Raw genomic sequence first — 72,089 nt, 5'->3', positions numbered from 1 at the left:
ACAAAGAGGCTGTCAATGAGTGTGATTGCTGAATCTCAACACCCCTCCTCAATCACAACTAGAAAGGCACAAAGTGTCTCGAGGCTGTAATGAGAACCACCTACAAAGTGTGGGCACACCACAAACATGGTAGACACCAGAGGCTGTCGTAGAAAAGGCTAAGTGTGGGCACCAAAACATGATGGACATTCAGAGGCTGTAATAGGGGCCTCACAAAGTGTACAGGGACTGTAATGCCAAGTTACATAAGGAGTTTACAAAGCTTATGGTAGGAAGCATTAGGGCAAGGAAATTGGTGCACAGATCGGACGCAGATAGCTCACGTGGTGAATCCCGGAAGGTCCCCAAGAACAAAGTACTCTACTTTTTAGCACAAAAACCCATGTAAAAGCAAGCACGACATGAGACAAGAGACAAATTGGGTTCAATCTCCCCCATGCCTTGTGTGAGCGCTTCACAAAGCATGTATTTAATGTATATTTCCAATCTTCATGCTCAAAAATAGCCCAATTACAAAAATATGACAAGCTTTTAGCTTTTGAGTTTGCTTTCTACCAAAAATAAGAAAATAAAGCTAATGGACGGTGCCCATAGAGTCTGGCACGCCCAATCTCAATGTCCAAATAGAAATAACATATCCAGGCGCATAAGCGCATACAAAATAATAATAAATAATCGATGTCTCTATAGACATAATAAAATATAGGCGTGGCACCTATCAAAATATAGTCCAAAGGTCGAAAACCCACTAGACTCCAATGCTTTCCTCCGCCACTGCTGCTATCTCTACACATCAACTGAAGCATTCACAATCGTTAGTAAAATAACACAATTAAACCGACAAAAGTGAATACCTAGCAGTCTTCAGCTACATAAATAAATCAACTGGTTAGAAATAAATCCTAACCTTAATTTATTACGAGTGCGCACTCTAAACTCATAAACGTTTATTAATTTAATATGCATTTTGCGGAATCACCCGCTATGGAATCACCCATGTACACACTAAATTAATGAAACGCCCGAAAAGGACAGGCGTCCCCATCAACTTCTCGCACAAAGAATCCTCTTTGCGTATGAGCCCCGGTCATCTAAGTTTACGGAATCCATCGTAAAACCTCACGGAATCCACCGTGGAATATGCCTCCTGGCATCATACCCCCGGGGTGGGATAGCAATTGACCTCAATTGCTATTAGCTCAATGTGGAGCTAACAGAGTGGGGAAAGCATTTAAGTCTCTAGCGTGCATCCATTGTGCTTCCTCTACAGGATGGTTCTTAAATTTTACTAGATATCTAGAATACCTTCGGCCAGTTCTAGTGGTCATGTAGTCAGTGTCTATGATGGCTTCTGGTTCAAGTATTTCAGTCTCTTCTTCTAGTAAAGGTGGGTTTTCATAGACAGGGTGGATAGGTAATTGTCCTCTAAATGGTCTCAATAAACTAATATGAAATGTATTATGAATTTTCCAATGGGATGGCAGTTCTAGCTTGAATGCATTGTCATTAATCTTGTGAATGATTCTAAATGGTCCGTAGAATCTAGGGGCTAATTTGACAACTGGATGTCTATCTACACTTTGCAGTCTACGCTTTTCTATTCTTAGCCAAACATAATCATCAACTTTGAAATTCATGGCTTGTCTTTTCTTGTTGGCTTGTTTGGTATATGATTGTTGGGCTTTAGCAATCATATCCTTTACTTCATCAAAAATAGTGTTATGCATAACAGCAATATCATCGGCACTTTGTATTTTATTAGACAAAGAGGCAACAGGTGTAGATAATCTATATCCATAAATAACTTCAAAAGGTGCTTTCTTTGTAGATGTGTGCGGTGTATTGTTATATGCAAACTGTAATAAATGTAAATGAGTATCCCATGTCTGAGGTTTAGAGATAGTGTATGCACATAAAAGATCTAGAATGGTACTATTTGTGGCTTTTGTTTGTCCATTTGTTTCTGGATGAAATGCAGATGAGAAATCAATCTTTGTGCCTAAATTTGCAAACAGTGTAATCCAAAAATTATTACAAAATCTAGAATCTCTATCTGAAATAATCACTTTCGGCAATCCGTGGTTAGTAAAAACAGTTTTCAAAAATAACTGTGCTGCTTGTGATGCTGTTAAAGTTTTCTTACATGCAATAAAATATGCTTGCTTACTAAATCTATCTACAATTGTCCAAATCATGTCATGGTTAGATTTAGTATTTGGTAAGCCAGTAATGAAATCCATAGATATATCTTCCCAAGGTTTAGATGGAATAGATAAAGGCATTAATAATCCATACTGTTTACCATGATGTCTCTTTATTCTTTGACAAATCAAACATTCAGAAACAAAATTAGATACATCTGCATCCATATGCGGCCAATAAAAATCTTCAGTTAACATGCGTAATGTAGAAATGATACCTCTATGACCTTGATATGGGGGACAATGAATTTCATTTAAAACAAAAGATCGGAATGGAATAGTAACACACAGTCTCTTTTCAAAAAACATGAATCCATCATTATATGACAATGAATCAACAGGAATGAAATTATTTTGAACTAATTTTTGCCAATCAGAATGAAAAGTAATATCCTGGTGATATGTGTCTTTCATAGCAATCAAAGAATCAAAAGATATGATAGATATATTATGAATTGCAGGTCTTCTACTTAATGCATCAGCAACTACATTTTCTTTTCCAGGTTGGTATTGAATGATAGGATGGAAACTTTGAATGAATGAAGCCCATTTGATATGGCGGTCAGAAATTTGAGGTTGGCTAAGTAGATGTCTAATGCTTTGCTGGTCGGTCTTTATCATGAATTCTGAACCCATTAAATAATGCTTCCATTGTTTTAATGCTCGGACAACTGCTAAGAGTTCCTTGTCATAAGTGGAATATTTGAGCTCAGAGGGTTTCAGCTTAGAACTAGAATATGCTATTGGATGGTTATCTTGCATTAGCACGGCTCCTATTCCTGATCCGCTAGCATCAGTCACAACTAGAAAGAATGGTCTGTTAAAGTCAGGTAATTGTAGAACAGGGGCATTGGTCAATGCACGTTTGAGTAAGTCAAAGGATTTGTGCTAATTTTCAGTCCATTGATAAACAATGCCTTTCTTAAGAAGTTTGGTCAGTGGTAAAGCAAGTAATGAGAAATTACGTACAAACTTCCTATAGAAACTAGCAAGACCAAGGAATGAGCGTAATTCATGTACATTTTTAGGAATAGGCCAATGCAATATTGCGTCAATTTTCTTAGGATCAACTTTTATTCCTTCTTTTGATACAATATGACCTAGATATTCTATTTCTGTCTTAAAGAATTCACTCTTGTCAGGATTTGCAAACAATTGATTTTCTTTCAGTAATTGAAAAACTAATGATAAATGCTCATAATGCTCTTTTTCACTTTGACTGAACACTAAAATATCATCAAAGAAAACAATCACACAATATTGATATTTTAGAAAAATACGATTCATCATTCTACTGAAAGTAGCAGGTGCATTAGTTAATCCGAATGGCATGACTAAGAATTCGTAATGGCCAAACTGTGTCCTGAATGCAGTCTTAAATATGTCAGATCTATCTAACCTCACCTGATGATATCCAGATTTAAGATCAATTTTACTAAATATAGAAGATCCTTGCAGTTTGTCCATAAGGTCATCAACTCTAGGTATAGGATACCTATTCTTTACAGTGATCTTGTTTAATGCTCGGTAGTCAATACACATCCGATAAGTATTATTCTTTTTCTTGACTAAGAGCACAGGTGCACCGAATGGAGAACTGCTAGGTCGAATTAAGCCTCTATTTAGTAATTCTTCAACTTGACTCTGGATTTCTTTTTGCTCTATTTGATTGTGCCTATATGGGGCTTTGCAAGGTGGTTGTGTGCCAGGTATTAGGTCAATCTTATGGTCTTCTGGACGTGATGGACGTAAACCTGGTGGTAAGTCTTCTGCAAAACAATCCTTAAAATATGCAAGAAATTCCTTATGCCTAGGGTGCATATGATTTTCCTTTGCGTGCAAGTCATTCACCCAAATGAGATATGATTTAGTATTCTTACGTAGTGCACGTTTTGCTTGGGTATGCGAAAGCAGTGGAAACATATGAGATGCATGCATACCAAATAATGTAATAGATTTTCCTTGAAAATTAATATTCATTGTGTGTGTGGAATAATCTATATTGGGATTATGTTGGTGTCTCCATGGCATTCCTAGAATAATGTCGCTAGACTGTAATGGGACAACTAAGAAATTTCTTCTTTCAATATATGGACCAATTTGAATTTCTAAATCTTGAACTTCTTGTGTGCCATTGTACCTAGTACCTAAAAATGCAGCTTTTATGTGATAGTGCGTAGGTACAGTATGCAATTTCAATTCCTTTACCAATTTTGCTGAAATAAAGTCATGGGTACTACCATCATCATGCAATATAATTCTTTCTTTTCCATGCACCATACATTTCATAGTCAACAATGAATGTGAAGTAGGCATACCTGGTAAAGTGTCGGAAGTAGTAGTAGGATCATCATCTTCTTCAGTGAAATCCGGCATATCCTCATGCTCGTCTTCGTCCATAGCTCCAAGGTAGTTGATATGTGCTGATGGCTTCTTTGAATGACAATTTGCTGCGAGATGCCCTGGCTGGTGACACTTGTAGCATACGATGGGCTTGGCTTTGGTCACATTATTTGCAATGGCTGGGAGTCTGGGTATATTTGGATTTTCTTGTGAAATAGGCTTAGGATTTGGATTGACAGTGGATGGTAATGCAGGTGGTTTAGGCCAATTCTTGCGGAAAGATGGTGATGAGAAACGACCTGGATTAAACCTTCTGAAATTGGAATTGAATTGTTTAGATCCATAATTACCGTTTACTTGGAATGGCTGTGGTCGTCGATCTCTTCCGCGTAACTTATCTTCAGTGTCGTGAGCTAAGGAGATGGCGTCTTCAAAGGTAGCAGGCTTGAACATATTTACCTCAGCGTAGTAATATCCAAGAAGTCCAGACATATACTTCCGCTTATGTGTCGTCTCTGGTACGTCTTCAAGCATGCGTAGCTGTAAGAGTGCATTCCAAAAACGCTCTGTATACTGTGGAATAGGCTCACGATCGCGCTGTTGGAGTAAATCCCATTGCTTGATAGCCTTCTCATGAAATTGCGGTGGAAGGAAATTTTGCATGAACTTCTTCTTGAAATCTTCCCATGTAGCAGGACATGCTATGCTCTTGCGGACTACAGTCCACCAAAGTGATGCTCTATCTATCAGATGATTAGTAACACACTTGATTTTATCTTTCTCAAAATAAGTTTCCTCATGGAAATAGTCATCAAATTGGCTAATGAATGATAAAACAGTCTTTCCTTCTCTTATGCCATTGAAAGTGCGAAACTTGAAACTTCGTTTACTTATCTTGGATTCCTTGCGAATGGTTTGTGCTTCAAGAGTGGCGTCGATGGTACGGCGAATCAGATCTTCAGCTTGGGGTTCTTCTTTGTCAGTGGACGCTCCTTGTAGCTTTGTCAATTGCGCTTGCAAGGCTTGCCTAGCTCTTCGCTCTTCTTCCAATTGCAGCATGATAAGATCCAGCTTTTGTTCCATGGTAGGCTCGGGTAGATCGTCTTCAGCCATAGGATCATCCATATGTGGGGTAGTCATCCTGTAAAACTCAACAAACCTTTCTCACTCAAAATCAGTTAGCGGGATGAGCGTAGCTCAAATTTGGGGTTACAAGGCTATGTATTTTTGGGTATTTTCTTCTTCAATTTTTAGAAATTCTGCAATATTTCTATCTCCGTTTGCTGAAAGTACTTCAACAAACTTGTAGATAGGTAAAACAACTTGCTGCGAACAACTTTCCAGTTCAGAGTTTTTGCATACGAACAAGTCTTCTATGAGTTTTAAGCACTAGTCAGTTCTGATTTAGTCTGACTTGCAGAGTTGCAGACTTAGCAGACTTGCAGGATTGTTGACTTGCTGGACTTAGGCCGACTTGCAGAACTTGATTCCAAGTGACTTACTGAACTTGACTTCTGGAGCGCAGGACCTGGAGTTACTGACTTTGTTTGGCCAGTGTGACTTGCAGAGGATTGTGTGACTTGAAGGAAGCTTAGTGGTTTAAACTTTAACTTAAAGATTTAGAGGGAGTAATGGGGAAGAATCAGGCCGCCGTTTTTTCGTGAAGGGGGGGGGGGCCGTTTTTCCCATGCGGAATTTTCGGGCTTCTCCTCTTGCAAGTCGACTTGACGATTTGAAGCTTTATAAGCTTCTTAAGCTTAAGATTAAGCTTTAAGGTCATACTAAACTTGATTATGAAAAGATCTTATCTCTGTTTGCAACGACTTGATGAAGAGAATGGATGAGTGGTCCTCCGCCGACAGAGCCTGGTCCTTCACGATCTGACAGTGGAAATAGGGGTTCTTGATCGCCAGAAGTCTGTCTGTATCGACGGTTCGCGACGAGATTGACTGTAGAGGCCGTTTGTTCCTGGAGCTCCGCCTTCGCCCGAGATTGGTAGCGATTGGAAGCCCTTGATCTCTGCTCCGCTCTGATACCACTGGTGCGCAGATAGGACGCAGATAGCTCACGTGGTGAATCCCGGAAGGTCCCCAAGAACAAAGTACTCTACTTTTTAGCACAAAAACCCATGTAAAAGCAAGCACGACATGAGACAAGAGACAAATTGGGTTCAATCTCCCCCATGCCTTGTGTGAGCGCTTCACAAAGCATGTATTTAATGTATATTTCCAATCTTCATGCTCAAAAATAGCCCAATTACAAAAATATGACAAGCTTTTAGCTTTTGAGTTTGCTTTCTACCAAAAATAAGAAAATAAAGCTAATGGACGGTGCCCATAGAGTCTGGCACGCCCAATCTCAATGTCCAAATAGAAATAACATATCCAGGCGCATAAGCGCATACAAAATAATAATAAATAATCGATGTCTCTATAGACATAACAAAATATAGGCGTGGCGCCTATCAAAATATAGTCCAAAGGTCGAAAACCCACTAGACTCCAATGCTTTCCTCCGCCACTGCTGCTATCTCTACACATCAACTGAAGCATTCACAATCGTTAGTAAAATAACACAATTAAACCGACAAAAGTGAATACCTAGCAGTCTTCAGCTACATAAATAAATCAACTCGTTAGAAATAAATCCTAACCTTAATTTATTACGAGTGCGCACTCTAAACTCATAAACGTTTATTAATTTAATATGCATTTTGCGGAATCACCCGCTATGGAATCACCCATGTACACACTAAATTAATGAAACGCCCGAAAAGGACAGGCGTCCCCATCAACTTCTCGCACAAAGAATCCTCTTTGCGTATGAGCCCCGGTCATCTAAGTTTACGGAATCCACCGTGGAATATGCCTCCTGGCATCAGAAATACAAGGCTTTTAAAACAGTCTATCAGAGTAATGAGAGTAGAAGGACTGATAAGACTTGTCCTTCCGATCCTGGTGATCTTCATCGTCATCTTCATCTTCATCTTTTGGTCCATGGTCTTTTGGTCCATGGTCTTCTTCTTCTTTCACAACAAGATAGGCCTTTTGGGACCTCTTCCTAGCATGACAGAACTTCTCAATGTGTCCGGTCCTTTTGCAGAAGTCACAGAATAGTTGTTTCTTTTTGCCTTTGTATCTGTTGTTTACATATAACATTTGTTCATCCTTTGAAGTGCTAGGCTCTTCTTTGCTTTTAAGTTTCTTTTCTTCCTCTAGCAGAGAGGCTTTAATGTCAACAAGTTGAGGATCAAGCATATTGGTTAGAGTGGTTGATACATTATCATAAGCAGGAGGCAAACTTTTTAACAAGACACCAATACAAACATCTTCATCCATTTTTAGCTTTATTCCTGCAAGTTGAGTAAGCAGGCTTTCCATGTAGTTCAGATGGGATGCCAGGGATGTATGAGGCTTCATATCAAGTTGGAAAAATTCAATTAATAGACCATACTTAGACGACTTTGACTGTGCACCAAATAAGGTATCCAATTTATCCCAAGTGTCATGGGACGTGTCACAGGCATCCACATGATGGATGTAGATGTCATCCAATTCCAGTTTGATGATGGCTTGTGCCTTGTCATCATTCTTCTGCCAAGTAACTGTAAGGTCCGCATCTTGAGGTTTCTTCTCTTTGTCATTTGTGATGGCCTAAAGACCCTTCTTCATCAGAATGAGTTTAATCCGGGTTTGCCAAGTGTGAAACCCGACTCCTTTGAATCGAGCATTTGGAGAATCTTTTCCCATGTTGAGGTTGCAAGATCAGCAGCAAATCAACCCAGAATTCTGAAATTTTATCAGTAGAAGAGCAGATTACAATGTGTCAAGAGACACAGGTAATGACAGTGTGAAAAACACACTATGTCAGTGTTGATGTTGAGCTTGATTCTTCTTGTTCGGTTGTTCTTCAATCTTCTCCGGTCCTTCCCCTCCTTGATTTGGTGCTGGGACAGTGGATTAGAGTGAGCTTTAGCTTGGTAAAGTGCCAGGAGTGAGAAAATGAGAGAAAAGAAGAGCTTGAGAGATTTTGGCTATGGTGGAATTAGGGTTTCTGAGACAGGGGCCTGGTTTTTTTAGATTGCAGGACTTGTAGTTGATCATTTTCAAAAAATTTTATATTTCTAGGAAGCTTATGTCAAGGGCTATCAAAGCCCCATGGAAATCATCCAGATCGCGGACAGCACGGCGCACACAGAGGGCTTGAATAGGGATGGCGCAGATCAGGACAGCAATGGCGAATTTCCGCAATGCTGGAGCTGCAGGTCACTAATGTTGGTGTTTAAAGTGACAGGAGGTAGCGCCCTGAGCCAAGGAACATTTCTCCAAAAGAAAGCGTGTTGAAATTTTGCCTGTGGAGGGAGATCAAGAATCTCCAAGTGAGCTGGGTCTTGTTGGCTATGGAGGACACCCAAAGCAGAAGTTGAGAAGATTGACAATGCTGAACTCCAGGGTGTACAATGCTTAGGTGTGAGGTGCCAGGGAGGAGGACCTTGTGTTGGGGAAGATTCCCCCAGAAGGAATTGTGAAGAGATATGGTCTCTATGAGGAGATATAAGTGTTTAAAGCAGGGGATGTGCTGTGTAGCTATGGCTGCCAAGCAGGGCAGTGAGAAGAAAGAGTAGGAGATGAGGTCCTAGACTTGGCCTGAGCTGGACTGAGCTCAAACTGAGCTAGATGAGAGTGAACTGGAGTTGGAGGAGCAGTGCACGTGTGTGGGTGTGATAAATCAAGTCAAAAGACAACAAGCAATTATATTACTCCTTGGGATGTACTATTATGACAATTCAAGAGAAGTTTAGGGTTTGGGGTATAGTTGATGGGGAAGGTGTTTAGAGAGAGGAGGAGAGAGACAAAGGGGGAGGAGAGGGATTGTAAACACCATCACTTTACAAGTGCCCAAGCGGAGCCCTAGTCTATTCTATATATTATTTAGAGGTTTGCCTTAGGGATCCCAAACCAACCACAAGGGTCCCAAGCCTATGTAGCACATGAAGGAGGAGTTTGGTATTTAGGAAATAAAGAGGGTTTTTTCTTGAAGGGTGAGTGGGAGTTATATTTATTTTCTATCATCTCTCTCTCTCTCTCTCTCTCTCTCTCTCTCTCTCTCTCTCTCTCTAATTATTAATAATTCATAACATAATACATAATTATATATGTATAATACTTTAATTGACATATAATTATACATAATTATTTAATAATTGATTGATGTATTATCAATTAACAATTAATAATAATCAATTACATCATTGCATCATTATACATATTAACTACTATACACGTAATCAAGTGCATTAAAGATAATGATCATAATAAGTACATTACAATATGATTAATATAAATAATACAATAATAAAAATAAAAATAAGTTAAAGTAATAAGACATTAACTAAGTTTATAGATTAAAGTTTTATTAACATATATACATAATGCATAATATGTATATACATTAACTTATTTATTAATTACTATATACATTTATAATATAGATCTTTTACTAAAAATTAATCAACATATTAATAGTTAATGATTAATAAATAGTCAATTCTAATAATAGATTAATACTTCTAATTAATATGTATGTTATTGAGTTAACATACTAATATATTATATATATTATAATTATTATACAAATTTAATGTAATAATTATGTGTATATATATTAATTATTATGTATATAGTAATTAAAATAAATTTGAATAATAATTTAATGATAATTATATTAGTTATATAATTGGTATAATAATATCTAATAATTAATTATTAATACATAATCAATTATGTTAATATATTACTAACTATGATTAATACTTATATGATAAATTAAAGTACAATGATATCATATGGATCATATTTATTATTATTATTATTATCATTATCATTATCATCATTATTATTATTATTATTATTAGGTCAAGTATGTAGGTAATAATATTCAATTATAAGAACAATACGGTGCACACGCGCACACGCACACGCACATGCACATGTGCACACACACACACACACACACACACACAAAAGACATAATCAGCCTATGAGACATATCCATGTACAAAGGAATATCCTCATGATATTATGAAAGTGAGAAAATCCTATCTTAATGTGCAATAAGTGTAGACATCATCATTTGGGCAAGCCCTCAATGAATACAACTATGTCAATCTAGGGACATGAGGCTATATGCATGTGAGATACAATGATGCCATGTAGATCTAACACCATCTAATGAATATACAGGGAGTAAAATGTGATAGCTAGGTGAGGGCTCCTAGAACAAGCTCTTGAGGGCAAGCGTTGGCTCGATGGGCCAAGTATGTCTCATGATGCTATCGAATTTGGATGGCCTCTCCCTAGTGGGAGTATGGCCTCCTCTTGCTAAATGTACTAGATCGTCATCTGGACCTAAACTCATGTGGTTTTTGTAGCGAAAGCCTCTTAGTCTTCCTATTTTTTGATCTTTATGTCCCCTAACCAGTGCAGCTCCCTCATAGAACTTTGTCCAGATTGTCCAATATGTATCGCCCCAGATATATATGATTTGATGTGCTCATCACCGACTATATAGTCTATTGCCATCGAAGCAGTGTATGATACTTCTCTTGTATCTTGGCATAAGCACTAGCATAAGAAGTGCTCTTCTGTCTCCACCTCCTCATGGCATAGTTGACAAATCCTTTCCTCCCTAGGTACCTATGAGGCCTTGCTTGTCTCTATCTTGAGTTGGTGTGACGATACTCTAACCTATATTATGGCAACTCGCATGGCATGTGGCATGTAGCAATCTATGTACAATGGTCTAGTAATGAACCCATCCTTAGTGAGGCACATGAAAATGTATTTGTAATGCTACATCTTCATGGGGAGAGGGGCCTAGGGTGCCACCCATGTGCTTTGTGTGTGTCTCTAACACAAGTCTTGCCCGACGATCATGCTCCATGCTATCCCTAAGAGCTGGACAAAAGGTAAATCAGGGTCACACTGGAAGGGAGGAGACTTGTCATGTTGATGTCATACCTAGCCAATAGCTACTCCACCTAGAAGTACCATGAGCTCTCACATCCCTCATGGGCCATCTATCTAGATGCCTCTAATGCCCTCCATGGTAACCTGTTAGAGTATCTCATGGGGCATTGAGGGTTTGTTGCGTATCATGTATGACAGCAAAATTATCTAAGGCCAATCTATCTATGACAAGGGAGAATTGACCAAAGAGCGAGACTCCCCAAGAGGGGAGGCTGTTGTACCCTCACAACCTCACAAGGCTGTTCAGCGGTTATGTCCCATAAGGACATGCCAGAGGAAGAGAATGCTGAGGCCCAACCGAGCACACCGACATCTGACCTAGTTCAGGGTCCCAAGTCCTTAAAGGATACGCCACAATTTCCCGAGAAAAAGAGGAGAAAACAACGAAAACAATGGCAGTTGCTAGTGGTTGTGGATACCAAGCACATTGAGACCAAGAGTGCTGAAGAGATGAGGAATAAAGCATTGAGTCCATCCACCAATGAATCCATTGCCATCTCTCTTAATAGCAATGAAACCTCAAACACATTCGTGTGTTCTGAAAAATCAAGGCAACCATTACCATTAGCAGTTGCTTGCAACGCTCAATCCACCGACAATAGAGCTCACATTGACCAATCAAGAGTGGATGCAACACTGTCACAACAAGGTGAAAACACTATACTAGTCACATCTGAGGAGAACCATGACACAATAGCAGGAAAGCCTCAGGAGAAACATGAAAACCTCGAGGATGTAGGCAATCCTAGCTTTGACCAATCTTGCTCATCTAGGAACGACCTCCCTAGCTATGCTAAAGCCTAAAGAAACTCCTAGAACCTTGCATGAGATAGCAACCAAGCAAGCCTTCATAGAACATAGAAGTGTCACAGAGTGCTTGATTGAGTTGGATGCTAAACTTAAATTACTCGCATGCATCTACGTCCTTGCAGACATGGGCACATTCGCTAGGGAGCAGCTTGAAGAATACTTGCCAGGTCCTCTGTCCTGGGAAGAGCAAGAATATCTTAATGACCACTATGACATGCTCCTACATAAGCGCATGCAACTCATCTCTGACGAGGAGGCCGACGAACTATGCTTAATTGTGACATTCAACAAAGCAGTTTGCCAACCAAATCCCTTAGAGATAGAGCAACTAAAGCAACAATTAGAGGGTCGAAGTCAATTTGAAATACGTTGGTTTGAAAACCGTGTTATTTAGAGGAGCGATTGGCCAAATGGCCATCTCAAAGAGACCCAACCTATGTGGCGCCAGTTTCCCTTCGAGTACTGACTGCCATTCGGGGTATGGACTTAGCCGAAACTAGTCACGAAAACTCACTGGTTGATAAGATTCTCATTGAGGAGGAGCTATATGTTGTGAGTAGACTCAAACAAGGTACCATGCTACTCAATGCCAGCAGTCGAGGTAGGACGAACATCATCATGGGGGCCGTCCCTCTACATCAAACACTACATGCCTCACCTTACTCCTCCTCGTCATAGGTGCTTGACAATCCACTGTGATAAGATTTAATACTAACTACACATTAAAGTACTTTTAGACTTTGGAGTCTTTGCATGTTTCATCGATAAGAAGTTTGCACAATGATAAGTAAAGTTCCAGAAGACTAGTCCTTCCTTTTATAAGTTTAGAGAAAACTTTCCAAGGATCCCTTTGCCTAGAATATCAAGAAAAAATTCAACAAGGGTGTACAATTGTTGAAGGCTTCTAGGAAGTTGAAGGCCTACTATATGAGTGGTTCTATCTTGCCTCAGGGCCTAACCCTGGGTTCATATTTTGTAGGTTCCCCCACAGTAGCCATCATGGAGCACACAATGCAACTGGTCTGCAAGGAAGCTCTTCATCGTTGGAGGAAGCATATGGCACAAGCTCCTCCACTAGAATGCTACATGCCTACCCTAAAGAGGTACACACCGAGACGAGGCCCAAAGCGACACTGTCTGAGATACAGGCCACGAACTCCCCAGGCCAGGAAGAGGAAGGCTCAAGGGAACGCCAAGGATAGCGACCTCTGCCATGCAGGCCCTCCCCAGACGCTCGAGCACCAAGTGCTCAAAATAAGAGAAGGAAGCCAAAAACAAGAAGGAATTTGTTGAATTATTTAAAAGCATTCTTGATACAACAAACGCCCTGGGACTACACCATTTGGGTCCGAGCTGATATCTCCCTTGCCCGGCCTGATAGGAGCCCCCCCACCAGCAACGCCCCCGTCGCCTCACTACCCGGACTCACCCCGCTTGATACAAACAGAATAGCACCTATGTTCTATAAAATGCTTACCAAGTGCCACCTAGCCATGACTTTTTGTCTTTAGATGGTCAAAAGTGTCAAGATTGTGGGAGAGAAGGAAGGAGTCTCGCTTGAAGCTTTCTTGCTTGCACAATGGGGGAAGACACACAAGGGTGGAGGCTGAAAACAGTTTTCCTCTTCTTAGTTGTGTAAGCCAAAAGAACTCAAGTACAAAGAAATAGAAGAACCCTATATATGGGTCTCAAACCAAACTCAACTAACTAAGGTGGCATACTAACTGAGCCACGAACTAGAGTAGATAAGGATAGCTATCATGTAGCTATTATTCATGGGCGGTGTACCAACCGCGTCTGCAACTGACAAGTCGGGGACATAAATATACAACGGTCACCCTGGCGCATCACGAGTGGAGCTCGATATCTCAACACTCCCCCTCGAGCTCAATCCCAATTCCTGCACACCAAGCAGGTCTCTGAACTTGCGCAGCTTCTCTGCGCCCAATGCCTTCGTGAATATGTCAGCTACCTGATCTTCTGTGCTGACATAAACTAGATCAATAAGACCTAGTAAAACCCTCTCTCGCACATAGTGATAATGCACCTCAATGTGCTTTGTTCTAGCATGATAGACTGGGTTATTTGCCAAGTGTATACTACTCATGTTGTCACAATAAATGACAACTGGCCCATCTGTAGACTGATGCATATCATAAAGTAGCTTATGCAACCAAGCTACCTCACATGCAGCCATTGCTGCACCCCTGTACTCAGCCTCTGTGCTCGACAAGGCAACTGTAGGCTGTTTCTTGCTGCTCCAAGTGACTGCAGCACTCCCAAAAGAGAACACATATCCACTGGTAGATCTTCTATCAGAAATACTACCAGCCCAATCAGCATCAGTGTATCCATGCAGTTGTATCTGAACCCCAGTCTGATAAAATAGTCCATACTGCAATGTGGACTTCACATACCTGAGTATGCGTCTAGCCGCATCCAAATGCGGTTTCCTTGGAGCCTGCATAAACTGACTTACCAATCCAACAGCATAGCTCAAATCTGGCCTGGTAATAGTCATATAAATCAAACTTCCTACTATGCGTCTGTACATAGTAGGGTCTTCTAGAAGCTCACCTGCATCTGTGCTCAGCTTCACATTTTGCTCCAAAGGAACTGAAATAGGCTTACAGCCTGTCATCCCATATTTGGACAGCATGTCCAATCCATACTGCCTCTGCAAGAGCTGTATCCCACTTGGTGATCTAATCACCTCAATGCCCAAGAAATAACGCAGCTCTCCCAAATCCTTCATCTCAAACTTCTGCTTCAATAGCATTTTCACATGAAGGATATCTTCATCACTGTCACCTGTCATAATCAAATCATCAACATAAATGACAAGCAGCATAATACCTTTCTCTGTTTTTCTCACATAAAGTGAGAAATTTGCCTTGGAAATCTGAAAGCCAATAGTGACAAGATACTGTCCTATCTTGTCAGACCATGCTCTAGGTGCTTGCTTCAAGCCATACAAGGCTTTCTTCAACCTGCAAACAAACTCAGGATGAACAGCATGCACATAACCTGGTGGCTGCTCCATATAGACCTCTTCTTGCAAATCACCATGCAAGAAGGCATTCTTTACATCCATCTGATGTAAAGACCATCCCTTTGATGCAGCCATAGCAATGACTGCTCTTACGGTTGCCATCCTTGCAACCGGACTAAATGTTTCTTCATAGTCAATGCCATATGTTTGTGCATACCCCTTGACTACTAATCTTGCCTTGTATCTGTTCACAGAACCATCAGCATTGTGCTTCACCTTATAAACCCACTTACAACCAATTGCATTCTTACCTTTAGGCAAAGGTACTAACTCCCATGTAGCATTTGCTTCCAAGGCATCCATTTCTTCATCCATGGCTTTCTCCCATTTTTCTTTTCCCATGGCTTGCTCAAAAGATGTGGGTTCTGGTTCCTGTATCACTTTGACCATATATGCATAGTGAATGGCTGTAAATCCATCATATTTCAGCCTATCCATAGGATACCTAGCTCTTGTAGACCTGCGCAAAGTAGGTTCACTCCCAGGTGCTCTCAAAACATCCCTGGTCTTCCTTACTCCAGGTGTAACAATAGAAGGAATACCCAACTCATCATCAATGCTCTGTTCTGAGCCACTGGATTCACCATCCACATAAGAGTGACCTGCATTCACATCAAACATGGGCTGATCAACCTTCTCTTTTCCTTTTCGTGATACCTGCATACCACTATCTGCATTGCTTTGAGAAGATTCTCCTGATCTCAATCTGCCTGTCCATGGCGAAGAATGTGAACCACTGCTAGAGGACGCTCCAGGTCCACTAATATTTTGTGACTGCTGCTGTGAATTCTGTGTAGCATTACCATTTTGTGCATCTTCATCATCAATCACATTTACTGGTTTATACCAGCTACTCATCTCATCAAAAACAACATCTCTGCTCACTGTAAACTTACGAGTAGAAGGGTTATAGCATCTATACCCTTTTTGCTGCAGAGAGTAACCAATAAAGATGCACTTCTCAGCTTTTGGATCCAACTTGGATCTCAGCTCATCTGGCACATGTACATAGGCAATGCAACCAAAAATTTTCAAATGAGAAATATCTGGTTTCCTACCAGTATACCTCTCTTCTGGAGTCATTCCATGTATTGCTGCAGTGGGAGTCCTGTTCATTATGTAGACTGCTGTAGCAACTGCTTCAGCCCAATAAAAATCTGGCAAGTCTTTTTCATTGAGCATGGCACGAGATACCTCTCCAATATGCCTGTTTTTCCTTTCTGCAATTCCATTTTGTTGTGGGGTATAACTGCATGAATATTGCTGCTTTATGCCATGCTCCTGCAAGAACTTTGCAAACTCATTTGAGAGGTACTCTCCCCCTCCATCTGACCTTAGGCATTTTATCTGCAAGCCTGTTTCTTTTTCAACCATAGCTTTAAGAGTTTTGAAATGCCCAAAAACTTCACTTTTCTTTTTCATAAAATACACCCAAACTTTTCTGCTATAGTCATCAATAAAACTGGCAAAATAATGACAGCCTCCAAGAGATGCAGCTTTAGTTGTCCACACATCAGAGTGAATTAATTCCAATGGCTTCTCACTCTCTTGAACATGTCTAGGAAATGGTTTCCTTGCCTGTTTTCCAAACTGACAGGCTTCACATACCTTATGCATTTCTGCAACCTTGAATTTGGGCAATCCTGCAACAATATTTTGGGCCTGCATTGATTTAAGTCGCTGTACATTAACATGACCAATGCGTTTATGCCAGATATCAATATCTGCAACTACACCGGTCCCATGTGCAAACATTGCTGCACTCAATTCAGACATGTCTGCATCCAATGTAAACATTCTGCCCTTCTTCTTTCCTTTTGCTATCAAGCGACCTTTATTTTTCATATCCTCAACAAAGCATCCATGAGGATTAAATCTGACCTGCAAGCCCTGTTCAACCATTTGACCAACTGAAACCAGATTCTTGGTGATATTCGGGACATGAAATACATCGGACAGGTATTTCTTTTTCCCACCCTGCATAGACAAGGGAATTTTTCCAATCTGCACAATAGGATGTGCAGTATCATCACCAGTCTCCACAAATCCTGGTTTTTCCATTTTCCTTGCATCCTCCATCCATTCTGCATGACCTGTCATGTGGTTTGATGCACCTGAGTCAACATACCATACATCATTGCTTTCTTCTGCACTTGTCATAGAATTGTTCATGTGCTGCACCATGAACAAATGCTCATTTCTGTCATCACCCTGTCTACTAGAAGATGCATAATTCCCTTGTTGCAGTTTTCCATTCATGATGTCATTCTGCTTTTTATAGCAGTCTTTAGCCATATGACCCATTTTACCACAGTAGTAGCATTCAACATTACTGTTTGCATTTTGGCCTCTTTGCCATCCACCACGACCTCTTTGGCTCCCCCTGCCTCTAGAGTTACCACGTCCTCCTCCATAGGACTGGTTTTCTTGAGTTTGCTGCATATTCTGATTTCTGCCACGGCCTCCAAATCGGCCTCCTCTACCTCTGCCTCTACCTCTTCCAGCATTTGAGTAGAAGACAGCTTCTTTTGAAGTTCCTCCTGAAGAAGATGCACCACCATTTCTCTGTTCCTCAGAAATTAGAAGAGCAATCAACTCCTCAAAATCAGGAAATCTTTCACGAACTGAAATGGATGTCCGAAACTGTGCATAATCCTTTCCTAGACCATTCAAGGTCACGGAAACTAAATCATCATCTTCCACTGGCGACCCAATGGAAGCAAGTGCATCTGCAATCTTCTTCACCTTCATGTGGTAGTCGTTGATGCTCATACTTTCTCTTTGCACATTATGCAACTCTTGCTTGAGCTGCATTTTCCTGGCTTGCGTATTTGTGCTATACATTTTTGACAAAGTATCCCATGCCTCCTTTGGCGTACTTGCATCCTGAATATGCACAATCATAGAGTCTGAAATACTGATAGACAGCCAATACATAACTTTCCTGGCTCTCTCATGCCATGTTTTAAATGCCTGCATTTGTTGTTGATTGGGAACATCAGGAAGAACTGGTTCTTCTTCATTTCCTGCAACAAATTCCCAATATCCTTTTCCCATAAGGAAATTCGTCATTCTAAACTTCCATGCCTGGAAGTTGTTCTTGTCAAGCTTTTCAGTGACAATCTGTGAAAGAGAATCAGACGCCATTACAGAATACTGCAAGAAATTCTGACACTGCAAAAAACACAGCTTCACCCTCACAAGGGCAAATCTGCAAAACTGGCGAAAGTGGTATTTGACCACACAGTCGCTTCCTAGTGACGATTTTGCATAAACAGGAACCAAGGGCGTCTCAACCTGAGACAATGCACTCCTGCAATTTCCGGCTGTGCTACCTGCAGAGATCTGCTCCCAAAACAGGAAATGAAAGCAACACTGCTCCTCTTACCAGACCACTGCGAGCTTGGCTTGCTTTCTTGAGCTCCTTACCACGAACAAGGCTCTGATACCATGTCAAGATTGTGGGAGAGAAGGAAGGAGTCTCGCTTGAAGCTTTCTTGCTTGCACAATGGGGGAAGACACACAAGGGTGGAGGCTGAAAACAGTTTTCCTCTTCTTAGTTGTGTAAGCCAAAAGAACTCAAGTACAAAGAAATAGAAGAACCCTATATATGGGTCTCAAACCAAACTCAACTAACTAAGGTGGCATACTAACTGAGCCACGAACTAGAGTAGATAAGGATAGCTATCATGTAGCTATTATTCATGGGCGGTGTACCAACCGCGTCTGCAACTGACAAGTCGGTGACATAAATATACAACGGTCACCCTGGCGTATCACGAGTGGAGCTCGATATCTCAACAAAAAGGGGGGCAGGTTTCCCAATTGTACCAACCTTCCATGTCTACTCTTAATATATTTCACGCCTTTAGCAAAAGAAAAAGATAATCAAGCACAGGTGATATGTATCTCAACAACATGGGATTCAGATAAGTAATGTCTCTTTGCATTGTGCCTATTCATTATAGTTGAAGCATATGACTTGCATGTACTCTCATGAGTTGTCAAGTGTCTACAAGACGACACAGGTCTCTATACGAAAGCGTTTAATGTCCAAGAGGCCACAAGACCACCAACCCCACAAAGAGCCATCACAGAAAAAGCAGCAGAAATACTAGGAACAAAGAGCCATGATGGAAGCCCCATTGCTGAAAGCAAAAATCACCCTTGTAGATCGCCCACATCGTATGGCCCAAAGCATAGTCATTGGCTACTCTCTCTTTCTGGGTCAAACTCTACATTTGGCCCATGGTAGTTGTTACCTCAATTGTATCAACATCTCATGTCACAAAGAGGTTTTGCAAAATCTCAAGTGTATCTTCCCAACTTCACAAATGTTCCCCCAACAACGAGGCTAATAACACAATCATCGTTGTAATATCCATTTTCACATCCTTTGACTCTCTACATTTCCTAGTCCAAATGAAGGCGGATGGTCTCAACGTATTGCAATGGTTGTATCTATTAAAAAAAAGAAGAAGACAATAATAGAAAAGAAAGAAAGAAACAATGAAAGAAAAAGGAAAAAGCACCCATAATCACATCACAACACCTAGGGGTCCTCAAATTAGGTGCGTCTAGTGACCTTGGTCGGTTGGCTCCATCCCTGGTCCCCTAGCCCTTTCCACATCCCGTGCAATTATTTAGGGCACATCAAGGGCATGACATACCTAGGGAGCTTGTCACGTCTATGGTTAGACATGTCACCTTGACCCATTTGCACGCTTCCTTTTTTGTACTCCACTTCACTACCATTGCAATCGATCATGGTAAGCAATGCACGAACGTCCATGGAAAGTACACCATACTTGTCAAGCAATACAAGTAGCTACTAGCTACCAAAAGTTAAGGTGTTGATGAGTTCAATTATGATATATTATGTTGTCACATCACAAATGATGTCTCATCCACCTTCATGTGTACTTCTCCTCAACCACATGTTGCTACGCAGCATCGGACTAGCAGTCTTCTAACTACGTAATATCTAAGCATGCATGTGCACTCACACAATATCTGCACCACAATCTATATAGAGTTTGGGTCCTCAAGTGTAGGATATTACTCTCAGCTTGCCTAGAGTTCAATCTGTCTCCCAAACTAATCAAACTCCGTCTTGTGCACAATAAGAAGACTAGCACTACCCCCAGAGAGAGACCACATATGAGAGGTTTTCAATTGTGCAGGTATTGAATACTCCAACAAAAGTACCGTCAGCTTGTCATCAACACTCAACTCTGAATTCTTATCCTTTATCATCCTACAAGCCTAGTAAGGAATCGTCGCCTGCCACCAAATCCCTAGCACATCCACACCTGTGCCAACCCATGAGTGTAACTCCCAACAAACACTAGCCCTATCAACTACTTCAACAACCCTATCACCAACCACTCAAGCCAACAAAGTGCCATCAACCACCTTCATCTGTAACACTACTAAAACTCCTCCAAGGCCAACCACATCAGTCCCTTCCACCCACATCTTCGGTGCATGCCAAAGCTCGCTATCTACGATGGCAAGTGGCATGGGACTGGCACTCGTCTAGGAGGGGGTTAATGTTAACCCTCAAACGAACAAGCTGGAAAATCCAAAAAATCTAAAGCGGAGGATAAGGCCAAGGGAAAAGTGGAATGGAACACGAAGGCGCGCCAATAAAAATATGAAAACACAAGAGGTGCAGAAAAGTCCTAAATCAAGGGAAAATGCGCACAAGAAAAGCGCAAGTCAATACTTTTGTAAAAGAGCGCAAGGCGCATCATGATTTATTTTAAGAGCGCTGGCCTCTCACTCGTGCAATTTGTAAAGGTAGATGAGTGGTAGGAAGGAAGCTAGGAAGATAGGAGGACAATGGGAAAAAGGGCTTAGGGCCATGTAAAAAAGGGGATAAGGGGATGACCACCCAAAAGGGATTTAGGGTTTTGTATATAGAGTTGAAAAGTGAATGAGAAGCTCATTCTTGTGTGTGGCCAAAAGAGGCTTTCTTCTTCTTCTTGCTTGCTTGAGCTTGTGCTTGAGAGAGGGAGTGTGAGAGTGTGAGGGAGTGAGTGTGTGAGGGTGAGGGACCGTGGTGGAGAAGCTCTCAATCTTCTCCTCTCTTTTTCTCTTCTCTTCTCTTCTCTTGCTCGCAGCAATGGAGCTTGGAGCGTGGAGCTTGAGGATGGAGCTTACTTGAAGCTTGCACTTGGATCGTGAAGCTACCGTAGTGCTCGGGAGAGGAGGTGGTGTGGAGGTAAGCTCACTACACTTGTAGAGATGGATAGTGCATTGGCTATGTGAGAGGTAGCCATTAGTGCTCGGCTTGGAATGCTTGAAACAATAAGCGATTTGTGGTTCTCGGCGGTTGATTGCCTCTACAAATACATCCGATAGAATGTCCCAATAGCATGAAAGACTATTAGGCATAAAGTGTTCCTGTTAAAAGCTCCCTATCCACTGTATATATACAACAATAAAATTACAATCAAGACTGAGCAAAAGTGTTGATTGATGGATTCAGGGGCTTCCTTTCATGTAGTTGTTTTTCATTGGATGAGTCATAGCTGGCTAATGCCTCGCCTTATTTTACTCAGTGTTGATTGATGGATTCAGGGGTTTCCTTTCATGTGACACCTCATAGAGAGTGGTTCCACTCTTATCGTAATATGACTAGATCTATCTGTTTGGGGAATGACTTGGCATTGCAAATAGTTGGTATTCATGATATCTAACTGTAGTTTGGTTCAGGCAGTATGTTTACTTTGCATAATGTTTGACATGTACCGGCTCTCACGAAGAGTCATATTTGCTGGCACAATGGATGATGAGGGTTACTTTGTTTTCTTTGGGGATTCTTATTGGAAGATCACCCCTGGGAACCTTGTTCTGGTATGTGGTGCCAAGTCTGACACTTTATATCCCTTGGTTGTATTTGGATCGTCGCCTTGGGCACATGTCCTTAAAGGGAATGAAAATGCTTACTCATTTGCAATATCTTCTGTCCCTTGACTATAAGTATTTTGATTCATGTGATCATTGTTTGTATGGTAGGCAGACACATAGTATGCATAAGAAGTTTGGTACTCTACGCATGGGTGAGCCTTTCATTCTGATGTCTATGGACCTATGCCATGTTAGTTATTAGGAGGTGTGAAGTACTTTGTCACATTCATTGATGATTACTCACATAAGATGTGGGCATGTTCCATAAAGTTGAAATTTGATGTTTTGGTTATCTTTCAGCATTTGCTTGTATTGGTTGAGAACCAGTTTAGGTATAGGCTGAAATGCCTATGGTTAGATAATGGGGGTAAGTATGTCTCTAAAGTCTTTGAGTAGTTTTGCAATGAGAGGGGTATTAATCATTAGTTGACCGCCCCATATACCCCACCCCAGAATGGTATGGCTTGAGCACATGAATAGGACAATACATGAAAGGGTCCATAATATGCTTAGCCATGCAAGCTTACCACAATAGTTTTGGGTTGAGGCAATGACTACTGCCGTATACTTGATCAATTGATCTCCTTGTAGTACTATTAACTTTCAGGTTACAAAGGAGGTGTAGTCTGGAAAACCTCCCTTGTATGCTCATTTGCGTGTCTTTGGTTGTGAGGCTTTCTACCATGTACCTAAGGACAAACATACAAAGCTGGATTCTAAGTCTGTGAAATGCATCTTTCTTGATTATGGGGATGTAGGTGAGATGGGTTATCGCCTATGGGATCCACATGTTTGGAAAGTCATCCGCAGCCATGATGTAGTTTTCCATGAGGAAAATATGTGTAAGTACCCTAAGGGGATAATCGAGATACGTAGGGTTATATTTCAGAAGGAGCCTCATGCTCCCATAGACCCAGCTAGATAGCGTGAGTGGATAGTCAAGTTATGTAGGGTTATATTTCAGGAGGAGCCTCCTACTCCTGTAGAGCTAGTTAGATAGCCTACAATAGTAGTAGCTAATGCTCTAGTGGCCCATGACCATGATGTTAGATAGAATGTATAGGCTCCTTAGCTTGCCTTGAGACGCTTTGCTCAAGCTAGATGTCCTCTTGAGCTGTTTGACTCTCTATTGATTCTGTGATGGTGATCGATGTAGGTGAACCTCTCACTTACGTGAGGCCATGTGCCATGGTGATTATCACTCTTGGGAGAGGGCCATGTAGTCAAAGTTTGACTCTTTACAATAGAAAAATCCTATGTGAGAGTTGGTTCCTTTGCTTGGTGGAAAGAGTGTATTGCCATGCAAGTGGGTGTTGACTTTGAGGAAGTCTTTTCCCCTATCATGAAAATGACTACCCTACCACTAGTACTAGCATTGGTTGCTCAGTTAGATCTAGACCTTTATCAGATGAATGTTAAGATGGCTTTCTTACATGGGGACTTACATGAGGAGATTTATATGCAGCAGCCTAAGGGCTTTGAGGACAAAGGCATGGAACACTTAGTGTGCAGATTGAGATAGAGCCTTTATGGCCTTAAGTACAAGTTTAATGCTTTATGTAGTCATAGGGCTATACATGCAGTGGTATAGACCCATGTTTATACATGAAGAAGGCTCGTGATGGCAGTCTTTTGATTTTGGCATTCTATGTGGATGACATGTTAATTGTTTGCTAAGAGAGCTCCTGATGAGCTAAATGCTCTAAAAAGCCAACTCAAGAAGAGCTTTGAGATAAAAGATATAAGACATGCCTCACATATACTTGGGATGTACATTACGTGTGACCGCTCTCAGGGGCTCCTTTACTTGTCACGGAGTATATACAGAAGGTCCTTAAGCGGTTTCATATACAAGATTTTAAGCATATTAACTGTCCTTTGCCTTCTCATGTGAAGGTGAGCTAGCAGGCTGATTGTCCACAATCTGATGAGCAGAAGGCTGAGATGGCCAAGATCCCTTATGCATTTGCAGTGGGTAGTTTAATGTATGCCGTGATAGCCACTTGTCCTGACATACCTTTTATAGTGGGAGTTGTGGCACACTATATGGCTACACCTGGCATATGGCATTGGGATATTGTCAAGGGTATCATGAGATACCTTAAGGGCACAACAGATATGTGCATATGTTATGGTGCCGAGGATACAGGAGTCATGGGGTACACTAACTTTGATTATGCAGGACATGTAGACAGTACAGGGGTATTGTTTCTTGGATGCCTAGGATGCAGAAATGCACAACACTCTCTACTACAAAGGCTGAGTATCTTGTAGCCACCACTAAGGTTTGCAAGGAGGCTCTCTACTTAGGCCATGACTAACGTGGTTCCTACACTACATTCAGATTCTATGAGTGCTATCCAATTAGCCAAGAACCCAGTCTTCCATGTGAAGATGAAGCACATTGAGGTGCAGTACCACTTTATCAGAGAGGTTGTTGTGGATAAGTTTGTTGACCTTGTTAAGATCTCAACTGACCAAAATCTTGCAGATCTGCTCACAAAAAGTCTCTCAGCATAGTGTTTTGCCTTCCTTAGGAAGTTAATGGGCATTGGAAGAGATGACCTCTATTCGTCATCCTATTGTACTCTGTGTATACATTGTACTTTGTCACTTTTTTCTTATTCCCTCTTCACTCGAGGCAGTTTCGCCTTTAAATGGGAGGTTGTTGGGGGTAAAGGTGCATGTGCCTAGCTGCATGTGTAATTACTACATTGATAGTATCCGCACCACTTGCACATTGTAGATAGTGGGTCCCCATCACTATCACTTCATTCTTATTCTTTCAGTGACATTTGAATAAAGGGAAGGTTGATAACATATTGTGACTATTGGAGTTCCCACATATTGAGTCACTCTCTCACTCTCTTGCTCCATCTACCATAGCTCACACCTCTTTTGCTTTCACTTGCTCGTGCTTCCACTTGGACTTCTTCTTTTATACATTACATGTATATGTGTGGATGTGTGTGTATATATATGTGTGTTGTGCATGTTTATAAGTGCGTATTATATAAGTGTATTCATTCTCTCTCTCTCTCTCTCTCTCTCTTCATATTTTCTTACTTATAAACACATCCACAAATACACATACACTATAAAAAATGATTGAATTTCTTTTTTTAAATTGAACATGTGAGATGAGATAATAATTTTAATGGTTAAACATGTTCATGCAATATATGCATACTCTAAAACCACACACAAATGCACATAGACTAAAAACACACACACACACACACACACACACACACACACACACACACACACACACACACACACATGCATATGTGCACACACACGCGCGCGCGCGCACACACACATGTTTGATTAAAAAAATTATCTTTTAATATTAATTAATAGTTATTATATAATAATAATAATATATAATATATAATATATATAATTGTATTTCAATTGATATATTATACATCATATATATATAATTACATATATATGTGATTAATTATGAGAAGAAGAAGAAGAAAATTCACGATATAGTTTATGGGTTGTTAAAATTATGTGGTGTTATAGACTCAATGTATGAGGATAATATGTATGCTATGATAGGCTTAATACGAATAGAAATTACCATTAAAAAATGTATTTGACCTTGAGAAACTTTGAAAAATGATCATTAAGGTCCTTTGGAGATATAATTTAGGCATGATCCTATTAACGTCGGTCTTTCACTTCATATATGTTACTGAGTGCCACATCCCCATATGTTACATTTTTGAGCATTCAATAATATGATATTAGTCTAAGTTACCAAAGCTTTCAAGGTTGGAATTATATTTCTTATATTAAGGCAAAACTACTCCAAGAGGATCTGAAATCGATACATGCTGTAATCTAAGACTGGTTGCATAAGGCAGCTTCCTTGTATTGAAGCTCCTCTTCACCAGCATCTGTAAAATTTATATATTTCATTTTAATATATTTTACCGCTTCGTCAAAAAAAAAAAAAAACTCCAAGACTTAGTATTTGCCCGAGACGTGTCAATATCTGATTGGACAAAATTCTCAGCACACTTGTCAAAAAATCTCAGCGAGAGATATTTAACGGGCACTAAAAGGCAAAGCGCTGAATGCAAGCAGAGTGAGAAGAGCCCAGGCGTCAATGGCGTGCTCTCTCATGCCTTCATCCCGTCTTCCCTCAACCGGCCCCGATTTCCAGCATGCGCCATCATCAAGAAGAAGAAGAAGAAGGATCACCAGGTAACGCCAAACAGCCTCGTGTTGTTCCTTAGTAGCACATAAACATGGTGATTATTACATGAAGCAGACCTTTTGAGCAGCTGTGCGTCCTATGCACAGGATCGTGGCCCAGAGCTCCTCTCAGAAAGGGGGAAATCTGGCTGTGGATTCTTCAACAGACTATTACAGCATCCTTGGTGTGCCTGTCGATGCTTCTAATGAAGAAATTCGCAAGGCATACCGAAGAATGCAGAAAATACATCATCCTGACGTCGCAGGCCCAGAGGTAACAAACATCTCGTGTCTCTCTCCGTTCACGGAATTCTACTATGCATTTCTGCGAATAGTTTTTCTTGCACAACGTTATCAGTATACTTGACTGATAGCCTAGTCACAGAAACCTGCAGAAGACAAAATTTCCAGCTCTGTATGATTCTTGTCAGTGCAGTTAGTGCATGGATTTTTGCTCATCAGAACTTACTGTGTGCTGGTTTAGCAGTACATTGGTTTTCTAATCCCTCCTTTATGAAATATTTACCTCGAAGCAGGGGCATGCAATGACTCTCCTTCTGAATGAAGCATATCGCACTCTTACTAGCAAGGAGTTGCGACATGCCTACACATTTTCGCATTCCAACGTAAGAGGTCAACGTGATGTTGCCACCAGTGAGTTCACAGGTTTTGCTTACAGCAGCTGGAATGGGCCAGATCGGCCTCAAGCCATTTTTGTTGATGAGAACTCTTGTATAGGTACGGTGATACAAACAAATGTCTTGATCATGCTCTCCTTGACAAATCGTTTGTGACCATGTTGGAGCTTTCCTAACAGGCTGTCGAGAATGTGTATACTATGCAAGCAAAACTTTCACCATGGATGATGCATGTGGTTGTGCACGTGTGTTTACCCAGTGGGGAGATTCTGAATCTCAGATCAAGGTAATGGCTTATTTGCTACCTTTCAAATTGGTTGAATTGGCACGAGTTTTATCATATGCATAGTTTTGGTGAAGTTCTTTCTGAAAGATATTTTTGGGTAGGTGGCTTTAGAAGCCTGTCCTGTCAATTGCATCCATTATGTGGAGAGGGGAGACCTACCAGTTTTGGAATACCTGATGCGACCGCAAGCCAAAGCTAGCAATGGTGTTTATGGTGGTGGATGGGAACGCCCAAAGAACATCTTTATGGCAGCAAGGACATTCAAGCGGAAAATTGAGGCGAGCTCCAAGTCTGGCAGTACAGGTAACCAAGAACATTTGTTTTGTCCACTTTGTACTGGTGCAAGTGACCACTGACTTTGTTGAGGTGCGAACCTGATATTGTTTGTTAAAGGTTCAAACTGTGATGGCATCTTGATTTGAAAGTGAAATTTCTACCCTCATTCTGGGATCCAAGCTCTTTATTTGCAGAAAGCACATATCATAGGTGATCTTCTAACCTATTGTTTTTTGGCATTAGCTAGCTGGCAACAGGAAACAGTTGCACAGCGAAAAGCACGAGTGGAAGCAGATTTGAAGATGCAAGCTGGTGCTTTTTGGTGGTTGTGGTCATGGGGCACGCAATTTACAGGCCCTAACACTTCTACTAAGAAAGAGACTGACACAGCTGGTAACTGGTCATGGAAGGGTTTGTTTGGGCAGTCATGTCGCCTGGAGCTCCTAGTTCTACTGGTTGATCCTGAAAAAAAGGTCAAATTCACACTTCATTTATTATGGCATTTTTTTGTCTTTCTTTCCATGTTTTTGCTCATTACAGTCCAATTATGGTCAGACCTACAATAATCATATCATCACGTTTTAGCAGTCATATACATCATCAGTGCCATGAACAGTCATTGCCCTTTTCTTGTGTTTGGGTTGCCTACTTTGTGGAGCTTGTCATTGATTATCTTATCAACTGCTACACAAGGGTGCCGTTTGTGAGAATGTGCAAAGTAATGGAAGTGTGAAAATGTGAAGAGTACGCAATGGAAGAGTAACACGGACACAAAGACAGAAGGGAAGAGAAAGACTGCAACGAAAGAAGAGAACTTCAAGAGAATGCTGAATACAAAAGTGGACTGATTAGTCCCTGCAAGCAACTCGAGGCGTCAGTGAGGGCACCGGAGCAGGCTGATGATGGAAGGAGGGAGGGGAATCCTTGAATGTTTGGAGTGTGCTGAAACCTGCAGAAGATAATGATCAGCCAATTGAAGATAGGCTGTATATATAGCCAAACTCAAAAACCTGGCTGACCAGCATCTAATGCTGGTTGACCTGCATTAGATAATCCAAAAATTGTTGGTGCAAATGAAATTGCAGATCATCTTATATTGGCCAGCGTGAATGTAGTCCAAACCACTGAAAAAGAATGCACATGCTGGAAAATAACTAGCTAGTATAGCCACACCTGAAATTGACTAAAAAAGAAATGCATACTCTAAATAGAGCTTCCTTCTTCATCAAGACACATGACAGATTGAGTGTCGGAGCTCCTAATGTCCCCATTTGATTCACATTGAGGCTCATAGGTAGGAGATGTTTGTGCAACAGACACACAGAATTGCTAATACTTCTCTTAGATCTTAGATATGGTTGAAAGTTTCACGGGAACGTGAAATTTTGAGATTCTCTAATCTTGCCGATAACATTTAATTAAGATATTAATCAAATATGCAAGGTTATTTTGCACATGTGATGCACATGGCAGTTATTTCATTGTAACAAGCCAAGGACCCCGACAATGTAGTGCGGTGACAATGGCGAAAGTTGTAATAAGTTATTCCTGATAGGTACTAGGTGGTATCCGGTGTCAGATTTGGGTCTAGACTAATTTATTGGCTTCTAATGTCAGTGTGGTGACATCAGAGACTAGGCATTAGTTAATTAATTGATGCTAGTCTAAGTCAATAACTTTGTAGGGATATTTGGAAAACAAATTGGCCTAGCCAATTTAACTATTGGTTGGTGAAATTAATTTTTTGAGCACTAGAATAAGTATTAAATTAATTTTCAGAATTAATATTCTGAAAATTAATTTAATAAGTTGGATAATGTTGGATAATGGGATTAGAAGGCTTCTTCTTGGCAAAACTTGCCCATGCAAGTGGAAAAAACGTTTTTTGGGGCTGATGTAAGTCTATTCCAACCATTGTGAAAGAGGAGGAGGTTCTTAGAGAGCAAGGAGAGGTTGCTAATGTGATTTGCAGGCACCAGGGATCAGTCCTATAGCATGTGATAGCAGTTTGGAGCCCCCCTAGAGTAGGTGACAGCAGCCCAAGGTCCTGGTGCAGATGACAGCATACAAGAGGGGGCAACAATTTTTCTGTTGGTCCTAAGCTATAGATGACAGCTTCCATGACTTTTTAAGCAGAACAATAGTAGATTTTCAGTGTTTTTTGCGAGGAAACTCTGAAATATCTCTCTATACCATTCTTTCTTATCCCCTAGCCATCTCATGTTATCTTGGCATTTTCGAGCTTTTTGAGCTATTAGAGAAGGAGATTTTAATCAATCTTTGTTGTAAATTCTAATTTATAGCAAAAATTAGGGTTTTGATAGTTGCCTCGGGATATATGCTCAAATTTGAGGGCTTAGGATTTGAATTTCAATAGTTGAAATTGAGGAATTTTATGGAGATTCAAGAGGCCATCTAGCCAATATCAAATTTGGGATTGAATTTGTCTTTCAGGGAGCAAGGTGAAGCCAATCTCCAAGCAAACCAAGGGGCAAATTGGTTTGGAGGCTTGTTGGTAAGTTTTAACAGTAAGAGGCACTTGGATTAGTGAAGGAGATTAGAGGATCTTAGTTGTAATCCTTTCATTTGTAATAAAAGGTAAACAAATACCGCAAGGGGCGCTAGTTTCGGGCCAATTCAAGGTTGAAGTAGTAAAGTATGTTGAGAAATCACTTCTTCAGTCCATACAATTCATTTAGGGTTTTGCACTAACAACCCCAAAAAGGATTGATGTCTATATTTTGGCCACTTTTTCAGTGAACGCTCACATAGTGGTGTGCCATCCTAGACAGCTCATGCCTATAAATAGACAGCCACTTCATTCATTCTTTTCACTCCTATCACTCTTCTCATTCATTTTTCACCACCTCACCACTCTTCAGTCATTCTTCACTCCTCTTCCTCCATCATCAAACACCCTTTTCTTCTCTCACCAGTCCCTTTCATTGCTCTCACATCCTTTTAGGAGGACATTGCGGTTTGTGGCGCGTAGCTGCCTTTATCCTTTTTCTTTTGGTTCAAGCGTCCTATTCGAGCTTTAGGCCTAGGCCTTGTGTTTGGAGCATCTTTCATCTGGGGTCACCATCATTTGCTTGGCGTGAGAACCCTTTTCCACCAAACTCCACCTTCAACTGCATTTTTCAATATGATCTCCTTGTCTGGCGTCATTATCTCTAGCTTGGCGTCAGCATAGCCTTTGGCAAAAGATCTCCATCATCCAGCGTTAGTGATTTTATCATTTGTCTATCATAAGGGTCACTGGGACTTGCATTTTTGCAACTTGGCTCCTCTTCCATCACTTGGCATCACTTGTCTATCACACGAGCTGCTAGGGCCTATGTTTTTATAGCCCAGGTCATCCTCCATCATCTGCATTATTTGCCTATTATAGGGGTTGTTGGGACCTACGTTTTTGCAGCCTAGCGTCTCCTTTATCACTTGCCGTCACTTGTCTGTCATAGAGGCTGCTTGTGTTAGCCTGCCCTATTTTGTATGTTAGTTTGTCATCTCTTGGTTGTGAGCTCTTGTCAGAGTCTGGCAGGAGACAAAGGAGCTTTGTTAGCCTAGGGTATTGCTATTTTAGTATGCATTTCTTTTTTGGGTGGCAGTTTGCCCATTTAGGGCATTTTCTATGCAATCAGCCCATTTCTTGGGCAGTTGGCCAGTTTTAGGGCTGCCGCTAGCAAGTTGGCCAGATCTAGAGGTTAGGGGCTATATATAGCGGCCCCCCTATTCATTCTCACTCACTTCTTCTTGTAGATTCAACACACACGGCTCCCTCTGCTCTTCGACATTGGTGCTGCCATCTTTTCCAGCCTAATCTGGTGCCCTCACTGACTCTCTGGGTTGTGTGCAGGGATTGATCAGTTCATAGCTTTGTACCCAGCATTCATTTTAGTCAGTGTAGTCTTTCTTCCTTCATTTTCAGCTCTGTGTGTGTGTGTGTGTGTTCATGTTTCTACTTCCGTTGCGCACTCTCACATGGTATCATCGCCTAACTGAGAGCACAGAGGAGAGCTTCCATTACAGAGAAGGACACCCACCAGCCAGTCAGCCCTCTCTCCACCCCTTGCAGCCCAAGCGGTATAACCCCAGGCTGAAACGCAGCCTGCTCAACCTGTGTTTTTTTGTTTTGGTGCTCCTCTAGGTGGCGGCAACAGTTTTCCAGGTGGTTACAGCCTCTGCATTTTCATCAAACACAGCCCTTTGGGGGTCCACAACAGCACTTGACGAGGAGGTGACTTCTTTTGGAGGCTAGGTGGCAGATTTTTCTCTCCCCTTGTGCATGCAATAGCATTTCAGATCAGGCGGCCCATTTTGCTTGTCTTCTATTGCAGTTTGCTTGGTGATTACAAATTTGAAGGATGTCTTATTAGTTTTCAAGCTTTGGTGACTTGGAGGAGGAGTTTCTTTCTCACTACTCCTCTAAATGGAGACCTGACTATCGGGAGTCTCGTGCTCGCAGGGGGGATGAGTCTCCTCGAACCCGTCCTTCTGTCCATGTATCTCAGAGGGTTCCATCTACTGTGAAGGCGCCGTCGGAGAAACATCCATCAGATGTTCGCATGCCTTCCTTGATTCCCTCTATATAGGTACCCATTCTCCCTTCCTTTCCCAAGGAAGATAAGTTGGATGGTTCCAACTATTCCCTATGGTCATGCAAGGTGGAGTGCATCCTCAACACTTTCGATCTATGGGTGCTTGTTTCTTCACCTATTTCTCATTCCGAGGGGGACCCTGATGGTCTCCATGGACCGTGCCGCCTTATGGGATCAGCTCAACTCTCGAGCCTGTTCCTTTCTCTTTGAGTCTACAGGATTCTGCTCTTGTTCATGTTTGCAGGTTGCAGATTGCGGTGGAAGTGTGGGCGAAGCTTGCGTCTTTGTATCAGCACAAGACGTTTGCCCATAAGATCTCTCTTGAGAAGAAGTTGCGGATGCTTAGTCTTGATATTTCTCCTTATATGAAGGAGCACATGACAAAGATGAAGGATATTAGGGGTGATCTTGACTCTCTTGGACAGAAGATCTCCTTTGAAGACATTGCTATGATTCTTTTGACTCAGCTACCATCTCCTTGGTTTGATATCTTCTACACTAGCCTTATTACCTCGAGGACCCACGAGAAACTCTTATGGGAGGAGCTTTCATCGCTTGTCTTGGAGCATGATGAGCAACTTAGAGAGGTGGGGGACTAGTGGTTCTGGCTCCACCAAGGCTTTTAGTGCAGGTACGTGGCTAGAAGAAGAAGAACAAGCAGAAGGAGAAGGCCAGGGATAAGAAGGAAGAGGACCAGAAGGATTCGAAGGAGAAGCCCAAGTGCCCACACTGTGGGAAGGGCTCACCCCAAAGAGATGTGTTGGCAGAAGTATCCTTATTTGAAGCCAAAGGAGAAGGATTTGAAGGCTACCCCCGCTACCACAGTCTCTACCTTTGTATTTGTTTGAGGTGGAGGATACAGCCCTAGCTTCTACCACTCAGGAGAAGCCTTGGCTTGTGGATAGCGGCGCATCTTCTCACATGACCTTTAGGAAGGATTGGCTTCAGGATGTACGTTGCAGAGGGGGCACTGTCACCATTGGTGACAATTGTACTGTTTCTATTCGAGGCGTAGGGACTTACCTTTGTTCTTAGACAGCGGTCTTTTTCTGCCAAAGTTCGTTATGTACGTGATTTGGGTTTTAACCTCTTGTTTGTCCATGGTCTTACATAGCTAGGTACCCGAATTATTTTCACCCAGGATGCGGTCATTGTGGAGGATGCTTCTGCAGGCGTAGCTCTTTGGACATGTATACAAGAGGGTGGGCTCTACAAGCTCACAGCCAAAGTTCTTTATGTACCGGATTTGGGTTTTAACCTCTTGTTTGTCCGTGGTCTTACACAGCTAGGTACCTGAGTTATTTTCACCCAGGATGCGGTCATTGTGGAGGATGCTTCTACAGGTGCAGCTCTTTGGATAGGTACACAGGAGGGTGGGCTCTACAAGCTCACAGCCTTAGCCGAGAGGGCTTCTTGTGAGCTTGGGCTGCTTTGGCATGCTCGTTATGGGCATCTGCGATTTGGCAGGCTTCTCGAAGGAAGATGGTGGAGGGACTTCTTGATTTCCCTCCTCTTCACACTTTATGCCCTAGCTGCTTGAGGGGCAAGCAACATAGGCAGCCTCACCCATAGGTTGCTTCGAGGAGGGCTGCTTCTCCATTGGAGTTGGTTCATACCGATCTTTGTGGACCCATGGGCATGGCCTCCCTAGGGAAGGCCAAGTGTTTGATGTTGATTGTTGACTACTTCAGTTGTTATGTGTGGCCCTATTTTTTGGAGTACAAGAGCGATGTGTACTCTCGACTGCGAGTGGAAGGTGTTTGCCGAGACACAAACTACTTCCACAGTTCGTGGCGTCCGAGTTGATCACGGTGGCGAGTTTACTTCTCACCTCTTCTCTCAAAATTTTAGGGATCACAGTATTTGGGTGGAGTATTCCCATCCGAACACACCATCAAAGAATGGTGTGGTGGAGTGTGCGAATCAGACCATGGTGGAGATGGCTTGATTGATGTTGGAGAATCAGAGTCTTCCTCATTCCCTTTGGGGTGAGGCAGTGGCTATTGCGGTTCACATCCGCAACCATTCTCCGACTTCGGTCTTACAGGACATGACTCCCTATGAGGCTTTCCTTGGGAGGAAGTCTTCCGTGTCTCACTTTGGCATCTTCAGATGTGATGCCTATGTCCATGTGGACAAGAAGAAGAGGCAGATGAAGCTCGACTTGAAGTCGTGGAGGCATATCTTCGTGGGCTATAGCATGACCACGAAGGGCTATCGGCTTTGCTACCCAACGACACAGAAGATTGAGGTGAGCAGGGATGTGATCTTCGATGAGGTTGCGGCTTTCGAGGATCCTATTGATAGTTCTTTTACAATTGATACTTTGTCATCGATTGACCCTCCCCGACCCTCTATCCCTCTTCTTCCTTCCAGGTTGCCTCTTAGCACTCCTTCGTCCTCGGCTCCTCTCCCTCCTCACCCTCCTCCTCCTTTGCCCTCTACTTTGGCTTCCCTTCCGCCTTTGACGGATGCGACTTCTTCGTCGTCGAGTTCTTCTACCCCTTCGCCTCCCTTCTGGAGTCTTCTAAGGATACTCAGTCGTCAAAGGGGGAGCCTTTTTCCGATGAGGAGGATCTACCTTCCCCTGGTGAGGGGGAGTCCCTTTCACAGACAGGTGCTTTGCAGGTTCCGGAGGCTACACGGTCTCCCTTGTAATAGGAGGAGTCTCTTAGGATTCCTTGGTGGTATAGGCAGCTTATGCAGGATTTTGGTGTTTCTCACTTTCGTGCTACTCCTGCAGGTCCACACGCTACTCCTATAGGTCCACACCAATCAGTTCGCTTACAGGCCCAGCGGGATAGTTCACTCTGTGTGAACTATGCTTTTATGTCTCATATTCTTTAGGATTCCGAGCCTTCTACTGTTAAGGAGGCTCTTGCACAGGATGTTGGGAGATAGGCTATGTAGGATGAGCTCGATATTCCATCAAGCGAAATCAGACTTGGGAGCTTGTACCGCGTCCCATGAAGCGGAAGGTGAAATGGGTCTTTAAGACCAAGTATTGTGCCGATGGTTCCTTGGACAAGCATAAAGCTAGGCTTGTTTCCAAGGGTTTTGCACGACGGGATTGGATTATTTTGAGACCTTTGCTTCTACGGCTCGAATGTCTACTATTCAAGTTATTTTGGCTCTTGTAGCCCACCACCATTGGCTTGTCTATCAGATGGGCGTCAAGTCTGCCTTCTTGAATGGAGTCCTTGAGGAGGAGATTTATGTTTTACAGCCTCCCGGTTTTCTTGTGTAGGGGCAGGAGGATCATGTCTACAAGTTGCGGAAGGCCCTTTACGGCTTGAAGCAAGCTCCTCATGCTTGGTACCAACAGCGAATTTGACTGCTTCTTTGTGGAGAGTGGTTTCCATTGCTCCAATCATGACCCCAACCTATATTTCCAGGCTACTGGTGGCCGTTGTGTTTTGCTGATTTTGTATGTTGATGATCATATCATTACAGGGAGCAACACTCAGGAGGTGGATCACACTCAGACTATTCTTCTTCGGCAGGAGTTTGACATGACGGATCTTGGGATCCTCCACTTATTTCTTGGATAGGAGATCTATCAGATGGCACATGGCATTTTTATCTCGCAACAAAGGTACATCTCCGAGCTTCTTTCGGAGTTTCGTATGGCCGAGTGTAGGTCTATTTCTTGCCCCATGGACCTTGAGTCCAAGCTTGTGTCAGAGTGCAGCGGTGCGGAAGCGTAGGACTGAGAGAGAGAGAACGCAGAGAGAGAAGGGAGAGAGAGAGACAGTGGACGATGAAGATCTGCTGTATAAAGAATGCTGAATACAAAGATATACACGGGCGCAGTGCGCTGGACTGCGTGTCTCCACCTCGACGATGCGACCTGCTGTCCACCTCGAAGTCTGCTGCAGTCTGCACTGTCTGCTGTCTGAAATCTGTGAACAGAGACAGAAATCTGCACGGCACCGGTCTGTAATCTGCGACAGAGAAGAGTAACCAGACTGCTGGAGACGTCGACTATAAATAGTCGAAAAACTGCCTGAACTGGGGCGCCAGAAATAGGGCGCAGCCTGGAATAAATCAGCTGCAGGCAGTCGGACTGCCACGTGGCAGGGCAGTCCGACTGCACAGTCCGACTGTGCAGCAGCCTGCTGGTCCGACTGTGCTGCTGGTACTGCCCTCCAAGACAGGCTATGATCTCTGACACCCCCTCTCAGAGCCTGGACAGGGCAGAAGCCTGAGGAATCTGGAATGTTGCCGAAGTAGAGCCTGAGGAAGTGCCTTCGTAAACAAATCCGCAAGATTATCCTCCGTCTTGCAATACTCCACAGTGATGGTCTCATCCAAAAGCTTTTCTCGGATGAAGTGGTACTGGATCTCAATGTGCTTCGTCCGGGCATGAAAAACAGGGTTCCTTGCCAAGGCAATGCAACTCTCATTGTCACATCGCAGCAATGTAGGACGAGTCTGGGGGCACCCAAGCTCCTCCAACAATCTCCGAAGCCACACAACCTCGCATGTGGTGGAAGACGCGGCCCGATACTCTGCCTCAGTAGACGAAAGGGCTACCGTGGGCTGCTTCTTGCTACTCCATGAAATAACACCTGCACCCAAAGTAAAGCAGTAACCTGTTGTAGACCGCCTGTGGTCCACGTCACCGGCCCAATCCGAGTCGCTCCAACCTGCAAGTACAAGATCTGACCCATCTGTCCCTGCGGGGTAATGAATCCCCAAATCAGACGTCCCCCTCAGATACCGAAGTATCCTCTGAGCAGCCTGCCAATGCACCGTCTTAGGTTCACTCATGAACCCTGCCAAGAGCCCAACAGCAAAACATAGATCAACCCTCGTGTTGAGAAGCCAAATCAAAGACCCTATCAATTGTCGATAGCGGGACGCATCCGCCAAAGGAGAAGCTGAATGGGAAGTGGCCTTCCAGTTCGGATCCATAGGAGTAGAGAGGGCCCGATAATCTTCCATCTCAAAAGACACCAAGAGCTCCTGTACATATCTCTGTTGGGAGAGAAAGATCCCCCTCTGAGACTGATAAATCTCATGGCCTAAAAAGAAATGGAGTAGCCCCAAATCCGTCATCTCGAACGTCCGATGTAAAGCTGACTTTGTCTCCTGGACCTGCTGTGCATCATCACCTGTGACAATCAAATCATCAACATATAATACAAACAGCACACAACCATCCTTGGAAGTGTGAACATACAGCTGCGGATCGGCCTTGGACCGCCGATATCCCAACTGAGGCTGGAGGAACGAATCAATCTTCTCGTTCCAAGCTCGCGGGGCCTGCTTGAGGCCATACAGGGCCTTCTTCAACCTGTAGACTTTCCCATCTGAAGAACCAAAGCCAGGAGGCTGCTCTACGTAGATCTCCTCCTTCAAATCACCATTCAGGAAGGCCGACTTCACATCCAACTGATAAACAGGCCATCTCCTATGGCCAGCCAAAGCAAGAACAGCTCTTATGGTTGCCATACGAGCTGTGGGGGCAAAGGTGTCATGACAGTCAATCCCTGGGCGCTGGGCAAAACCCTTAGCAACAAGGCGAGCCTTGTGCTTATCCAAAGTACCATCACTGAGATATTTGGTCTTGAAGACCCACTTGACTCCAATCACCTTCTTCTTCGGGGGGCGTGGCACAAGTGACCAAGTGCCATTCCTCTCAATAGCCTCCAACTCAGCTTCCATAGCTTTCTTCCATGGGGCGGACTGTAAAGCCTCCTTCACGGAGGTGGGCTCTCGATCCTGCATAACACGGGACATCAAACAATAATTGGAGCAAACAAGCTCCGAAGAATGCACCTGGTGCCTCCGTGACCGCCGCGGACCATCCTGCGGTCCCCACTCCTCAGGAACCCCCTTGATCCCTGAATCACGGAGTGTGTCACGGGCCCAGCGAGGAGGAGGCCGAACCTCCCCTCGTCGTTCTCCATCAGTAGAAGACTCTGGAATGTCCACCGGTGGTAACTTCTCAGAAGGGTCCGGTGGAACAGTAGACTCTGTGTCAGAAACAGAATCATAATCAAAAGGCACGGACTCCAGTGGAACTGGAGAAGGAGCCCAACTCTCCCCTGGATCTCCAAGAACGGGGTGCTTCTCACCCGTTGAAGAAGCCGGAACCTCCACAAACCGCACATCACGGCTAGTATATACATCCCGCTTGACGGGATCATACAGTCGGTAGCCTTGGGACTGGGAGCTGTAGCCAACAAATACCTATTTTCGGGAAGCCGCTTCAAATTTGTCACGGTGAGCCTTGGGAATGTGAACATAGGCATCACACCCAAAGACCCGAAAGTAAGAAACATCTGGCTTCGTCCCAAAATAAGCCTCAAATGGAGTCATCCCTTCCACGGCCGAAGTAGGGGATCGATTAGGGATGTGGACTGCAGTAGCCACAGCCTCGGCCCACAGAACCTGAGGGGTTTGTCGGTGCTCCATCATGGTGCGCGCCATCTCGATCACACTGCGGTTCTTCCGTTCTAGAATACCATTTTCTTGAGGAGTATTGGTATTGGCAAACTCCTGGTGAATTCCTCTATCTGCACAAAATCGAGCAAATTCATTAGACACAAATTCACCTCCCTTGTCGGATCGCAAGGTCTTCAACTTCCGGCCTGATCGGTTCTCCTCAAAGAGAAGCCAATCCTTGAAGTGCGAGAAAGCTTCTGACTTTAGTGCCAAAAAGTAGGCCCATGTCATCCTGCTGTAGTCATCCACGATCAGCATGAAGTACGAGCTCCCACGCAGGGACTCATTCCTCATAAGGCCACATAGATCCGTAGATACTAACTCCATCGGTGAAGTAGACCGCCGCGAAGCGGTGTGGGGAATGGCATCTCTATGCTGCTTCCCCCGTATGCAGGAGACACATGGCTGCTGGCTCACCACTATATCCGGCAACCCTTGAACAAGCTGTCCACGTGACGCCCTCCGAAGATAGTCATAGTTCAGGTGACCAAACCGAGCATGCCATAACTCAGACTGTGACTGTGAGGTAAGAAGAAGAGTAGAGAGGGCAGTGGAAGACTTGAGTTTGTAAATGCCGTTCTCCTCATATCCAGATGATAGAACCTTCCTCGATCCACGATCAAGGACTCGCACAGTAGAACTGTCAAACTCCACCAAAAGACCAAGGGAGCAAATCTTATGAACTGAAAGGAGATGGTACCCTAATCCTGGTACATGCAAAACCTCTGAGGTATGGGTGCTACCTCGTCCATCCGGAATGAGCTGCATCTTACCCCGACCTGTAATAGAAACTGAAGAGCTGTCTCCAATGAGAACCTGCCCATGCGAAGGTCGCAGCTGGGCAACACCATCTGATGAAGGAGTCATGTGCCGTGAGGCACCACTATCAACAATCCACTCTCGAGCTTGGGGAGCCGTCATCGCAGCATCAGAAGCATTCAGTGAAGCGTCCTCAATGACAACTAAATGTAGAAATGCAGCTGAGGAGGGTGCAGCCACCGCTCCAGAATCCTTGGTATCCTTCTTCTTGGTGTCCTTCGTGTCTTTGTCAGGGCAATCCTTCTTCCAATGGCCAGTCTTTCCACAAACATGACATGTGGAGTCTTTGTCCTTGTCCTTGTCCTTCTTGGACTTGTTATCCCCCTTCTTCTTCTTTTGGTCCTTCCCCTTCTTCTGAGAGGCTTGACCTGTCAACGCCTCGGTCTTGGAAGCATTTTGTCCCTTTAACTGTTCCTCTTGGTCCAAGACCATAGGAACCAACTCTTCCCAGCGAAGAGTAGACTCTCGCCCCGATGCAATAAGGGCAGAGTAAAATGTACCGAATCGTGGCGGCAACTGGGACAATAGTGTGATCGCCATGTCTTCGGAGGAAATCGGCTTCCCCGCATTCTGAACCTGCATCTGTAGCTGCCTTAGCTTGTTAATGTGTTCCCTTAGCGAAGAAGACTTATTGACAGACAAGGTCCGCATTTGTACCTCCAAAGAAACCCTCTTCATCAGGGTCATCCGATTGTACATTTGATCAAGCTCCAGCCATATCTCACGAGCCACCGTCAAGTGCTCGATGTGAGCGATCACGGCTGTAGTGCATGATAGAAAGAGAAAGGATCGAATCCTGGCATTCAGTTTGTCCCAATGAGACTGGGCCCTGGCCAACTCCGCACGAGCATCGGAAGAGAGTTTGGACTCATCTCTTACCGACGGCCGGTCAATATCCTCCTGTACCAACTCCGCCAAATCATAGGACTCAAGGATGGCCAACATCATAACGTGCCAAATGCGGTAGTTGTCGCCGTCGAGCTTCTGATCTGTAGGAAGAGCCGGTAAGACAGGCACCTTCCGGTCCATAATCGCCTGGAATTCCAAGTCCATCTCTGTAGACATCTTCACCTGCAATGCCTTCTCTAACGCAAAAGCAGCCCCCTCTGACTGGGTAAACTCAGTCTGCTAAGGCTCTTCCGCGTCCCGAAGCTTCTTCACCCGCCGGAGGCGATGAAAAAGCAAAACCTGCACTTTTAGGTTGAAAACTCAAACTTCCTCCGCGTCAAACAGCAGTAAACAGCAGCAAATCCACCACCTGTACTCCTTTCCTGTGCGCCCACACTCGTTTCAGCCTTGTTCCAAGGCGCAGCCCTCCTGTCTGCCCTTAAACGCAAAAAACGCAAATTTGTGTCGCGATGGAAACTCCTCTTCAGGTTGATTCTGCGCTCAGTCAGCCCTCAAACACTGCTCTGATACCATGTCAGAGTGCAGCGGTGCGGAAGCGTAGGACTGAGAGAGAGAGAACGCAGAGAGAGAAGGGAGAGAAAGAGACAGTGGACGATGAAGATCTGTTGTATAAAGAATGCTGAATACAAAGATATACATGGGCGCAGTGCGCTGGACTGCGTGTCTCCACCTCGACGATGCGACCTGCTGTCCACCTCGAAGTTTGCTGCAGTCTGCACTGTCTGCTGTCTGAAATCTGTGAACAGAGACAGAAATCTGCACGGCACCGGTCTGTAATCTGCGACAGAGAAGAGTAACCAGACTGCTGGAGACGTCGACTATAAATAGTCGAAAAACTGCCTGAACTGGGGCGCCAGAAATAGGGCGCAGCCTGGAATAAATCGGCTGCAGGCAGTCGGACTGCCACGTGGCAGTCCGACTGCACAGTCCGACTGTGCAGCAGCCTGCTGGTCCGACTGTGCTGCTGGTACTGCCCTCCAAGACAGGCTATGATCTCTGACAGCTTGTGGCAGATGGAGTTTTCCTTATTGATCCCACCCGTTAGAGGTGCCTTGTTGGCTCTTTTATCTAGCTTATCCACACTTGGCCGGATATCTCTTTCGTGGTGGCTTTGTTGTCTTCTTTTATGCAGACTCCTAACAAGGATCACAAGAGGGCTGCCTTGCGTCACTGGATGTCCTTTGGTATTTGTAGGGGACTTGTCCTAGGGGATCATGTATGGAGGAGAGGTCACTTTTTTTGGATGGAGTGATTCTGATCGGGCAAGTGATGTGGCTTCGAGACGATCCACTACAAGTTATGCATTTTCTCTTGGATTAGATGTCTCTTGGAGTAGTGAGAAGCAGCCTATTGTGGCCGAGTATCAGGCCTTATGTTCGACCGCTATGGAGGCAATTTGGCTTCGTCATATGCTAGCGGAGATTGGCTTTCCATAGACAAGACCTATGGAGCTACATGTGGACAACTAGAGTGCACTTGCTCTGGCGAAGAACCGGGTGTTTCATGCTCGCACGAAGCACATTGAGGTTCAATACCATTGTGTTCGAGAGCGGATCGTGTTTTCAGAGCTGGTGGCGGCCTACTGTCCCACGACTGACAATGTGGCTGATCTCTTCACGAAGCCTTTGTCTCAAGCTTCTTTACTTCATCACATGCGCTTCTTGGGTATTCAGACCCTCCTAGGATTTGAGGGGGTGTTAGCCTGCCCTATTTTGTATGTCAGTTTGTCATCTCCTGGTTGTGAGATCCTGTCACAGTCTTGCAGGAGATAGAGGAGCTTTGTCAGTCTAGGGTATTGCTATTTTAGTATGCATTTCTTTTTTGGGTGGCAATCTACCCATTTAGGGCATTTTCTATGCAGGTGGCTTGGGCAATGGGCCAGTTTTAGGGCTGCCGCTAGCAGGTGGGCCAGATCTGGAGGTTGGGTGCTATATATAGCAGTCCCCCCTATTCATTCTCACTCACTTCTTCTTGCAGATTCAGCACACACTGCTCCCTCTCCTCTCCTATCTTTTCCAGCCTGATCTGGTGCCCTCACTGACACTTCGGGCTGTGTCCAGGGATTGATCAGTCCACAGCTTTGTATCCAGCATTCATTTCAGTCAGTGCAGTCTTTCTTCCTTCGTTTTCTACTCTGTGTGTGTGTGTGTTCATGTTCCTACTTCCGTTGCACACTCTCACAGCTTGGGCCTGCGTTTTTGCAGCCCGGATCATCCTCCATCATCTGGTGTCATCATTATCCACTTGGTGTTAGCATTTGGGCTGCTCTCCTTGCATTTGATAGCTCCAACACTCTGGGATTTGCGTTTTGCTGCCTAGGTCACTCCTTGGCATCAGAAGACTGCGCTTCGCCCTCTGGATAGTTGGTGATCATCTTCCACATCTCCAAGGGCATTAGAAGACCGTGGTTTACTCCCTTGACAGCTCTCATTCATCTTCCATTGATTACTTCGATAGCCCATTGCTTGGAGGATTGCGTTTTGCTCCCTTCACTATGCAAATTTCCCACAGGTGCAGCCACTTGATTTCAGATAGGATAGTGCAGTTATCTTCTGAGCTTCGGCTCTATTGTATCAGCTTTTCTTCTCACAGCATGTTTCAGTGCATCATCATCGTGTTTTTCTTGTGTTTCTGAGTTTCTCTTCTTTCTCAGTGTTTGCCGTAGACACACTGTGTTACTCCCCGCAAGCACTATTGTCTCTTTGCACCCTCGGTTATTTTTTACATGGTATCAGAGCATACCTGTTATTTCTGACATGGTATTAGAGCGCAAGAGCTCATAGAGCTAAAGATCCTATTCATCAGAGAAGGCAAAGATAGGTTGTGGATTTTGCATCATCTATTGATTTTAAAAAAATAATAATTTGGGTGGACGGGGGGATTTTGGGGAGGGGGGGGGGGGAGGTTGTTGTGGGGGGTCTTTGATCTTCTTGATCTATCAAAGTGAGAACTATGCTCTAAATGCCGATCTTCATGAAGGAATCGATTAGGCACGAAGATCGAGGCAGGCATCCATTACGCGCAGTGAGAGAGACAAAGAGAGTACGAGTGAGCAGAGTAGAGTGAACACGTTTTTCGGTACAATGACGAGTGTACCACTTTAGGTTTTAGATAGATATATGTATGAAAGTACAATGTGCTAAGGGTGTGTTCACTCTCGTGCACATATAAAAGGCACGATGGCCCTTTATTCCCAACAACCTCCTACCTAAAGGCAATGTGTCTTAAGAGGAGAAAAGAATTAGCTAAGTCTAAGTATGTACAAAGCTGAAATAAATATATCTATCCAACTCCCATCATCTGTTGGCAATGAGCAAACCGCTCTGTTGGAAGACCCTTCGTGAGAAGGTTTGCAGGATTATCATCTGTATGCACTTTGACAAGCTCAATGCTCTTGCTATCAAGTACATCTCTAATGAAGTGGTACTTTACCTGTATGTGCTTTGTCTTTGCACGAAAGACAGGATTCCGTGCTGGCATGATAGCACTCTGACTATCACAATGGAGAACAGGTAACTCTGTGATGCTAAGCTCTCCCACCAGACGTGAAAGCCATAAAGCCTCCTTGTATGCCTTAATGGCAGCTACATACTCTGCCTCTGTAGTAGACAATGCAACACACTTTTGTAGCCTGGAGATCCAAGAGACTGCTTCTCTTGTGAAAGTAAACACATACCCAGAAGTGGACTTCTTGCAGTCCCCATGACCAGCATAGTCTGCATCGGTAAAGTCAACAACAGATGCCTTCTGCTTTCCAAAGTAGATGCATAACTCCTTTGTGCCTTTGAGGTATCTCATAATACCTTTCACTGCCTCCCAATGCTTCTTGCCAGGGATTGCCATGTATCTGCTAACCACTCCCACTGCAAAAGCAATGTTAGGACGTGTAGCAACCATAGCATACATCAAGCTACCAACAGCTGAAGCATATGGTATCTTGGCCATTTTAGCCTTCTCATCATCAGATGTAGGGCTGTCCTCTACACTGAGTTTCACATATGGAGGCAATGGGATCCCAATTGTTTTCCCCTCCTCCATATTGAAACGCTGCAAAACTTTGGAGATATACTCCTGCTGAGATAGATAGAGTAAGCCTTTAGATCTATCTCTGAGTATTCGCATGCCAAGAATGTGATTTGCATCACCAAGATCCTTCATGTCAAAGCTGCCATGAAGACTTTGCTTCAATGAATCCAAGGCATGAGCATCCCTGCTAGCAATCAGCATGTCATCAACATACAAAACCAAGATAATTAGGTTGCCATCTGCTGCCTTCTTGGTGTACAGCAGTGATCCACTTGACTTCTATGAAAGCCTTGGGACTGCATGAATGTATCAAACTTATATACCACTCTCTTGGTGCTTGTTTCAGCCCATACAAACTCTTTTTGAGTTTACATACCATTTTTTCCTTCCCTTGTTCAATAAACTCTCAGGCTGTTGCATATATATGTCTTCATGTAGATCACCATGTAAAAACGCAGTCTTTACATCCATTTGTATGAGCTCCATATCCTCAACTGCAACCAAGTCCAAAATGGTTCTCAATGTGGTCATCTTGACTACAGGCGAAAAAATCTCATCAAAGTCAATTCCATGCTCCTGTTTGTACCCCTTTGCAACCAATCTTGCTTTGTACTTTGGTGAGGAACCAGAAGTGACCTTCATTCTGTAAACCCATTTGCATGGAAGGGTTTTCTGCCCTTTAGGCAACTGCACCAAGTCCCAAGTGCCATTTTTTTCAAGAGATTCCATCTTTGACAGCATGGCTTTATACCATTTCTTGCTGTCCTGTTTGTCCATTGCTTCCTTGAAGCAAGATGGTTCACACCAGTCTGTCAACATGACATACTCAGCCACATTAATTATACCACGAACAAATCTGTTAGGTTGTCTAGTAGCCCTAGACGATCTCCTAACCCAATGGTCATTGTTTGTTGGCTGTTCTTGTAAATTTCCATTTTCAGTATGTTGTCCTGGCATTTCAGCCTGCAAATCAGCATTAACATCTTGCTGTCCTGGTTTTTCTTGCACATGTAATGGCTCATTTTATGGGCAATAGCTGACTGATCATTTCCAACATCATTCCCTGCATTTACATCAGATATTTGCTGCTGTACAGCAGGCACATTTTGCTGTCCAAAAGGTATTTCTTCTCGGAATACAACCCTACGGACCTCCTCAGTCTTTTCGGGCTGTTTGTGCATGCGATATTCCTGGAAGATAACATCATTGCTGCGTACTATTTTCTTTTTCTCGGGATCCCACAATTTATACCCCATTTCACCCTCGTCACCATATCCTAGGAAAATGCATTTACCGGACTTTGGCTTAAGTTTGCTGCGTTTTTCTTTTCGAATGTGCACAAAAGCCTCACAGCCAAATACTTTCAAATGAGCATATGAAGGTGGCTTGTCGGACCACGCTTCTTGGGGAACCCCCCCCGTTTGGTGACCAATTAATCAAGTGAACAGCTGTCATAATAGCCTCTATCCAAAAACCATGGGGTAATGCAGCACGAGACAGCATCGTACGGGCCTTATCCTGTATGGTTCGATTCATAGGCTCTGCAACTCCATTTTGGGGTGGATTATGAGGGGCAGTGAGCTCCCTCTTTATCTTTTGCTGTCACAAAATGCTCGAAAGGCTTTGGACACATATTCCCCACCATTGTCAGAGCGAAGACACTTAAGTGTCTTATCTGTCTGATTTTCAGCCAATGCTAAGAATTTTTTCAACTTGTCAAGTACTTCATCCTCGCTACGAATAGGGTAAACCCATACTTTCCGTGTAGCATCATTGACAAAGGTGACAAAATATTTCTGTCTCCCTAAAGATAATTCTGACATTTGACATATATCCGAATGTACTAACTCTAGAGGAGAAGATTTCAAAGAAAGAGACTTTTTGTGAGAAGTTTGTGTATGTTTGCCATAAATACAATGATCATAGTACTCAAAATCAGCATAATGAAGACAAGGCAAGTAACCCAAACGAGAAAGCACTTTCATTCCTTTTTGACTCATGTGTCCCAACTGGCCATGCCACAAAGAAACACTTGGCTGCTCGGTCACGGCAACAACATGGTCACGCACACTAGATACATGAAGTGGATACAACGCATCACTTTTGCAACCTCTGGCAATAACCCTAGATCCCTTATAGATCTTCCATTTTCCATCACCAAAGGTAGTATGAAAACCATCATCATCTAGCTGCCTTGTGCTAATCAAGCTCTTCTTGAGCTGAGGTACATGCCATACATGCTGAAGTGTAAAGACAGAGCCATGCTGAAACTGTAACTGCACACTGCTAATACCTGCAATCTCACATGCATAGTTGTCCCCAAGATGGACAACACCATATCGATCCCCTGTATATGCGGAAAACCACTCACGATGAGGGGTGATATGAAAGGAAGCACTTGAATTAAGAATCTAGGTATGCATGTCATCATCTCTATTTGCAAGTAGAGCATGTGCACCAAAATATGAAGAGACAAAGAGTACATCACTTCCACTGTCACTGTCATGAGTGACTACATTCACCTCTTCAATTTTTACACTGCTTTTCTTAGGCTGACTGTCCTTCTTCTCTTCCTTGCAGTCATCTGTCTTCTTGCCTTTTCTTTTCTCTTTCTTCCATTTGTAGCAGTCACGCTTAAAGTGACCCTTCTTGCCACAATGATGGCATTCAACATCTTTTCCATGTGATTTACTACGTCCCTTGCCATCATATTTACCCTTTTGCTGTGATCTGCCCCTAGTATGCAAAGCACTAGAAGACTTATTGGATGCATTGTTTTGCCAATTCATCTCTTCCATAAGTAGAGCACTCTCTACATCAGTATACAAAAGGATCACATTAGAATTGCTCATAGCAGTTCTAAATGTATCCCAACTCTCTGGTAGTGTGCAAAGCAAGAAAGTAGCCTTAAATTCCTCATCAATCATGAACTTCAAGGCAACCAACTGGCTGAAAATGGAGTTAAACTCACTCAAGTGAGTAGAAATTGCTATTCCTTCTTTCATACGCAAATCCATAAGCTTTTTCAGCCAATACACTTTACTTGCAGCGCTCTTCTGTGCATACAATTCTTCCATTCTAGTCCATATAGCATATGCAGAATCCAAACCTTCAATGTTGAAGAGCAAGGCATCAGAAATCGATAGCTCTATGGTTGAGCGTGCAAGCTCATTCAACTCATCCCAATCGTCCTGATCCATTTCCGCAGGCTTTGCCCCTTTAGTTTTGATCGGCTTTGCCTGATTCTTTTGTAACAGGATATTGTAGCACTGTTTTTGCCACACTGCAAAATGATGTGCACCTTCAAGCTTCTTTATATGCATCAAATTACTGGTGTCATTGCTGCCAGCCATGGTTTTCAGCTCAAAAGTGACCAAAAAACCAGTAAATGCAGGCCCAAATTGTCACCCAAGTGACCAAGGTACAAACAAGTACCAATCAGCAATAAATGACCACGTAGAAGTACAGATTTCAGATCTGTAAGTCAGTTTTCAGAAGCACCAAACCAAGTGCTACAGCATTATCCAACTGATTACAGCTGTTCCAAAGGGCATGTGCATCACATTGCATGAGAAATCCCAAAATTTCAGCTGCAATTTCTGTTGTATGTGTACCCACGGGCATAAAATTTGACACAAATGGTCAAAAGCCCCAAAATTTTGTGCTCAAAATCGTCAAACACACATTTGCATTTCCTTTGTTATGCATAGGACTGTCCAATTTTGCCAAAATAAAGCAATTTCAGCAAAGCCCCCAAATTTTACCAAGTGTTGATGTCCAAATTGCGCGGAATTCAACCTGCATGTACATAAACTGACCAAATGCTGCACAAATTTTACCCAAATCGTAAAAGCCCCAAATTACACGGGGTCCAATGTGCCTTAATGTCAAGAAATCGGGTAAATTTTAGTCCAATTTGTGCTTGTACATGAAAAGCCCCAAATGTCAGGGACAAAATGTCACAAATTCCTGCAATTTCTGAGACAAATATCATTGTTACATCTTGCGCGGATGAAATCTGGACAAATCCCCAAATTTTCCAAGTCTTGCGTGCACTAATTTCAGTGAAATTAAAAGAATTTCACTAAAAATGTGAAAAAGCCCCAAAATTCCCGGGCAAATGTGCACCAACTTTGCAATTTCTGAGTCAGATTGTCCAATTCTGTGTTGAGATCCCCAGATTCAAGAAAAGCCCCAAATTTTTGAGGCGATTTTGCACAAATCTGAAGTCTTGTGCTTACGCGTGCGAAACCCCGTCAGTGGGTGAAGAAAATTTCAAAAAGAAAAGATTGAATTTTGGAAAAATCTATTGGGGACGGGTCCATTGACCCGCCAGGCGTTGCCTGACTGTCATGCCTGCCGGCTGGTCACGCTCGTCAAGGCCTGCTGCAATCGAGTTGCGTGGCGGCTTGTCCTCGTGCAGCCCGACCGTCACGCCACCTGTTACACACGGCCCGACTGCTGGTCGTCGCCAGTTTGCAACGTCGCCTGCAGAAGTTGCACGTCAGCTACAATCCGTCGCACGCTTGGTCCACGCCTGCTGCAGTGGACTGTCACTGCCTACAGCTTACACCTGTGACTCTCCTGCTCGCTTTTGAGATCTCGTCACCACGCTGGTCTTCTGCCTTAGCTTGACGACTGTCTGCAACACCTTACGCTCTGATACCAGTTTGAAGGAATTGATTAGGCACGGAGATCGAGGTGGCAAACAGTCATTACGCGCAGTGGGAGAAATAGAGAGAGTACGAGTGAGCAGAGTAGAGAGTGAACACGTTTTTCGGTACAATGACGAGTGTACCACTTTAGGTTTTAGATAGATATATGTATGAAAGTACAATGTGCTAAGGGTGTGTTCACACCCGTGCACATATAAAAGGCACGATGGCCCTTTCTTCCCAACACTTCATGTCACACTTCACGACGGTATGACTGATGGAACCACCAATTGGAGGAAGACTGAACGGCCTCTTTGAGTCATCAAGCATGTTGAATCGGTACTCCATAGCTCTTCAAATAGACTTACAAACACACAAAAAACTCTTGTGTTCTGGCGTCGACTCTCGAGCTGCATGAATGGAGGGGAAAAAAGCTACACCTTGCACAAGGACATTTTAGATGCCTTGTACACCTCATAGACAGCTTGAACATGGCAGAAAATCTGTGTTCTTTGTGACAGATTTGCTTCAAACAGCAAACTACACAAGGGACCTAGGACAACAGCGAGAGGAGTTTATGACCTTAGGACAACACCTTAGAGAACAAGTTAGATGAGCCGCCGGGCTACCCATAAAGGAGCCTAGTTACAGGACAAATAAAGTGCCATAAAACCCGTGATATGTGCATAGCTAACACCTTCTCTTAGATCATGGGTGATAAATACAATAAAGCGTACAATGGTGGTAACATATTAGCCCCTAGGGGCCGTCAGCGTGGTCCATACCATAGTAGTGAGTCTACCAAAAATTTGTAACCTCAAAGTACATACAACAATAACAATCAAATAGGACTGTGAATACTAAAGCCTTGGATGATCAAGTGAAAGTGAAGGTGCCTTGGAGGAGGCATTGATTTCAATGTCCATCATACTTGATCTATGATCACGTAAACTGGATATAGCTGAACCTTATTGCCTGTTACAAAGAGCCTGGTAGAAGCACATCATGACCATAGATTCCTCTCCTCCGGCCGCACCGCCAAAAGACCATCACATCAAGAAATTAGTGAGGTTGGTAAGCCCATCACCACCCTCTCACAGTCTCTCATTGGTCCAGTAATTTGTGAGGGATGATGCCATCACTAGGGCTAGAAGACTAATCCCTTGGTCACCACAGCCTTAGCCATTGGACTGGAATGGAAGTTGGAGTTGGAGGATGTGGAAGAGTCGGGGTCGTCCTTTCTCTTCTTCACCTTCCTTTGCAAAGTTATCAGCAATGCCCCTTCTTGCTGCAGAAGAAGCACATCCCCTTCTTCTTCATGGCACCCTTCTCCGAGCAGGAGGGCTGTCTCATAGCTGCTTTGAGCTTTAGTCTCAGTTGTAGTCTAAGAGGGGATTCATGCTCCAGCAACATGGAGGTCACATGCTAAAAGCTTATTGGATCTGATGAGGTCTGAGCCCTCATGGCCACACCATTAAATATCAAAAACATATGTATGCTTTGGGAAGGGCAGCTTACATGTTGCAAAGTTGGTTTGGATGGTCATCATTCAGAGGTCAAAGGATTGAATGGAATCCATCCTGTCTGCCCAAACTTCGATGGTTTGGAGCTTATGAAAGAGGGTAACAGCCCGTGGGGGTGATGCAGCCTCCTATATCTAGCAAAGTTTTGCCGTCTATACCTCCGGAGATGGTGGCTTAAAAAGGGTTTTTAGGAACATACCGTTCTTGATGTGAGGTCCAACTTGCGATGCTTTGAACAATCGCCAAACCACCAAAAGAGTGCATATGCATGTGTGTGTGTATGTGTATGTATGTGCACATGTGTGAGTTTATATAGAAACATTAGTAATATCATAGGTAGAATAACTCATGAAGGGTAGCAAAAAAGGCCCTTAATAGAACATCATTCGAGGTTCAAATAGGGTTAGATGGTGTGAAAAAAATATTGCAGTAATAAGTGGGCATTGCACGTAGGTGACTGCCAGTAGGACTTCTTTGGAGATGCATTGGAGGAGAGCTAAGTATGCCCTGACATCATCAGTTTCCCAATCAAGGACAACTTCCTTGAATTCTTATTCGTCCCAGCTGGATGGTATTGGAAAAGGTCTTTGAGGAGAAAGAGCCGATCCAAGATGATATACCACATTTGCTTTTAGTTTATCGTCAATATTAGCACACAGAGCTGCCATAGGGGTAAATGAAGATAGAATGGACAAGCGGTTTGAGAGAGATACCCGGAGTACTTGTGGTCAAATAGTCCAAGCTATCAAGCCCGCAGTAGTTCAATCATATACAAGTAGTAAAGAAAGTACAAAGAATGGCACAACAGTAAAGTGAGTGGAGTGACAGATTACAACCACCAATACATGAGACCTCTCTAAGCCTGAAAAAGCAAAACACAAGTGTGATTAGATCAGATCAGCAAAAAGTGCAGGTTTATCACATTCAGGAGCAGGTCCAGCCAAATAGGCAAATGTCCAGGAGGGTCAATAACAGTAGGTGATAGCAGTTGCAGCATTGGCGACAGCAGTAGCAACCCGCACAACAGTAGCAGCTGCCAAAATGCAAGGTTTCTAGCTCTGTGAGCAGGAACATTAGGTTGTTCAGCTGAGAAAACAGGTAGCCCAGCTCATAGACAGGCTGCCTTGAGTGTAGGAAGGGCAGGGGCAGTAAAGTTGCAGGGTGTAGCAGCTCCAAGAGTAGAAAATGCAGCAATATGAGACCTCAAATCAGTGTATACACAGCAGCGACAGCACCAAAATTGAAGATTCTAGCCTTCTAATACCATGTGATAATGCACAAACAAATGGAAGCATGAAAAGACAAAGCATAAACACTAATACAAAGAGATGAACACAAGAACTCAGAATGAATGAGAAATGGAATCCATTAAAAGAAGCATCGGATGTACAGTACAATTCCATCAGGGTACTATCACAATGACGACCAGCTGTAATGCCTCCAGCATCCCTCTCTCCAATGATTTATGATGATGTAATGATACAATTGAGAGTAGAGAGGATCTTATATACTGGTCATAAAGGCATCTAGAGTTACATGCCAATTAAAATGACCCAAAATCCATGATATGTACAAACCTAAGACTGTCAACAGACTGATAGATTATTGTTGAGCCAACTTGCAAAGTGGGGTACTGGGAACTGCATCGACGTAGAACTTTCCAAGTGAAGAGATTGATGCTTGATTGAATCACACATATATTTTTAAAATAATCTTTTATAATATCCCAGCAGTCAAGCCACTGGGATGTAGGCCTGCTTTTATTTCTTTCTTTTTCTTTCTATTTCTAGATGACCACATGGATTAAGGAATCGAGTTCAAGATGTTCTGGTCACAATGCACTCATTCTACCAAACGAGCGAACACTCATTTGGTCATCATTATTATACTATGCCTTTGAGGGCCTGATAAGGTTCAACTGAACTACAGCCATTTGATCGTGATTATTATATCGTGCCTACAAGGGCCTGGATAAAGTTCAAGCTGGTACATCAGTTGCAAGTTATGAAGTTGGGCCTGATGTGACTGGTGTGCAAATTGTTAGGTTTTTAAAGTGACATTTAACTTTATCCAACTCTGCAAATGTAGAACTTACGAAGTTATAATGTAGGTGCTCGACTCACAGCCTGTGCATGTGTGATTTGTAAGTGGCACCACACCAAGAGCTGTTAAATTCAACTGATGCCTGCGTTGCTGGCAGGTGGTAGAAGTTGTTCAAGAATGGGCAATGACCTTTGCTTCCTCCAGTGAATTACCTCTTCCTTTTCCATTTCGTGCAGATCCTTTACCAAATGGGGTACAGTTAACACTCATCACAACCAACAATGGTGTGGTGGAGCCGATGGGCTCCTTACTAGTAACAGTGAAAGATGAGGAGGATGGATCATATCTTACTGTTCAACGACAAGGTGTTACAGGGACAGGTGCCTTGCCAGGGGAATCAACAATTATTCAGCATCTCAAAGATGCTGTTAAAGGGCAGGAGAAGTCCTACAGCATGTACAATATACCTAGAGTGTAGTCCCACAACTTTGTTTAACACAATTGTGTAGATATGTATAACATTTACGTTTTCATCTCTTCCAAGTAGTATAAATCTTTGCAACATATTTATGAAACTACATGTGCATGCAATGTTCTTACTGGTTGTTATATATGCTGGAAAAGATAGATTCAAGAGAGAGACCTGTGCAGTGAGAGCAAGTGAACCAGGGGGTGAGAGAGTTTTGGGACAATTGACATTGAACATATAGCATTGTGCAAGATGAATTAAAGGGGGATCGTACTATGTGTCTAGAGGTCCAAAGTATCTTGAGTGCTGCAGCCATGCGCTTTTAGAGTACAAGTAGCAATGGCTCAACTTGCCCTTCAATCACAAGGATAGAGCATACAGCATACATGACATAAGAGCTTTTGAAAATAGAAGCAGAAAAGTCTCAACTTGCCCTTCAGTGACAAGGATGTAGGATATATGACGATGTGGTCTCTTTCTGGTGTATCAATGATATTAAGCTCAAAACAAAGCCATTAAGCTAACGACAATTATTTTATGTGAGCTTTTATAAGGAGGCTTCTATCAATGAATTATCAGTCAAGGTTTTCTTATCAACATTGCTAGTGTGTTTGCACCTTGGTCCACGAGTTTAATGAAGGGAGAAGCCCGAGTGAGCATGAGCACGCGGAAGCAACTGAAGTGTGAGCTATGGCGGATGGGGCAAGAGAGCAAGAGAGACTTAAGATGTGGGAACTCCAATGTCACAATGTGTGACCGGCCTCCCTTATTCTATTAGTCACTGAAAGAATAAAGAATGAAGTGCACCTTTGTGCATAGCCTTCTCATAGGTAAGTCAAAGTTTGTCACCTTGATATAATTCATAGAGAGTTCATAAGGAGTAGGAGGATGTGAAACTCTAGCAAAGCATCTCATAGCTGATTGTGGTACTTGTACGGTATGTCCTCTCTATTCGACAACATGATCTTGCACAATAGGTGGATTTTGAGCCACATCATCAACTGCAGGCTGTCTAGTTAGTTGTACTGTAACAAGAGTTTTTTTTTTTGAAAGACTGCTCTATACACTATGCATCTCAACTACGTGCTTACGGTGCTTGTGTATCTTATCCTTATGAAAAATCACATCATAACTACGGAGGTATTCGCCACTTGCAGTGTACAGGTGTGCGGATATTGTCAGTGTAGTGAATAAATGGGCAATATAGGCATAGACGCCTTCACCTCCAACCACCTTCCTCTCAAAGGTGAATGTGCCTTTAGTGAGGAGAGAATAAGAAATATACATTTATACTTTTAGATTTAAAGTGCAACATGAAGAGGAAAGAGTAGTCTCATCCCACGTCTATCATCTTCTTAAGGAAGGCAAAAGGCTTCATTGAGAGAGTTTTAGTGAGTAGATCTGTAGGATTTTAGTCAGTTGAGATCTTGACAAGCTCGATGGACTTTTCCTCATCAACGACCTCTCTAATAAAGTGATAACACACCTCAATGTGCTTTGAATTCGTATGGAAGATTAGATTCTTGGCTAATTGAATAGTACATAAAGAATCCGGACGCAGTGTCCGGATCACATCAATAATATAAAGGTCTGCTACTAGATGACCTAACATGAGTCTTCTTGCAAGCCTCAATGGTGGTAACATACTTTGCCTTTGTAGTAGATAGGGCTATGAATTTGTGCAACTTGGACATCTAAGAATAGCATCTTCAACAAAGGTGAAGATATAGTTGGATGTGGACTTTCTATTGTTTGCATGTGTTGCATAATTAGAGTATCCAATGACTCATGTATGTTGGCTACTATAACATATGCATATATCTGTAGTGTCTTTTAAGGTACCTTATGATACCCTTTACAACATCCCAATGTCACCTACTAGATGTAGCCATATAGCGTGCTATAACTTTCATTGCAAATGTTATGTCAAGACGAGTAGTTATCACGGTATATATCAAATTATCTATTAGAGATGTATACACGATCTTGGCCATCTCAACCAATTGCTCATCATATTGTAGACAATTGGCCTGATTAACCTTCACACAAGAAGGTAAAGGATAATCAATAGGCTTAATGTCTTGCATATGAAACCACTCAATGATCTTATGGATGTACTTTTGTGACAAGTAAAGAAGCCCCTTCGAGTGATTGTGTGTGATGTGTATCCAAAGAATATGCGAGATCCGTTTCATGTCTTTAATCTCAAAGCTCTTATTGAGTCGACTTTTCAAGGCATTCAATTGATCAGGAGTACTCCCAACAATCAACATATCATTCACATAAGGTACCAAAATCATGAGGTTGCCATCATCGGCTTTCTTTCTGTATAAATACAGATCCATATCATTGTTGGTATATCCTTGTGGATGCATGAAAGTATCAAACTTGTGGTAACATTTCCTAGGTGCTTGCTTAAGGCTATAAAGACTCTTTTTCGACTTGCACATTAGGTATTCCTTGCCTTTTCTCTTGAAGCCCTTAGGTTGCATATCAATCTCATTATGCAAGTCCCATGGAAGGTACTCAAGCATTATTAACGAAGAAGACAAAGTGAAAGTGTAGAAAACAATCTTTCCATAAATTTCGATGAACATGCTCTAACGAAATGCAACATTGCCACAAACTCAAGGACATTGAATATCCCAACTCCTACTACCCTTGAGTAAACAAATAATACATCATCAACCTATACATGATGTGGATAAGATTTTGATCTATTTTAGTAATATTTATCAGAATTTTAACCATTTGGCTCCCCAACTATTATATTTGGACATAACAATGCTCATTTTTTGATATTTTGAGAATGAAAGTGTGATATTTTTTTATTTTTTGGTTTCTTAGATCATTCTTAGCATACTATTAGTTATTACTAAATTTATATCATTTTTACTATTTTTACATTTTTGCTATTTATTTCATAAGTAAAAATAGTGGATAGCAAATGTGAAGTGTTGGAAATTAAGTTCAATTCCTTTATTCACTACTAAAATAGTTTTTAATTTGGATTTTTTATTATAAAAATTAGAGCACTTATACTTAGACGGCTTAAGCACCATAACATGTATGAGGTGTCATGTGGAATCTATATAGTCGCTAACACGCTTGGGAAGTCTTCCATGGACTCGAAAAGTACACCATGAATATTTTTTAAAATACCACTCTCACCTCTCCCTCTCCCTCTCTCATTCCCAATCCCCTCTCTCAAAGAAATTGCCATTATATATGTAGGAAGGAAGGAGAGAGGAAGACTCGAATGTAGAGGAGAGAGAAATACTAAAAAACCAACATTCTTATTTCTTCAATTCATCATGCGAGAGTGGTATCATCACATAGAGAATGGACAGTAGGCTTCAAATATGCAATCAAAAGTGCCATATGATGAAGATGAGGGAGGAGAAGATCATCAAATTAGGTGCCCTAATTTCGTTTTCCTCTTTTGTGCACCTTTTTTCTCGTGTTTCTCCTCTTTAAAATCACTGAGTATATTTAAAAATTACACCCCTTTGAAGCCAAGTGTCTCTTCAAATTGGATATGCCCATTTGATTTTGTGGCCTTTTTTGGTCTCCTAGGCTGCCCACTCCATGTTCCCCCATAAATTAAGGTATTTCGACATGAAATTTTGCCTCAAACATATAGAATTCATGTCTAGACACTTCTTCATTTTTTGTAGATTTGTTTTTGCGCTTTGTCTCTAGCTTTAAAATGGCTCACATTATACGTCTCAAATGCTTTTCAGCAAACGACCACTTTGAAGCTTTAAATCTTCAATTTTCATTGAAAATGCCTTACAAATTTGCAAAATTGAACTAAAATCCCACAGTGCACCTTGAAATCCACCTCTCACACTCTTTCCTCATGAGGAGCAATGTGTTGCTCCAATAGCTTGACCAATGGAGAAGGTGATTGCAGCTACTGGTGAAGGCAGGATTAGGGCAGTTGGTAAAGTGGCGGAGGAATGTATAAAATGAAGATCACACATCTCTAGGTTGGATTAAGTACACTTTTTTTCACTTCGTGGCATTGATATTGGTGATATTTAGGAAGTTGCACTAGCCATGGATTTGTGGATTATAGCATGCATGTCACCTAGAGTAAGGATAGTAAATGTTATTTTTCCTCTAGTAGCTTTTAGCATAGCAGAATGCCAATCTTACCATGTCTTCTCTAGGATAGCATACCGCTACTCTAGCTGAAGCTCCCAAATTTCTCATGGTTGGTAATTTAAGTGATCACCTCATCTTTTACATTGTTGAAGTTGACAAACTCACCAAAGGGCGTCTTTATCCTATTGCTCCCTCCATTTCTTTTGCATAACTTTTTGGTTGATGTCAGTGAGCATGAGACCCTCATTTTGAAATCCAAATGAAGTGATTATCTTGCTAGTAGCCTTGTGCATTTAGTAGCACCTTGGTTGATGTCGATGAGTGTGAGACACTCATTTTGAAATACAAAAGAAGTGAGTATCCTGATAGTAGCCTTGTGCATTTAGTAGCACCTTGGGTACCCCAGTTAGACTAATGTGGGATTTAAGTATAGTTTGTTGTATGGTTGGTGTCAATGTGAAGCTAGTGAGGCTACCCATCACTTGCTTTGCCTTTTTTTTTTTTTGAGCAAGGGTTCCTTTGCTATTAAAAAAGGTATACTAAAGTGCACTATGCACACTCAAAACCATCATATGTTAAAAAAAATTTGCAATATTGTAATGTACTTCAACTGTTTGCACAAATTGGGTGTGTTTGTGCAAATGCGATCGATTGCACAAAATGTTGTATGCATTTTCCATAGATAAGGATGTCTAATCAAGCTGATTCCTTGTATTGAAGAAAAAAGCATGTTTGTAGGAAATCCCACATATATCCATGTCACCACATGAGTAGCCTCAATGGAAGGATCAATCGATGACTTGGTTGGCTTCCTTTTGTTGCTGATAAAGTGGCCCCTAACTTGCATTTTTGGGTCTTGAAACGTTGTGCAACTTGCTAAACTGGATGTGTCCATTCTCATATGGATTTGAAAGGAATGCATGTGGGGGATATATACTTGTAAGGGTGATGTGTGGTTGGGGGCATATTAAATACATTGAATATGTTTTGAAGGTGGCAATAATCTAACTTTGCTAAAACTAGCAATGTGTAGTTTTGAGTCTTCTAGTGCTCATGAGGTAGCAAAAGGCATTGAGCTTCTCTATATAGAAGACCAAATGATTGGAATACATATACACATATGTGTGGTGTGTGCGTGTGTGTGCTTCAACAGGCCTAATCTATACACCTCATCTTGTTGAATGTGTTGGTCCAAGGCATTGATGGGATATGCTTGGGAGAACACCCTATCATTTTGATTGCTTCAATCCTAAGGTGCTTGCATTTAGACTTTCACCTACTCCTAAGGATGTTTGAATATTCTCTATGCATACTTAAAGGCTTCAAAATCATGTGCTTATCCCAATTGTAGGGGAGAGAGAAAGGCGTGCCTTTATTTTTTATTGAAGAATGACAATATTGGCATATTATATCATTAAGAATTTCATCCTTTTGCATCCTCAAAATGATTGGAATGCACTACTTCCACCACTAACTCTCCCAGGATAAGATTGAGCAAAGTGCATATGATAAATCATTATGTTTCAAAACAATTTATAAGTTTGCTTTACTAGCTAGTATAACTATCAAATACATGTAAAGTCTATTTTCATGTAGCTTTTCATTCTTATAATTTTCCACACAACCATGTCATCGTGGTATTGTCACTACAAAGCATGTACTCACTCCTTGGCCACTTGTTGCTTTTCATGCTTCTAATGCACCATGCACATGGGGACATAAAGTGAGCTTGTGTTCTATGATTCTCTTGATAGAACTATAAAAGTGAGCATAAGCAAGCATAATTAAAGTTTCATGTGAGTTATACTTTAGGAGAGGACCAAAATCACAACATCAAAATCCTAAGGTAACATCTTCATATAATCAAGCCATTTAGATTCACACACGCGTGCGCGCACGCACGCGCGCGCGCACACACACACACACAGAGCTCCTCCCCTCAAAGATGTTTTACCATAGAGACCACTTCATGAAGACTACCATGGATGGATTCATTGTGAGACATGTATACCTAGACATATACATATAACATGAGAGGTAGGTAGCCATTGGATAGCTTAGGATATTCTCTCACCAGCTTGAGATTGAGATCTCACCAGCTCAAGATTGAGACCAGTAGAACAGCCCACATCTCCACAGTTGAGCGGATCTCCAATTATGCTAGGAGGAGGTAGAGAGGGAGGAGCACTATGTTTGCAGATGTAGAGCCTATAGCCTACTCTAAGCTAGATACCCCACACTAGTTGAAGAAGACCCCTTTCTCAAACTAGTTATGGAGTCCCCACATCAATGCTACTTGGGCTAGTTCCTAGTTGAGATTTAGAGGCTCCCCAAGTCACTACTATAGACTAGCACTACATAAAGAGGGGGATGTTAGTCACAGGTTATTGGTTTCTTCTAGATAGTGACAACCTACATGGCACCTACACAGGGATGGATGACAATCCAGAGAGTTAAGGAGATTAGAGCAACACATCAACCATGAATACAAGGGTACCAAACACAGATACTACATCAGGGAGTGATGAGGGAGATCTACTAGTGACACGAGCAGTAGTTGATAGAGTTGAGGGCTCAGCCTAGATGCTACCCTTGTACTATTTTATCTATTATGGATGACATAATCTACCCAATGATCATGATTGGGTGGAACTAGATATACAAGTATCATTTAGCCACACAACTACACATATACTATATCGTCTTCCCATTGTTTCCCTATACAAGCACCTATTTGGTCTTGTACACCACCTTGGCTTCTTTTATAGTATCTCACTTCGAGTTATCACATTTTTATGCGTAGTGATGTGATCAACATTGTACATGATTTTCTATCATAGGTCGATTTTGTCCTCATAAAATGTTAATATATATTTATTTCTTTGTTTCCATCACCAATTCCAATTAACATCATTGAACCCCAAATTTTTGAATAATACTCTAGCACTCTCAATACTACAAAGGGACTAAAACCCCCATGAAACACATTACATTAGAGATGATGAAACTCCAAATTAGGTTGAAACTTACTCCACCCATGGCATGATAGCAAAGCAAGTCAAGACTTGGAGAGCATTGGATTAGTAGGAATACTCCTTATTCTACCCTCGACTGTGGCATCCTTGTAGCCAATCACATGCTATAAATGCACGATGCCAACCTCTCAACTAGCCAATGCAAGTGGCAAGCACCTCTTGTTTAACATATTTGGCATGACCTTCTTGGTGGGTCCCCATTAGAGACACATGTGGCAGTTGTTTGTGTTAAACATCTTCTAGAACCATAGGTTGGCGACTTCCACCCCATTCAAGAGCACAAGATGTGGACATTGCTTTCCAACCATTGGTGAGACTTAGGCTATTAGCAATTGGGCCCTCGTGTATGTTTGGGGTCCCCCTCCTTTGAACTTCCTCCAATATCATTCATGACAAGGCCTTTGGTTCCACCATCTCTCGACTAGTGGCCGTGGACCACAATACCAACATTGTGGTGGAAAACCTGACCGCATAGCTTGTAGGCTACTTCCATCCCTAGCTTGACCATCTTGAACTCCATGGTCTCGCCAAGCACATGCATGTTATCGATGGCTAGCTTCATCATGTGTATACCAGTGTAGCTTATAATAGTGATAGTTGGAAAAAAATCCAAGTTGTGGTGACTTGAAAGATCATTATCGACATTAGTGGGCATAGTCAATGCTTCAAGTTGGATCTATTAAGGGGGGCTGTAAGCAAGATTGTCCAAGCTGGATCATACCATGGGCCTCCTTACTATCCATGCCAACTATTGTCCCCTTCATTGAGCAACTCCACAATAATAGATGGAGGCTCACATTGCTATGGAAATAGAGTAGTAGGGGCTAGAAGGATGCACCATATTTTGCAACAAAAACATGTGTGAACACTTGACAACTTGGCTGTTCAAGGAGAGAGAGGGAGAGAGAGAGAGGAGATGTTAGGCTCCTACCAAGCACATTGAAATGTGAGTTGTAGAAACCCTGTGTCATCATAAGCCTTAGCATGCTTCCTACTCCCAGCTTAGAGTTCAATAGAAGTAGAAGCTTTCTCTTATTGTTGTCAATCTTCTTTTGCATCCGCTTCTGCTTTTGCTTATGGTGTTGCTTCTTGAAAAATGCTTGCAAGCATACAGTGGTGTGTGTAGCTAGAAGTTCACTGCTAGAGGGAAGGAGAAGATGCCTCTACTGATGAGGAGGTGCTGGGGACTTTGAGGGCCTAATGCAAGGAGAGAAGGTTTGATGCCCTAGCCTCGGCAAATTGTTGCATGCCCAAGATCTAGGCGATGCCTCCAAAGCCACTTCTTCCGTGAAGCCTTCCTAGGTATGATGCTAGTTGTGTGTGTAGAAATCAAGAGTAATCACAGACTATAAGAACCAGAGATAGATACACAAATTGCAAAATGATTATATTGTTTAAAATTATTTTTCCAATCACGGGGATACAATTATACAATGATGAGATGCCTGATGAAGAATAGGCATGCTGTTCGTCATGCTTGATGATGAGATGCCAGATGACAAACATGCATGCCGTTTAGCTATCAGATGCCATTTAGTTATCCAGAAGTATGTGACATTAAATTTGTTAATGATGCAACCATTATAATTAAAGGTAAATTTACAGCATGCCCCCTTAACGGAAACATCTGATAGTGTTTTCAACTCTTATCATTCCAAGATTGCTACAAGAAGCATCATGCTTGTCAGTCATAGTAGTGCCTTTGTCAAGAAATTAGCCCACATCTCTATTGTAGGAACATGCTTCAATGAAAGTTTCTTTTCTTCAATGATCTACCAAATAAAATGATACTTCATATCAACATGCTTTGTCTTCTCGGAGTGTTTGGGATTCTTAGCCAAAAAATACACATGACAAATTATCATAAAAATCTTTAATTGTGGTATATCAATTAATTTCAATTCATCCAAGAGCATTTGAATTCATAACTCCTCATTTTCAGTCAAAGATATTGCCACATATTCCGCTTTAGTTGAAAAAGTCATGGCAATTTGCTTTTTGGATTGCCATGTGATTAGCCCACCAAATAATAGAACAAAGATAGAAGTAGAATGTCATGTATCAATACTCCCCCCCTCCAATTCGAGCCACACCACCCTACTAAAGAAGAAACATGATGAAGGAATTGATCACGCTAAAATTGAACACCCAAATTACTAGTGTGGTACATGTAGGTAACGCATAATGCGTAAGAGAGCCTTCCAATGTTTGGAACCTAAATTATGCATAAAATGGGAGAGGTAATTGATGGCAAAGCAAAAATCGGGATGATTTTCAGTCACCAAATAGCGGAGCTTCCCAAGAAATTTATCATAAGGAAACTGACGCATATAATCATGATCTTAAGGGGTGGATGGACAATCATTGAGTGAGAGTTTGATGGAGGGAGGCAAAGGATTAGGGACAAGATTAGACTGATGAAGACCAAAAATTTTAAAGACATCCATAGCAAACTTGGTATGATGGAGAGAATGTACCACTAGAATGATTACGAGATACCTCTAATCCAAGGAAATAAGTTAGGGGTCCTAAATCAATAATGGAGAAACCCGAGCCCAATTTAGACTTAGCTTGGGTAACAACATGGAGACTAGACTCTAGGACTACAATGTCATCAACATAGAGGGAATCCACAAGCAATAAATTAATAGTGTGGCGAATGTAGATGTTGGGCTCAATACATAACCGAGTGTAACCATGCTGAATCATGGAGTTAAACTTTTGAAACCACAACTGAGGGGAATGTTTGATACCATATGATGATTTGTGGAGACGGCAAACAAAATCAGGGGTATTAGTGGACTCAAAAAATGGGGGTTGAATCATGTAGATTTCCTTAGGAAGCTCACCATGAAGAAATGCAGTCTATACAAAGCCACTGTCAAGGAGAGTAGAATATGGAAGGATGCCATACAAAGCACAATGGAAAAATTCTCACAATAATCAAGATTGGGAACCTGACTGAACCCCCGAGCCACAAGCTGTGCCTTATAATGTGCTATAGAACCACTAGGTCGATATTTCCGCCGAAGAAGCCAAAGAATTGAGGATAGCATGAAGTTAGCAAGGGTTGATAGTCCATGGGGAGAGGGGAGCTCAAGAATCTATTCCGACGAAGTCTGAACCTCATTACGTGGTGGAGGTGTTAGATGTCTAGATGAAGGAGAAGGACATTATGTGGAACCATGAGAAGATGAACCTTGGGTGGGTGGACATGTGGTCAAAGGGATGATCTTCGTGTTGGATAAGGGTGCCCATAATCAAGACGAGTATAAGTAGTACGCTGGACACGAGGAGAAGTCCGAACTTGGTTGCCTAGGGACTTTGATGGAGCTAAAGAAATTGGATGAGTGGTAGCTTCAATAGGATGAGGGGTGGAAGGAATAGACATAGGAGGTGGAGGTGCAGGTAGTGTAGGCACAATGAGCACTACATTAGGGCCACCAGGACCAGGGGTAGAGCCTGGAGCGATGGAGTGGAGACACTAGTGGTGGATGACTCATTTGAAGAGGAAGATATCAAGGGTAGGCATGGAGCATCTTTGTATGGGTGCTCTAGACATCAAAGACTGCAGTTTGGGTATACAGGAAGGTACAATGTGTTGGACAATAAAGATGGTAGCCCTTGACACAATATGGCTCACCATATCCCACAAAAAGAGCTTTGATAGCACGATCATCTAGTTTGTGGTGGCAATTATCTAAAAGGGACAAAAGTATAAACTAGACAGCCAAAGACACGTAAATGGAGATAATTTAATTTACCTTGGAACCAAAGGGTGTAGGGAATGGCCTTAATAGAGCGATGATACACTCAATTTTGAAGGCACCAAGCAGTAATGATAGACACATCCCAAAGGAACATAGGCAAAGAAGCAACTTTGTGCATGGACCGAACAACTTCCATCAAGGTGCATTTTTTGCACTTAGCAAGGCCATTTTGTTGTGGATGATCACGAATGATGAGAGATGTTGCATGCCAAATGATCTACAATAGGAAGTGAAAATCTTATTGGCATACTCACCATTGTTATCAAACTGAATAGCCTTGAGTTTGAGACCAAGTTGATTTTCCACTAAGGTATGAAAATGAGTAAAGGCCTTAAGAATGGTGGTGGTTGTCTCATTTGTACGTAGCTGAAGCGAGTATAGTCATGAATGAAGGTGATAAAATAGGAATGATTGGATATGGAGAGTGTAGGCATTGGTCCACAAAGATCTAAATGTATGAGCTAGAGAGGAGAGGTAACGAAGGTATGCGATGGTTGGTATGGTTTATTGGACAATTTTCCATAGATACATCCTTCACAGAGGGTTATCTTTCCATGGGAAGGCAAAGAAAAATCTTGAGTAAGGTGGTGAGAACAAATCTAATGCATTGTTTGGAGATTTAGATAACCAAGACAATAATTCCACAAGAGGATAGAATGATGGAAAGATGATGAATCCACTGAATGAGGAGCCTCAACACAGTGTGGAGTTGAATCTAAAAGGCAAATCTTTCAATGCAAGGATATTGTGCCACATAGAGACAACCATTGGGAAGGCTATTGCCAAAAGAGTAGTAGATTGAGATGAAGATGCATTAGAGTTAGCAATAGTTTATGACGTAAGGTATTCCCTTGATGAAGAATACTTGGAATACTATTGATTTCAATTGCTTTTCTCCACTTGTCACTCTTGATATATGATCATCAACGTAATGCTACTTTCCCTTCCTTACAACAACATTGAAGTCAAAAACTCTAGTTGTAACAGTAGTTGTTAGGACCTAAAACGGGCCCAACACTGGTTCTATAGCACTAGCCAGGCCTCTACTACACACCTCAAACCACCCCACATGGCCTCACGTGTGGGAGGAGCGTCTAAGGGGTATACTATCCTAACTTCTAATATAGAACTTTGCATTTGTATGGATTTTAATCCAACAAATAACCCTTTCCACACTCCTCAGAGGGAGTCCCTAAACATATCAGTGTTATACACCACATAAGCACAAACAAAGGGAGTCCCCCTCTGCTAATTGCTGCAAGCCCACTATGGCTCTCCTACACCTCGAGGATTGGCCCAAAGCTGTGCTGTGAATACATAAAGCACATTCAATACATAATCTACTCTTTTAATGAATCAATGTAGGAGATAATAGATAATCCTCATGGAGTATTCCCCAAGGAACGGACCACTAATCCTACAACTTAGGGTACCTCACACTCAACATAGGTCATCGTTCATGAAAACAATTGCTATGCATCCATGATGATACCATATGGTGCGTGGAATGCAATTTTTTATTACTACAATGCTCAAACAAGCTTATTCGTTAACTACCATCATTGTGAAGGTGCAAAAATAGTCTTTTCATGCCTTTCTTCTAAACCGTGATTGTTGCGTTGCTTTAGGGCCAGCATTGAGAATTCTTGTGCTACTGACCCTTTAATTTTCAAAACAAATACATCCTATATGGAAAATGCATCATAAAAATAAGATTTCAATCTATATTCAATACTCATAAACCCTCGTCTCCCTATCATTAAGTGTTGTGCATCCAGTGATAGAAATAGAGAGCATTTCAATATATTATTTTTGTATGAAAAGTGATAAATACACACTCTAACATAGAAACAGGGCTAAATTGAGGCTCAACCTCATGCTCTAGCTTATTGCCGTTGTCCTTGGAAATGTGGCAGAAAGCCTCACAACCAAAGATACGCAAATGATATATGAGGAAGGTTTTCCATATCGTACCTCCTCTGTAACTTGAGAGTCAAGAGCAGTACATGGGGATCGATTTATCAAATGTATGACAATAGTAACTACCTCAACCCAAAAATGATGTGGTAAGGTTGCATGGCTAAGCATATTGTGAAGTTGCTCCTAAATTCTATTCATGCACTCTTAGCCCGCCATACCATTTTGGGGTGGGGTGTACAAGGTGGCCAATTGATGCTTAATACCCCTCTCGTCACAAAGCTGCTCAAATACTGGCTCTTAACCAAAGCAAGTCAATATTAAAATGTAGCCAATAATTTTGATTTTTTCTTAACAGGATATCACAAGGCCTTATACATAAAGTCATCAATGAAGGCAATGAAATACTATGTGCTACCTAATGACTTACAGGGCATGGAACCACATCGATCTGAATGAATAAGAGCTAATGGCTCACCCATGCTTATCATACCAAACTTTTTATGCGTATTATGTGTTCGCTTGCCATATAAACAATGATCATAAGACTCAAATCACTTATAGTTAAGGGGCGAAAGGCACTCCAAACATGTAAGCAATTTCATTTCTTTCAAGGACATATACCTGAGGCAACGATGCCAAAGAGATACATGTAAAACTACATCCACTGCCAAAACATGGTCAACTGACCCATATACAAATAAGAGGTAGAGAGTATCGGACTTAGCACCATGTGCACTGACAAGATTTCCATGAGTAATCTTCCATGAGAAATCACCAAAAGAAACTGCATAGCCTGCATCATCAAAGTGCTAGCAGAGATAAGGCTCTTTGTGAGAGGCGGTACATCATGAAGAGTAAACATGCAACCTGAACCAAACTATAACTGGACATCACCAATACCCCCACTATCTCTAGTGCTAGGTCATTATCCAAACAGACAGATCTAGTCAAACCACGATATGAGTGAAACGACTCTCTATGAGGGGTCACATAAAAGTAAGCCCTTGAATCTATAAGCCAACATTGAGTATACCTAGACAAAGCGTTAGTCAATTGTGAATATCAAGAGAAAAAGCTGCAAGTATGAAATCATCATCAAAATCAATTTGCATGATATTAATCTCTTCAATTATTTAACGCCTAACTTGCTAGGGACAATGTTGCGATCATCATTTGTACTTTACATTTTTCCTTTTTCTTCCACTTGTCCTCGTGCATTTTATGGTAACTATGGCCGAATATGCTATGCTTTCCCACAATAATAACAAGTCAAGGAGAATTTACAGCCATGGGACTTACTGCGAGGCTGTCCACGTTATTAAGAACGAGACTACTGAGAGTCTCTCCCATGGCGGTCATTACCATACCTACCATTATTACCTTTGCAGTTACATTGAATGGATTAGGCAAGCAGTACAAAGCATTTGATACTTTGATTTCTATGAGAGTGGATCCTCCTAATTGGGATGAATTACTTGCATTGTTGCTACATGAGGAAGTCAAGTTTGGCTTGAATACAAGTTCAAGTACCTCTCAAAGCAGAGATATTGTATTTTACTCTAGTCAATAAGCTAGAGGTGGTAGAGCCCATGGAGCTTTTCGAGGTCATGGTGGAGACACTCAGAATACATACGGACAACAGCAACAAATTGCATGGCAAAGCTTGAATGTGCAAGGACATCGAGGATCTAAAGCCTTTAGAGGTAGGGAGAGATCACCTAGAGGCATAGGTGGCTCTTGACAGTCGCATGAGTAGTCTAACATGGATAAAGACTGTCATTATTGTGGAAGATATGGATACATAGCAAAGAATTGTCATAAAAAGCAAGAAGATATGAAGGAAAAACAAATTCAACAAAATGAGAGATTTGGGAAGCATCGATATTATTTATGTTAACCTCTTCATTCAAGAGTGCACCCCCTACACCCTGTAAGTCTAGTCCATCAATAGGCATGTTTACACACATAGCAGTACGAAATGTATCCCATGATTTAGGTAGTGTAAACAAGAGGAACAAAGGGGGGAGATTGCCCTTGAATTCAATTCTCTGCAAAGATAAGTGGCTGAGAATCGAATAGAACTCATTTAAGTGGGTTAACATGGAAGCGCCCTCCTTTATACTAAGGTCCATGAGTTACTTCAACTGATACATTTGAGAAGTGGGGCTTTGCTTATAGACTTTGGAAATCTTTTTCCATAAGTCCCATGTGAACTTCCGATCAGAGAGACAACATTATAAAACACTTGATTAGAGAGGGAAAATATGATGGTGTATTTGCATAGCTTATCTCATTCAGCCAAATCCTCTGCATCAATATGCTCAAGCTTGACATCCTCATGCTTCAAAGCCTTAACTTGCATTTTCTGTACCAAAAATTGCCAGATTTGGACCTTCCAATAGTTGTAGTTGGTGCCATCTAACTTGTCAATATTAAAGATAGCACTATCATTGGAAGTACCCGCCATACTAAGACCAAGTAAATGCACAGAACATCAAAATAGGTTGATGTAATAACTTGCAAATTAGTCCCAAAGCCATTGCCAAATCAAGCTAAAAACAAGGGGTACTAACCAAGTAATGAGTTGTCCACAAACTCAATGCAAAGAACTATCAAATGGAAGTGATTGCCCTCATGAAAACTGCCAAAATCTGCAATTACAACTTGTTGAAAATGAGGTACAATAGTAAGAAAACCAAGCCAAATTAAAACTATCACTGAGAAAACATAAACTACGATTACCAGGTGATATCTTGCACCATGTAGGGTATGTAATAAAATCTAGTAGCTAGCATACATAGGAAAAGTACCCAATGTTATCAATTGCAATCTATTAGTAAGTACTATATCAACTGGCGTCACGGTCATGCATGTAGTAGGTCTTGAGGTAACGGAAGAGACCAACCAAAGGCACAACTAATTGAGCAATTTCCCAATAAAGAGCTAAGATAAGCGTTTACATAATTGACACAATGACTTGATAGAGGTTGGTGCTAGCCCAAGACAACTGTCAACTCAGATCAACCCTCAATGCATAAATTGCAGACATATAGCATGTAAAGAGAGCATGTACATAAAGTGAAAATCCCACTATGTCAATAATCAACCTCAACTGCATAATCACAAGCTCTGTGGTGTAACATCAAAGTCAATGAGGTGGCTCCATTAGAACAAAGTTAGATGTGGAATGATCAAGCAAAGCTCATATTAATCATATACATAGCATCAAACATTCAAGATCCAAGTGTATACATCTCGAGCATCCAAGTTAAAGTAGCATTCGCTGTAACATCCAAGTAGGTAACTAACGACCAATGTCAATGTCCAAAGCTCTAGAATAACTCAAATGTAAGTCAAAGGCAAATCCTAGTGTCCATCAAGTATAGCCAAGACATGTAGCATCCATATGAGACATCTAACATCCAACTGGATAGCTCGAGTATCATCAAATGATAAGTGGCATGAACTATCTCAAGTGAATGCCTATTGTAGTAAATGACAGACAATGTAAATCAAAGTGAGCTTCAATCACTTCTCAAAAGAATTCCAGAGTCATGACAAAGCATGTAACATGAACCATAAGCATCGATATATGAAAGCAAGTAGTTAGTAAGAACCTAGTAAGTAATAGGCATGTAGTTCACTGACAAAATAACCTTTAGCCTTGCTTATTACATCAACCAAATCTCTGTCAAACTAAGCAAGAGTAGTGCTCAAATGAGATTCAAAATGATCTCCAATCAATGGGTAAGCATCCCCAAATGTATGGGCATCATGTATACATCACCACTAAGCAAGACACATCAATGATAGGGGATTGCCTTGTATCACAACCTGTAAATTATATACACAATTAATGAAGCTGAAGTATGAGATGGTCCAAGTCAAGTCAAGTCAAGTCCAAGGATCAATAATTAAGTAGCCAAGTGAGTAGGGAGGCTACCAATGAGCCTTAGAGGTGAAGGGGAGTTGTTGTGGTAATCAAATAGGAAACAAGTGCCGCTTACTTGACACTTGGATGTTACATTGAGCTTTGGATTTTATTTGCAATTGAGCTTAAGCTACATCAACTTCTGCTCATGTGCCGTAGGTTGTTTTGTATCACGGATTGCCCTTGTTTGGCATTGACTTCTTGTTGTTGTACCTCATTTTCAGCATGTTGTAATTGCAGACTATTGTATTATTTATGAGAGCAATCCCTTCCATTTGATGCTATTTTGGTCATACTTTGTCAACATGGTTTTGGGGCTAGTTGCAGGTATTACAACAACTTGTTTGGTCTATATTGTGCCTCTTTTTCCTGCAGTATGTCTAGTCATTCAAATGGCAATGCCATCTTCAACATTAAAATGTTGACTTGTAGCAATTATGGCTATTGGAAGACCCAAATTTGGCAGGTTTTGGTGTAGAAATCTCATATTAGGCAGACCAGTACAAGAGCATTAAGCCTAAAGGTCAAGATCAAGATGTATGGGATGACTTAGATGACCTTTGCAAGTCCATGATTATCATGTCCTTCAACAAGTAGGTTTATTATAATATTATCACAAATGGGTAGTCTGCATGGAACTTTTGGGAGAAAATACATAATCTCTATGATAAGCAAAGCCCTGCTTGTCATGTGTATAGCTAAAGCAGCATATGGACCTTCTTATGAAGGAAGGTACTAGTGTTTCTCAACATTTGAGCGAGTTTCATGCTGTCATTGGCTAGCTGTCATCGTAGGGTATTGACTTTAAGGAAAATCTTCCACCTTTGTTCTTGTCAGTCACACTGCTTCAGCCTTGAGACATATTTCATATTGCTATATGTGCAAATATGCCTGAGAATAGGCTAAAATTGTTTGACATAAAGAGTGCACTCCTAACATAGTAGATAAATAGGAAGAATGTGGATGCTTCTCATACTTCTCATGCTTTGACCATCCAAGGGGATCACCATAATGGCAAGAGTGATAATGACTGCCCTAGTAGAGACTTGAAGAAGTCTCATCTAAGTCCCGTGGACACTCTCGCATTAAGTCCCTTGGACGTAAGTCCAATTCGATATGCCTTTATTGTGGAAAAGCAGGATATATCAGGCTACACTACCATAAAATGTGCGATGACAAGCACAAGGAAAAGGGAAAAGGGAAAGCACATGTCAAGTCTGATGATTGCAGCATTGTCCTTGCTAAGTCTAGTGTTAAGATCGAAGAGATTAATGTAGTGGAATAGCCTGACACTCTGATAATGATTACATACTTGGAGCGTCTTCTTTGGATGAGTCACAGCTAACTGATGCCTCGCCTGGTTTTACTCAGTGTTGTTTGATGGATTTAGGGGCTTTCTTTCATGTGACCCCTCAAAGAGAGTGGTTCCACTCCAATCGTAGTATGATTGGACCTATCCATTTGAGGAATGACTTGGCATTGCAAATAGTTAGTATTGGTGATATTGGATTGCAATTTGGTGTAGGCAGTATCTTTATTTTACATAATGTTTGATATGCACTGACTCTCACGAAGAGTCTTATCTCTACTGGCACACTAGATGATTAGGGTTACTTTGTTTCCTTTGGGGATTCTTCTTGGAAGATCACCCATGGGAACCTTGTTCTGGCATGTGGTGCCAAGTCTGGCACTTTATATCCCTTGCTTGTATCTAGATTCGTAGATCGTATCTTGTCTATGGCAGCAGTTCCACATGTATCTCTTTGGCATTGTCTCCCTAGGCACATGTTCTTAAAGGAAATGAAAATGCTTACTCATTTGCACTATCTTCTGCCCCCCTTGACTATAAGTGTTTTGAGTCATGTGATCATTGTTTGTATGGTAGGTAGAAATATAGTATGCATAAGATGTATGGCACTCTGTGAATAGGTGAGCCTTTAGCTCTTGTTCATTTTGATGTTTGTGGACCTATTCCCTGTTAGTCATTAAGAGGCGCGAAGTACTTTGTCACATTCATTGATGATTACTCACATAAGGTATGGGCATATCCCATAAAGTTGAAATCTA

At 42.2% G+C, this 72,089-nt stretch overlaps 1 protein-coding gene across 2 annotated transcripts; it reads left to right on the top strand.

Annotated features, from left to right (window-relative positions):
• The first annotated feature begins 26,415 nt into the window (after positions 1–26,415).
• Positions 26,416–53,365, top strand: LOC148040922 (chaperone protein dnaJ C76, chloroplastic-like). Of its 2 annotated transcripts, none has more exons than XM_087674566.1 (7): positions 26,416–26,570; positions 26,670–26,835; positions 27,098–27,299; positions 27,379–27,485; positions 27,587–27,788; positions 28,005–28,234; positions 52,945–53,365. In XM_087674566.1, the coding sequence occupies exons 1-7, from the start codon at positions 26,473–26,475 to the stop codon at positions 53,263–53,265; spliced, it is 1,326 nt and encodes a 441-aa protein (XP_087530692.1). In that variant the 5' UTR covers positions 26,416–26,472; the 3' UTR covers positions 53,266–53,365. The 2 variants fall into 2 exon arrangements, with proteins under 2 accessions (XP_087530692.1, XP_087530702.1); XM_087674576.1 differs by having other exon boundaries at positions 53,024–53,194.
• Positions 53,366–72,089: the final 18,724 nt, after the last annotated feature.

The sequence above is a fragment of the Lygodium microphyllum genome, chromosome 1 (assembly GCF_053477565.2).
Source record: "Lygodium microphyllum isolate KBCC chromosome 1, Lygodium_microphyllum_v1.1.10, whole genome shotgun sequence".
NCBI classification, from domain to species: Eukaryota; Viridiplantae; Streptophyta; class Polypodiopsida; order Schizaeales; family Lygodiaceae; genus Lygodium; species Lygodium microphyllum.
Note: the sequence above shows the minus strand (reverse complement) of the source record. Positions and strands in the feature narration are given on the sequence as shown.

Excerpts from the sequence above, each read along its gene's own strand:
- LOC148040922 (XM_087674566.1), top strand. The coding sequence starts at position 26,473 with ATGGCGTGCTCTCTCATGCCTTCATCCCGTCTTCCCTCAACCGGCCCC. Across the intron at positions 27,486-27,586 it reads ATTCTGAATCTCAGATCAAG|GTGGCTTTAGAAGCCTGTCC; the intron begins GTAATGGCTTAT and ends ATTTTTGGGTAG. Across the intron at positions 27,789-28,004 it reads CTCCAAGTCTGGCAGTACAG|CTAGCTGGCAACAGGAAACA; the intron begins GTAACCAAGAAC and ends TTTTGGCATTAG.